Source organism: Corvus kubaryi, unplaced genomic scaffold (genome assembly GCF_017639235.1).
Source record: "Corvus kubaryi isolate FWS band 111438036 unplaced genomic scaffold, C.kubaryi_AGA036_p1.0 37385, whole genome shotgun sequence".
NCBI classification, from domain to species: domain Eukaryota; kingdom Metazoa; phylum Chordata; class Aves; order Passeriformes; family Corvidae; genus Corvus; species Corvus kubaryi.
Window position 1 is genome coordinate 19,834,065 of NW_024581127.1, and position 72,089 is coordinate 19,906,153.

Here is a 72,089-nt window from a genome sequence, read left to right on the forward strand (position 1 = left end):
TTCCAGAATTATTAAACTGCTTGTTCTTAATGTATAGATGTTCTGAAACTATTGCGTGAAATGAAACTTTTCTTTTTATCCTTTTCAATTATTTTTCCTTTTTTTTTTTAAGGAAAATTGAGTTTTCCAGAAAACTTGTAGAACATTGATTAGTTGCTCTGGAGACTGAAATCCTGTAATTATCTTCAGAGAGGTGAAAGAGCTTCTGTGCATTCCCTGTGATAGCAGGAGGCAGCATTGTAACAGCAGAACGACATGCAAAGCCAGGAAGATAAATCACTGGAAAAGCTGGATGCCTAGCTAAAGGCATGGTAACTAAAAAGCAGGTTAAATATCATTATTTCATTAGCAAGTGGAGTTTGGATATGCAGGATGCATACAAATTCCTGATGTTTAATAGGCTTCACTTTCTGAATAATGCATTATTTTGCTAAACAAGTAAGAAAAAGAAAATTAATGAAGATATGCAAGTAGTTCTACTAACACCTTGGGTTTAATGCACTATATTATTCTATATTAATATTATATGTCAATAGATAATATTAACCTGATTAATATGGTTTTGCCACTACCAAGTTTTGTCAATACACAAATTTATTATTCTGCACTGTAAGTACTGATTTTCTATAAAGGTGGCTTCCTTCAGTCTTTCATTGTTTTGTAAGCAAAGAAAATAGAGAAACAAGAAAGTCAGAAAACATCTCAGGAGTTTTGACAGTGGTTTTAAAGTTTAAGAGATTTTATATTTTATATCTGAAGTCAGTAATTATTTAAGACTAGCAGAATTTGCCTCAAACCCAATGTCATTTCTGTTTAATTTTCAGAACAGTAACAAAATTATAATTATCAATTTTCTTTGAATATAAGCACTGGGATTTAAAAATATCTCATGAAATATCTTCTTTGTGTTTTAATAGTGTTTTTATATAATCTAGGTAATGTAATTTTAATTCCATTTTCTTCTCTCTTACCTTGGGCTGCGGACATTCTTCAGCACTTAGATTGGATGTAGGCAAATGTTGGAACCCTGGGTTCAGAAAATTTAGGTTTCTGGGATATAGTAATATACATGTAACAAGATGGAGGATTTTGGGTGTAGGTTCTTCCTTCTTCTTCACAAGTCTGAGTGATCTGGTATTGGTTCAAAAAACCCGCAGTGAAGAATGTGAATGATTAGTTATTGGATCATAAGTAAAAATAAATTAGTTGGCATTCCATAATTGGGTAGTTTGGGCTTTAAAGGACCTTGGAAGTTAGCACTTGGGGGCCATTTTCACCTTGTTAACTTAGAGGCACATTCTGTTCAGCTGTGCCATAGAAAAGAAATAATAAACATCTGAGTCCGAAGAACAACTCTCTGTTTCCTGTGTTTCAATACGAACTCTGAGTAAAAGAACCACGACATAGGCAGAGAAAGAGAAGAACACAACAGAAAAGTTAATAGGCAAAGAGACATTTTCCTCCCCCCAGATTATTTTATACATCTTCCAGAATAAGAGAGAGGCAGGCAGAACTGAGGCCAGTTATTTAAAGAATATGTATATCACATTTAGTAATTCTCTACAGCATAATAAATTTAAAACCCAACCAATCAAACCAAGAAAAAGCTCCATACTTTTATGTTCTGCTATTTTTAGCTGGACACAGCTTATATACTTTTTCTACAAAAGACAGAGCAGTGAACTTGGGGATATAAGGTGTGAGCTACAAAAATGTAAACATTACAGATGATTGCTTTATATTTATTTACACTGGTAACAGCTACCTCTACTTCCAAAAAGCTTTATGTTTTCTGAAATGAATTTGTTTATTGTTCATAAACTCTTTCTATTTTCATCATTGAAACAATATGACGGTTTCATGCAGGGGCTTTACAAGCCCTCCCAGAGCTACATGACTTACCAGCCATGCCTGATGTTCCAAAAACCCATAAAAATTATGTTTAAAGAGTGAAACCATTCCAGAGGTTACACAATGATTCAGCCAATTGTCCTTTTCATGCAAAATACTATATTGGATAATTTGTTTAGGTTTATTCAATTTAGTTACAGTACTGGTTATTTTAAATTTTTTTCAGAGCATAGAACAAGGTAGAATTTAAACACAATTTTTCCTTGAAGGACTTGGAATGTTGATCACATGGTTTGACCTTCTTGATAGGTCAAATTGCCTTTATTTCATAAAAATTAAATAGCCTTTAAATCAGATAAATTCAACTTCTCAAGAAATGAATGACGCTTCTCAAACTGCTGCTTGAGTAAAATGTTTGAAACACATACAACATCTTTCAGTCTTAAAAGAAAATTATTTGCTGAATATAGAGGTGTTGAACTTCTCCAAACAAGAAAGCCAAGTAAGATTCATCAGAAGGGTGAACAACACTTCCTGTAGATGTCAAATATGTGATTTAAGAATTAACCCTCTCAGATTTCCTGAAGGGTTTTCAGGCAGTGCATCAAATTCCTAGTGGATAGTCAGGAGAATGGATGGTAGTAGCAGACACATCATTCAATATGTATTCAGCAATGGAGTGTCTGTCCTTAGAGCTGTTGTTCTTTGTGGTACTGTTGGTTGTGTTTGAGAGAAAATGTCAATAAATGTTGTGCCTGGCTCTAGAAATGCCCTGCAGAAACTTCATATGCAAGTTTTCAACATACCTGTTTTGGTTTTCACATCAATACCAACACATTTCTCAAAAGTATTGACAGGATCCTGCACTTATGAGTAGTCTTCTACAATACTGTTTTGATTCAGCTACGCCATCTAATTTTGCAGAAGTTTGCAGATACTGGTCTGCATAAAATTCTATGCATGAACTGGAAAAAAAAAGTAGGTGAGAATAAAATGAGACAGTGGGCCCATTAATAGATAAGATCAATGAGAATTGTGGAATTATTGACTTATTTGTAGAACAGTCTCTAAGGTAAACAAATTAAGTGAAGAAGTGGGGGGAGGGAAATGTCTAAGCATGGGACAATAAAGCAAAAATAAATGCAAATTACCAGGCTGACTCTGGTAATTGCTGATCAGGCTGGCATGATAGCCAAAGCCAGTAGAAGTATTCCACTCAAAAAATTGAATTGGATTAAATACTATTATTGATAGTAGCAATAACAGTAATAGAGCCTTGTGTGCACACAGTCATAAACAAGTGACCTTTTGAAATAACGGGGTAGGGGACATAATCTTAAATCATTCTGTGCATATTGATTAAAGTATTTCACAGAATAGTTTTGGAAAATTTTCCCATACAAAAACCCCTGACATCCAAATCTAAGTTACCTGTAAGCACTAGGAATTGCTGTGAAGATAATTTGTTACTCAAATTAGCTTCTCTAAGAACATGAATCAGGAACAGAGCCAATTTATTTTAACATAAGGAATTCAACTAAATGGCAGTAATTAAGGATTATGTTGCACCTTTTACTCCTAAAGTCCATCTGAGTTAGAAAAGGTGAATCGTTAGGTAAAGCCTGTGTGTTGTATTTTGATAAGATCTGTGAAAAATTTTGGAATTAGAACATTTAGCTTTTGTATTTTGTATACACACCTCATTTTTCATATGTATCACAGAATCAAAGACTTTTCTTGTCTTTTAATTTCAACTTTCTTCCCTCAGATTTTTTACTTTCATTATTTTTTTTCCTGAATTTTTTTTTTTTGAAGTAATAGTCCCTGAGAGACTGGAATTTCTGTGAAACTCTGAAAGTGTTTAGACAAAATCTTATTATTAAAATGCATTTGTTTTATAAGTATACGTAAATGTTTCATATTTATGCACATTATGATCATCATAATAAAACATCTTAGTGTTTAACAAAGTATACAAAAGTACAAGAAAAAAAGTGTTCTAAATGCAGTTAACAGAAACACTTCTTAATGTGTACACAAAAGAAATTTTGATGTCATGTTACTAATATTTAAAGAGAGGATGAAAACATGATCCTCAAGAGGAAGTTTGAGGCTGGAAATTCCAAGGCAGTGGCAGAGCTGTCCTGGCAGGGCATGAGACCCTGAGCTTGGAGAGGGAAAGGGCAATACCATTCCTTCCGCAGTTTGTTTTTTTTTCCCTAAGGGAGGCCAGAGGAGATCAGATGTAGAAGTCAGGAATCCCAGTGCCCATTATTTTGGTCCTGTTTCTTTTACAACATTGATCTTTTTTGACCTAACAATGTCTTTTATTCTTAATAGAAATGATGTTTCCAGTTTTCCCAAAATAGATTACATGAGATGCTACAAGTCAGGTCTGAGTGGTGTTCTCAGTTACACTTCACAAAAGCACAGAATTACGGAATATCCTGAGTTAAAAGCAACCCATCAAGATGATTGAGTATAACTCCCCGCCCTGCACAGCACCATCCCCAAGAGATACACTGTGTGCATGAGAGCTCTGTCAAACTTGGTACTGTGACCACTTCCCTGGGGAGCTGTTCCAGTGCCCAAACACCTTCTGGGTGAAGAACATTTTCCTGATATCCAACCTAAACCTCCCCTGACTCAGCTTCACACCATTGCCCCAAGTCCTGTCACTGGTCACAAGAGTGAAGACATTTGTGAAACTCTGTTCTCGGTTTGGAAAGGCAAATTAAGAAGTGAAGGATTGCATTGCAAATGGAAGGTTTGGCTTTAATGTTTTTGTCATCTAGGTTATCAGATGTGATGTCTTTCTTCCTGAAAATTCTCAGTGTTCAGTAATAAATCCAACTTGAGTTCTTCAGGTACCTAACAAATTATTTTCTCTACGGGGTTGTTGCTGCCTGTTCCGAGCTTCCCTTCCCCCTCCCCAAGACACTTGCCTCTGCCATGCGTTCTGAACTCCTTTGTTCCGAGTGCGGGCAAAACCAAATGTAACTCAAACTCTTCAGCAGTGTCTGATTGGCCGGTCACCCTGGGTCTGCCCCCAGTCCTCCCCTTTCCCCTTCTCCAAATCAAAGAAGGGACCAAGGTGGGGGGGCTGCACTCTTTGGCTTTGCAACTCTTTCTGCAAACATCTCTTGCCATCTGTTTCTTTTTGAAAGCTCTAGTTTTGGAAATTAGGCAAACCAAAAAGCTATATTTCTCCCTCTTTGCTTCTGCTGGTGATACCAGCTTTGCAGCCAATACATTCACCACTTTTAGAGCTACTGAAATGTTAGATTGCCCGTGCTACCTCTCTAGACGCCCGAGGCTTTCTAAAGCATTGAACTACAAGCCTAGCCGGTAAAAAGCTGTAAGTGTATCTCTGCATGGGGTCTCTTTTTCCTCATCCATTAGTCAACTATTTTCTCAAAATATGTGGGAAATTTATATCTGCGGATTCAGTACTCCTCTAAGAAACTGAATTGGATTTGAAATTTCCAACGATTAAAAAATCAGAAGTGCAAACTGAATGCAAAATCCTCAGATAACGCATACATACACACACACACCATACATGCATAACTGTGGTTTCTGTTAGAATCCTGAACAAAAGGTGATTTTTGCTAATTTATGCATTCAGTATGCATATATAATTTATTTTATTTAAATTTATCAATTAATAAATTTGGACAAGCAAAAGGGGAAAGAAATCTATTCATCATGATGTTCACATCAAATGTACGATAAAAAAACCAGATTTATCTCAGCACAAAAGCTCTTCAAATCCTGTAATTGCTTTATAAACTCCTCTGATTTTAAAGTAATTGTAGCTTTCAAACACAAGCCAAATATAACCAGCACATCTGAATACTTGTGAGTCTTCAGACAGCCTAAAATTGAGAGCTGAGCATGCCTCACAACCCTAGTAGGTGATGTTATCACAATTCCCTGTTCCTGTTCAAAAATTTGTCAGCAACTCCCACAAAACAGACTGTGAGGGTGTGGCAAAGGTAGGAAATTTGCCAATTAACCAAGCAGACATAGTCTGGCTGTTGACCTCTCTTAGATGGGAGGTTTCTTATTGCATAGAGGGCAAAGGGAATCACTGATGACTTGCAGTTTCTCGTACCTGAGGATATAGCAGGAAGCTATTGCTGTATTTTCTGCTACTCTCCTAGAGTGAATAGCTGTTGTAAAATAAAATTGCAGAGTTTTTAGTGTTGGAAGGCCCTAATCAGGCCTTCAGTTCTCAGGATATGAGGCTAGACTTGTCTGTATAGCCATAGAAATCTGGGGGTTTCAAAGTATCAAAGAAGGTAGAGGGAACACGTCTCTTGGAATCATCAGTTTGTTGGGGTTTCTTGCTTTTGTTTTGTTTTGTATTTTTGCCAATGATCACCATCAGGTACAATATACAAACAAAGAGGAGTTTTGGGAAAATATTATCACTGTTCATTATAACCACTTTCTATGGCATGTTCTGACCAAATCCAGTATCCAAAATGGAAGAGGTAAGTTTTAATTTTCCTATTTGGTTTTCCTATTTCACTTTCCATTGAACCCAAATTCAAGGAGCTAAGTCATTTTTAAAAGGGAAATGGTTAAAGTATTGGCTAAATCTAAAGTAGTAGTCATTGGAAAAAAATCAATATGATCCAGTATAATACATAATTAGTTAATTAGATCTAAATTCATGTCAACATAGCGAAAAGTGAAACCTTGCATAATTTTTATTTCTCCATCCACAATTTATGCTGTTAACATGAATTTATCAAATGTTTATGAATTCTATGATTTGCCAATTTTTTATTATATCTTAATTTATATACTTATTTTTTCATCTTTAATTGTAGCTCTTACTTCTTAAAATAAGAACTTCATTCCAGACAGCAAGAAACATGTGAGATTTTATGAACATGAATTTACTTTAAAAGACAAAGGAGACGAATAAAATAACCCAACAACCTTCAAGACCTGTTTTATCATATTGCTGAATTATAATGAATTGTTCGTAGAGCCTAAGAGAGCAACTGACTGAATAGTGAAAAAGATATAAAACTCGATTATATTCTTGTTTAATTCAGGCCTCACCTTGAAGGATATTGTTTTACAACAAAAAATACTTCTTATGGTTAGATTATTCAAGACATCCTTAACTGAATATAGACAAAAAATTAATAGTTCATGTAATATTTTCCCCTGCCATTTCCTTGAACTACAGCTCAACCTAAAGGTCTGGTGGGATTTTAAAAACAAATAAAGAGAAGGTGACAGTACAGTCCACTATTTTTTTTTAGGAAACATCTCAGAGAGTGTTTATGTTTGTTTTATGAAAAAAAAAAAAACCCAAAATGTTTTTGATACTGTTACAAAATTTAAAAAAAGGACTGTGGGTAAAATAGGTGCATTTTTTTACTCACAAAAGAGATTGGATGCAGAGTTATACTTTTCTCTCTCTCTCTGCTTAAAATTCAAGTCTTTAAACTGAATTTATACATTTAATTGTGAATTCCCTGAAGCAAATGGTGTTCCCTTTGGCATTGTAAAGACTTTATAGTTCTAAGCTCCTCTTTAAGTAAGATCAACTGTAGATCAAAAATCACCTAACACCAGTAGCACCAGAGTCATAGAAATGGTCTTCATATTAGGAAGGGAAAAGTGCTTTGAAAGGACAAGTAAACACATCACATGGCACAAAAGAGAATAACTAATACTCAATGAAGATTCAGAGGTCTTTAAGGAGACCCAAAGAATCTCAAAACCCTCAATGTTCAAAATTTCCTAGAATTCAGAATAAAAAGAACAATATAGTATTTCCCCTCCTATATTGACAGTGAATGAAAACAATTCAAAACTGTTTTAATAACATTTCAAAATAAATATACTTCTCTTTGTAGCTAGCTATTTAATACGTACAGACCCATATTTAGCATGTCTGCATTAGTAAAGGCACTGCATTATTTATTTATTGTTTTAAGGAGGAAAATACTCTAAGAAGATCTCTTTTGAAGAGTAAATCAAATTTGTTCTCTAAGATAATGAAATGTTATGCCAGCCTGAAAGAATTGATCCCACATCATTGTAGCTGTGCAACTGAATTCATATGGAACTAATTATGTTAGGTAACTAACTCCAAAGCAGATTTCCTGTAGAAAATACTAGTCTTACAAGAAGAAACTATTTAAAAGGAGAAAAAAAAAATACTAAAGATATGATCTGATCTAAAGATATATTGAATGACTGCAAAATGTGGTGCTACTAATAATGAGAGTATCAATGTATACTTAGCATACAGATAATTAAAATTGAATGTAGGATACATGACAGAGTAGGAGAAGCAATAGAAGAATGTGTGATACAACATATAACTAATTTACTTGGCAGACCTGTGGTGGCACAGCTGGTTTTGTCAGCAGCTGCTGAGAGCCATGATGCCAAGCTATCACACTGCCCTGACAGCGAGGTAGCAGAATGTCTCCAGGGTCAGGTCTGGCTTCTCCCCAGGCAAGGGAGTGTCTGACCTGGGGGAGGCATGACAGGGAATAAACCATGGGTCAGTGTGAGGGACTGGAATGGCAAGGGTTAATGACTCAATCAATTGGCCATTTGCAAAAGCAGCAGGTGCTTTGCTGAGGCCAGGTTTGCACACACACACCCCCAAACCAAAGGGAGGACCAGAGTTTTTGAGTGTGGTGGTGAAACCTCTGATCTGCATAAGAACAGGCCAGGCGCAGACCTCCACCATGGAGGATGGCCACAACAAATCTTTGCTTAGCAAAAAGCTGGGTTGTGAGCCAAGTAAGGCTGATAAGAAGCAGATCCTGGAGGTGGGATAATGCTTTTTATCATGCTAATGTCCTCCTTTACACAACTGGCCCAGGTGTAAAACTTCCCCCCCCACACACCTCTCCCGGAAAAGTGTCTGGGCATGCACATTCATACATAGGCCTGAAGGTATTCATCCCTTCAGGTGTGGTGCAACTTGCTCTACTGAGCTGGCTGGTGTGAGAGGCAGCTGCCATGTCTTAGAAGGTGTCATAAACTTTAAAAGACTCCCAACGTACCCCCAGACTCATTTCTGGGGCCATCCACCAGAGGACTGTGCATGATCCAGTATTATATCAGACATTGTAAACCCCCTCTGTCCCAGGGCAGGTGCCTGGGTGTTCCCACCTGAACACACTGAACATTATGTTTTATGAGCTTCCCCAACCCCTGCTGGATCAGGAATGAGACCATCATTTTGAATACAGGACATAGAAATTGTAGCAACAAAGTCTCATTGCTGGATCCATCGGTGGTGATGTCTTTCCCCTCTGCTATCTATTCTTAACCTTTCTTTCTCTTTCTTTCTTTTCCTTAAGTCTTTTTTAAATGGTATCTTTATACTTTTATATTGTTTCATTTCTATGGATAATAACAAAAACGGCTACATACCTTCTTTCCTTTGCAAGCAAGTTGTTCTAAAATAAAGCTGCCATAGATATGTATAAACACCAGTCATTCAGTGTCATTTTACACTAATCTGCCCCAAGGGATCTATTAACAAGAACCTCAATTACCCTGACTTCAGGGGTGGGTTGTAACAGTCAGGCATGAGTAGCTCATTGCTGAGCAGCTGCACCTTTGGGTTTTGGTGGGACCCGGCAGTACTGGAGTGAGGAGCAGAGTGGATAGCAAAAGAAGACAACAAAGAATAATCAATACAACTGATTTTGTTGACTATTAGCAGAATTCTCTGTCCCTTTCTTTGATCTCTGTTGTAAACATAAGCTGATGGTATCGTTCTCACCTTTAACCCTTCCTTTGAATGTAAAGAGATCTTATCAGGTTAAATAGGTTCTGCTTAATGCTTATGGAAAGCTGTTGTACTTTATATCATGCTTGGCAATTGTTTTAGATGTGGCTCCAAAGCTGCAGATCACGTCTTATTTGGCACACAATCTTGTGTTTTGCAGGTCCTAGACAAACTTTGCTTGAAACTGAGTAAGGGTCACCTCCCCAGATGACCAACAGAGACCCCCAAAGAGGCGCACACAGGTGCAGTAACAAGTATTGAATAAAGTTACACAAGCTGGTGGTAACTCTGTATTAGGTATGTGTGTTTATGTAAATTTTTGTGTATAAATTCTTTTGCTTTTTACTCTCTGGTGTGCTTGATTTGTGGAAAACTTCCACCTTGCACAGAATAAACACTATCTCCTTTTTAAAGCTGACTCTTTTCCATGTTTAAGGAGTTCCTAAAATTTGGCACCAATTTGATTTAGGATGTGCAAAGAAAGGAGAACTTAATTTGCGACTACTTAACTTTAAAATATTCTTACATATTTAAATCAGGAGATGCTACAAAATTCCTTGTTGAGTTTCTACAGCTCTGCTATAATAAGAAGAATTTATTATTATAAATAATTTCTACTTCAGGAATTTTTTGCATTACTGGAAATAGTGATGTATCTCTTACTATTGTGCAGTGCAACTCTATACCAGGACAGGCATATACCTGAGCTGTATCTATAACTCTAAAGCTAGACTCTCATTTATCAGTTAATATCGAACCAGAACACTGTCATACATCAGTAATATTTTATCATATTTATGGCAAGAAAAATGATGTTAGAATGTAAAAGCTTTATCACTCTATTACTGATTTAAATTAGCCTGAAACAGTGCTTTAGAGTCCATTATTCTTCCACTGCCTAGTCTCAGACTATTCTACATCATCAATACATCAGCTGACAGTGTTCAATCGCAGTAAAAAAAATAATCAAGCTTTTAGTGGCTGTGACTGAACTAACTTCTCATATGTAGTCTCTTGCTAACAGAGGTCTATTAAAAGAACAGCTTGAAAAATTCTATGCTGCATCTACACAACCAGTTTTCTGACTTGTGAAATAAAACCACAATTTTAAATTCACCTGCCTGTAACTCCCCTGAGCCACAACTTTATATTAAAGTTAGAATTAATGTAAGTGTGTTTTCTTTCAACTTAAAATACAAAAAGTACTCATATTGCCACAGAAAGTACATGATCAACTCTCCCTCAATTTTCCCAAGTGAAATAACTTTCCAAGCGAGGTCCTCAGATGGCTAAAATATATATTATTACATTTGAGGAGTTAATCCAATTTCTTATCATAATCTAGAATAACATTTTCAGCTTTTCCATAAAGTATAGCACCACTTCAATGCACCTCAGGTGAAACAAGTGAATTTGCCAATTCTATTTTAAACACACCATCTGTGACGTTTCTGTTGTAAATGTTGGCAGTATACTGACACCACATTACTAAAATGAATGAGACCTGACACATGGAAAAATCCCAGGTTTCTGTTCCAGCTAATATATACAGATATAAATAGATATATATGTAAATTAGCTCTTATTCAGAATTTTTTTCTTTGGAAAATGTCAATGCTACTATTAATAGCAATGGTGTGGACGGCGCTACTATTCTAATACCTGTTTAAGCTGTTCTGATCTTGTCAGAAATTAATGGAAGAGATCTTGCTGCGTAATGATTCTTGGAATGGTAGAGTAAACCATCTATGTTCCTTTCCTGACTCATGCTGTGAGCAGCAAAAATTTAACATGGTCAGGTTTTTGTGACAATAAACTGATGGTGCTTGGTCTCCTGAAAAGTTGAAAGAAAAACAAATGTTTGGCGATGAAGGAGTCTGCCTTAAAAATGTGTGCATGAATGTGACATAGGCAAGTAAAATAGCCTCTTAAATGGTTTTTTTTCATCTGATGCCTTACATTACCTGTAAAATATTTGTAATTCTGATAGCTAATAAAATTAAATTATTATACAGCTCTTCAGGTCACTTTACTAATATAACTAAGTTAATGCCAAACCATAGCTTCATTGGAAATTTAGATAGAAATTTGCAGTTTTGCAGATTTTCCCAACATATTTTGCCTATTAATTTGCCTTAAAAGCTCATCTCTTTTCAGAAATAAGATAGTTCTTTTCTTTCTGAGTAAAGGCAATGGGTTTCTTCAGAGAACAGACATTTCAGCATTCCTGAATATTACAGCAGGTGACAGGGGTCAGCGGCTCTGACCCAGGAAGAGGTGACTGGTCTGGGGAGATGGTCCCGAGAGGAATCGCATTCCCGAGGTCCGGTGTCTTCCCTCAGCTGCTGGCAGGAGGGCCCTTGCAGAGACTGTTAGCTCTTTAGTGACTGTCAGTTTGTGATTCCAGTTTAGCTCTGCAGGGCAGCCTCCAGGCCAAGCCAGGCCAGAGAGAGAGAGAGGAGAAGGCTCGTGTGGCTGGTTCCGCACAAAGGTAGCTTTATTGTGGGTCCCCTCCGGCGAAGGGGAGAGCCAGGGACGAGAACCCTCTCTCTGAGCCACAGGGGCCCAGAGGGCTTGCTTTTATAGGGATACAGGGGATCAGTAAAGGCCAATGGGTTACAGAGGATCTGGGATGGGAACAGACCAATGGGTTACGACGAAATCTGCACAGTGTCTCCTAAAGGATTGTGGGTTTTGTCTTTTCTCGCCGTGACCAAAGTGGTTGCCTTTCCAGGGAGTCCTGCTGGGCAACTGCAAAATCTCTTATCTCAGCAGAGATCCCTCCAGGGCAGTGGCTGGGCACACCCTACACCTGAATATGAGGCCAAACCTATTTTAGAGAACAAATATAGTTCTACATACTTTTTTTTTGGGGGGGGAGGGGGAGCGGGGGCACTTAGCTGTATAACCAGATAGTACAATATATGATTATCAGAAGCTCTGTCACAGTAGTATCCTGTTCATTCTAGAAAAAACTCCTTCCACTGTTTATAGATGGCTCCTACATTTCTGTGGTCTTTTGAAGCAGAAGGTACAAAACCTGAGTGTACAACAGCAGAGGTGGAGAAGCAGTTTAATAATCCACAGCAAAAAGTTTATTTAGGTCATAGAATAATAGAATCATTCAGGCTGGAAAAGACCTCCAAGATCATCAAGTCCAACTGTTAACCATCAACCAAGTTCAACACCAAACTATGTCCCTAAGCACTATATCTACGTGTCTTTCAAATACCTCCAGCCATGGTGACTCATCTAGTTCCCTGGGCAGCCTGTTCCAATGCTCTGTAAGCCTTTTGGTGAACTTTTTTTTCTAATATCCAATCTAAACCTCCCTTGGCACAACTTGAGGCTGTTTCCTATGGTCCTGTTGCTTGTTACTAGGAAGAAGAGACAAATCCCCCCCAGTCTGCAGAACCTCCTTTCAGGTAGTTGTAGAGAGCGATACACTCTTCACTCAGCCTCCTCCAGAATAAACACCACCAGTTCCCTCAGCCACTCCTCTTAAGACTTGTTCTTGGTCCTGTCATCCCATATGCAACTCTCTGTCCATCCTCCTGCTACTGCTTACACTCATAGACATGTGAATTCTCCTGCAAAGGCAAAGGTGTAGAGTGAAAGGTGTAGAGTGTGGGGCTACCACAGGAAGGTTTTCAGACCCATTTGTGCTGGCAACCTTTGAGTCAGTTGTCCTTCATCTATTCCCTAGACCATGGAGACAGCACTTTGTTCTCTCCCACTGGCATGCTTTTATGAATTCTCAGTCAAACATTATTTCTAGCTTTTTCTGTACATCCCTATCTTGTAATGCAGACAGAATAGAGTTTATATTGTTCTATTTTTCTAATAGGATAAATAAAATATATATCCTAGGAGTCTCTCTGTTCCTATTAGGTAATTTCCTATCATCTTTCACTCCCCAGTGCCACACTGGCTGGTAGCCCTGCTAAGTGTGAGTGTTTTCTTCATACTGTGTCATAAGTTGGTGAGTACACCTCAGAACAATGTTAAGATGTGTCTGTTATGTTCCAGCTGTGACAATCAGCACTGCAATCATTGCTTTATATTTTCAATAAGCACAAAGTTCACCTCCTTGTACTTTTTTTGGAGTATGTTCCAGCTCCATATCTAGATGTAATGCTAACAAAACAGAACAAACAAACAAAAAATACACAAACATCTTGATATTAGGTCTGCAGATGTTGCTGTTGTACTGGGGATGGCGATAATAACAACATAGAGTTCAGGTCCTGGAAGAATGGGATCATTTATTAATTTACAGACTCGTTTATATAACTTGGTTTGCTTGAATGGCATAAGGTTATTGGTCCTTTGACCATCCACCTCCCAGAATGACTGGCTAAACGCTATGACACCCATTTCAAAATATTTTCTCCAGTCAGTATCAACAGACCGTGTATAACAAGCTTGCACCTGTGAGATAAAGTCTCGGTTTACAAAAACCTCTCACTGTTTTCAGCTAGCCTGCGTGAGAAAGGCAAGACTTTCACAGGATGCTGGCAGAAAGCTGGAAAGTTTCTCTGCTTCAAGCTTTTCAGCATCCACATGCACCAACTCCAACTTTTAACTGATTAAGTTTATTGACTTTTAAAAGATATCTGTGCTAGGCCCCTCTATTCTTCATGAATTGTACATTTTAATAGGTTTCCTTCTATATTAACCTAAAAATACAGGAAAAATACAAAATAATTTCCTAAAAAGTATGCCTACCAGAAGTACCACAATTCCCTGCTCAGTCCCTTCAGTTGTCTCTATTCTTAAATTTTTTAATGTGTTAAGCTCACCAATTTTAACCAACTTGAGAAGTGTAGAAGTCACAATATGTTTGAGAACAGTGCATGTGTGACTCTATAGAATTATATTTGCAATAAACATAATTTATCTGATAACTTCTTGGTGTTGAAACTAAGTGACAAGGTTTTGGTAATGGTGGAAGCTGCAGGGATGGCCTTTGTGAGCAGAAGCCAGGGCCTGCTCTGTGCTGGACAGTCAGTTCCAGATGGCTCCAAAATGGACTCACAGCAGGACACAGCTGAGCTTGGCAGAGGAGTTTGTGGTGTCTCTGGGAGAATTTATGTAAAACATGATAAAAAACCACTGCACAGCAGGGAAGAGGACAAAGTGTGGCAAACAATCTGGCTAACACTGAGGTTAGAGAGGGAGGAGGAGAAGATGCTCTAGGTGCTCTAGCAGAGACCACAGTGGAGCAAACATCCACACTACAGACCATGGAGAATCCCATGCTGGAGCATGTAGATAAGTCCTAAAGGAAGCTGAAGCCTGGCAGTCCCCACATTGGAGTAGAAAAGCACTGCAGCCCATGAAGAGGGTGCATGCTGGAGCAGAGGAAAGTCTGAGGAGGAAGTAGCTGAAAGGAACTATTACAGACTGGCTGTAGCACCCATTCCCTCTGTGTTGCTTGGGGGGAAGGGAGACCATGTTGTTTTGCCTTAATTTCTCGCCACTAAACTCTGTTTTTAACTTGTTATAAACTAAATTTTCCCCATGTCAAACCTCTTTTGCCTGTGATGGGAATTTGTAAAGGATCTCCTTGTCTTTATCTCCGCCCACAAGATTTTCCTCCTAATTTCCAGGGAACTCCAACTGAAAAGGGGGTTGAGAGTTGCTGGGTGCACATCTGGCAATCAGCCAAAGTCAACCTACCACAGTTATAAAACGTATTAAACAGAAAAAATCTCAAAAATCTCAAAAACCCTATAGAGTACTTAAAATCCAAATGTCAACATTTGGATTTGAAAGAACATCTTAAAATGTTACTCTTCTTTAAATTCATAGAATGGCAAAACATTTTTCTGCTTTAATTTTTCTTACAGGGTTTCTAGAGAAATTCACAGAAAATGTGGTGCTGTTGCATCCAGTCCTTCGGATCAAAGAATCCTTTCATCTGAACAGTAGTAACACCATTGATTCTCTCTTTTCTAAAGCTTCCTCAGTGAATCCACAAGTACTGGCAGCAGTTGGGGCTTGGATGTGGCAGGTGGGTGGGAGCTACAGGATGTGTTTACCCAGCCGAGCAGCCTCCTGTGGGCTGTAGTGCATGCATCTGCTGTGACCTGACCTTAGTGTAAACTGAAACAACCATCCACCCCTTCAGATCTTTCTCAGTCAGTCCATTTTTATACTACTTTTAGAGATTGATTCAGGGCCAGAGGTGATCTCCAATCTCTCTTGTTCCTGTCTGAAATAAAAGACCTGTGAACTCCACCTAAAACCCTCCTAAGAAGTAGTCCCTTGAAATAATCAGAGTAAGGGGTGCTTATAGTTAAAATAATGCCAAACAGGAGAGTGGTAGAACTGCCTTTTCTTTATCAACAGCAACCTCCCTTCAGTCCTTGGTCTTTATTTGGTGCAGATGCTAATTTCCAGGATGTCTTCCATGACAAGACACTATTCCAAGCAGCAAGCACCTTGAATACTTAGACAATAGCATCACAGCTAAAGGTGAACAGATACAAGCCAAAAAGACAGTTGTAACATGGTTCCTGGAAAAAACATCCCCACTGCGATCACTCGATCACTCTACACATGCCTTTAGGGGCAAATTATTTATGGGAAATTTCTGTAAAGATTAGCAGAGAACACAAATCTCTCCTGAGACTTTTAACTCTTCATAAATTTTAAAAATAAGAATTACATGCACATCATTTTTGAACAAATAAAATCCTCTTTGAAAGGAAAATAGTATTTCTGTAAATCTATCCTGTTTCCTTGTTAAATCCCAGGGATTTTTCCATGAAGTTATCTGGTGTACAAGCATGTCATGGGTTAGCAAAGCATAGTCCCGGAAGTGATGTTCTTGCAAAGAGGTGCTTACAGCTCCTCTATGACCGGACAGGACCTATCAGCTGGCCAGTTTAAATATGGACAATTTTTTAAGCCATTTAAAATTTTGACCACCTCTGTGATCCACACTTAAGAATAGACAAACCCTGGGCAGAGCTCTCTCTCGTTTCCGGCGCTGGGACAGGTGGCTGCGGGGCCCCGTATGGGGGCCTGGTGGGCGTGGCCCAGGCCCTGCTCGGGCCAGGCCGGGCCGGACCACAGCCATCCTGGAGCCGATGGGCCCTGTTCTACCCGCGCCCCCCCACCCCCCAGTTGTGCTACATGCAGATGGAGCACCCCGGCTCCCCCTCGCCAGTGCAGCCAAGATTCAGCTGAAGCTGCACCACTGTCCGGCAAAGATCATGTGACCAACAGTGATAGGCGAAATTCCACCTGCAAGGCCTAGGTGAGATTAACCCTTTTAGTGCTGTGAAGAGCTGAAAACCTGAGGGAGGAGAAAGAGGAGATGCTTAAAGCTGAAATTCTGTTGTGAAACTATGATATATCAGAGTACCCATTGTAATTTCATGAAAGCATGGGGGGTGGAGCGTTCAACTTGTACTTGTGAGCAGAAGCACCTGTGCTGAGATAAGCAGATGCTGAAGCAGCTGTAATTTGATGAGAAGTTTGAACAGGGAGAGATGGAAACGATGAGGACTTTTGCTCCAAATGGAAAGGAGAAAACCTCAGTTTCTAGAGGTGCTCCCAGAGATAGTCCTAGAGATGAAGATGAGGAGGACCCTTTGCTCCCAGGGAAGGAGGAGGGCCTCTGTTCTTAGAGATGAAATGCTCCCAGAGATGGGTGAAGAGAACTTTTGTTTCTGAACGGCTCAACCTTAAAGTTGCTCAAGATTGGATCCTCAAAAGCAGTTGTGGGAAAAGCTGCAAGTCGGGGGAGGGGACTCTCACATGATGCGAGCAGAGAACCAACCCGGGCGGCTGTCTCATTGTGATAATTTCTCCATAGCATAAGCAAGAGAGACTCCTCTTCCTAAATGAACTGAACAAGGCTATTACAGAAGTGGTAAACAGATTGAACATCTCAAGGGTTGTCTGTTTACATTGTCAGTGGGAGAAGGGAGAAAGGTGGGGGGAGGAGAAGAGTTCTGAAGGTGTGGTATGATTTTATTTTTTCTTTTTCCCTCTTTTAGGTCTATTAATAAACTTCTTTATATTCTTTCAAGTTTGGTGCCTGCTTTGCATTTCTCCTAATTCTTATCTCACAGAAGGTAAACAGTAATGAGTATTTTGGACCAAGCCACTACAAAGCAGAAGCTCTATACTATGGTAACAAATGGAAAAAGAACCTTATCTTCAGCTACTAGCCATATATACATATATATATATATAAATTCCACATGCTTATCTGATGTTACCACAGCACTAGCAGATCTGATAGTCTCAGTAGTTTGTATCTCTTACAGAAATAATAAAATTTCAGTTCTGCAGAGAAAACCAGTAACCTGCATAGGATATCAGCAGCATTGTGATGGCTCACTACACAGTTTGAAAAAGCTTCAGTTTTCCCACTTTGTCAGGCTGCTTCCAACAATTGACCAGCACCACTTTCACCTTCTCAGAACAGATTTTTGATTTTTTAAATCTATATTCTGTCAAGGGTTGCAGTGATGGGAAAAATTGCTGAATGCATCTTGCTTGTGTTTGTTTAGAAGATGGATCACTAAGAAGTATTGTAAAGTAGAAAGGGTAAACAAGAGGTCTACATTGTCTATGGGAAAAAACACAGCTTTTTATCTATATCAGTCATAGAGGAAATTATTAAGGAACTAAGAAAAATAAAAAGCAGATTTTGTTTTGAAAGATTTCAAATGTAATTTAGAGGGGATAAAATACTATACAGCAATGAAGAATCTAGATATTCCATCTATTGCCACCCTGTAGCAGAGATGCCAAATAAAAATTAAAAAATCTTTTTTGAATTATTTTGAGTCCTTTCAAACAAAATTCATATGAAACTTGTGAGTGAAATTTGACTTTCGCCCCTGCTAATGGTGATATACATCATGTGTATATTTTATTTTTTTGTTCAAATTCAGCACTTCTGCCTTCATATTCTCTTATTCAATATGAAAAACAGAGATGAGTTTAAAAACTGTATTCTTTCCTCTGAAGGCTTTATTCCCTGAGATTTTTTCTTCCTGTGACAAAATACAACATTGTTTTCTCTGATTAAATGTTTTATTATTTTTCTGACTGTTATTTTGTACTGTGCCTTCATGGTACAAATGTAAGCATTCACATGACCACGTCTACGAGTGGTCTACGAGTCCCATTAAGTGGAGGGATGTGGATTCAGTGATGTCAAAGGGCAACTTCAGTCCTAGGGTTTTTAATTTTTTTCCTTCCAGTTCTGAAAAACAAAACCAGAAAATAAAGTTGAGCTAATGTAACTGTACATACGTTTTTGTTGAAAGTGGTAGCTGGCAGTCAGGTCAAGGAAGGAATTGGAAATGTCAGCTGACTGGTCTGAGGAGCCAACAGAGGAGGGATGGGACTGGGAATGTCCCCGCATGGCAACAGTGACAGAACTGGGACTGAGCAGCAGTAACACAGCACCAGCAGGGCTTTAGGAAGGCAGGAAGAGGGTTAGAATCAGCAATGAGTTGAAAGGGTGTCACATTATCAGTCTCTGTCTGTGTTGCAGTATGTCCATGTCTGCAATCCCTCGCACATCCAGGGTACTTGCAAACAGCTGAGTTAGTTGCCCTTATCATGGACCTGAGTGCAGAGATTCCCTGTATAAATGCAGGATAGCTATATTATGCTAAGAAATACACCTGACAAACAACCTTCTGAGTAGGAATAAGTTATTGTTTCATCAGCATTCTGTACCACAGCAGCAGCTCAGAGTAGATGAAAACCAAACAGAGGAACAAAGAGGTTTAGAAGAGTAGACAAAAGGAGAGCAATGAAACCAAAAACATTGCACTTAATGTGCTCAGGGAAAGGTAGAGGGCAGGGGCAAAGCTGGAGGCTCTGTACTCATGGGATCTTCCTTCCAGCACCATATGTGTTACAGAGGAGCAGATAATGCAGAGATCAATTTTTTATTGATAGTGGATGAACAAAGGGGTCTTAGTTCTGTCTCTGATATCTGGAATACTATTATCATTCTATAACCTGTGTAACAGAGTTTTCTTGAATGCTTATGTTTCTTCTCAGTTTATGGTATTTTTGGAAATGTGAACTTATAACTGGAACTCAGTTATTTTATTTGGACATAAGCGTGTAACTGACAAAGAAATTACAGTACAGTAACATTTGTGTTTAAGTATGATGGCTATCACTCACAAATCTGATCAGTGAAAGGACCTCCCTCATCTGAACTTTTGGCAGAAGCACGCAATGGAAAGGAAAATGCTCCATAAAGGAATGTTGATTTCTGGAAAAAGTTTATGTGTCATATTTTATGGGAAGGGAAAGATCACTTTTACAAGCCTTTTAAAAAAATATTTTAATTGAATTGCATAATTAAACAATTTGGGTTTCTATACAGAAGGAAGATGAGAAAAACACTTGCCCTTCACAGGGAAAACTTTCTATATTAGAGTTTATAGTGTGTCTGACAGTGTATTTTCTACATGTCTGAACAGAGTTGTGTGCACAAAGCAGTTTGATATACATAGTCTGCAATACATGTCTAACTCTATTTTATTTAATGGGCAGTTAGGGTGTCTGTGGATATGATGGTAAAACCTGGAGATACCAAGTCTTTCAAGGAATCTCAAGCATCAATGAATGACTAGCACCAGTACCTCCATGAGAGAGCTTGAATATTGATCTTTCCCATAGTTTAGCCTTAAGAACAACAACAAACAGGTGTGTTCCAGTCTAAAAGGAGAGGAAATATGTCTGGAAACAGCAATGGGCAGCAGGAAAGCAAGTTCATGGCACAGAAAGTGTGCCTTGGAGCACAGGTTTTTGATTGCAATATCTTGGCATAGCATAGTCTCAGTAGCATAAGTAACATAATAAACAACCATACAAGTTTGTCATTAGCAGCCTGTAAAGAACTGAGCTCAGAATCTAGGTGCTCCCAAAGAAAATATCCAGCCCAGTTACCTAAAATGGGTGATCTATCTATCTGTCTATCTGGTAGGTTTGAAACACTGTGTATAGGACTTAACTGTGCCTAATAATAATAACAATAATAAAAAAAATACCCATGTAAATGACACAATTTCTTTTATAAATATTCAGCTTTTTAAAGCATAAAAAGCAAAACAGTGGTCCCTATACTCCTAAAAGATAATGCTAGAAGTTCTGAGGCAGACAATTATGGTACAACCTGTGGACAACAGAAAAAAAAAAGAAGATTTTGTCCTTCTAGCAAAAGTGACCCCTGCTCATGTCAGGAAAATTGGACTAGATGACCTTTAAAGGTCCCTTCCGAATCAAACCACTATGTGATTCTGTGATTTTATAGATGATTCTATATCCTGTGTTGTCTATAGCACAAAAGAAGTGCCATTCTGCCTATGGATAGAGCACCACACAGGTCACCACATACATTTCAGAAATGTTGCTAACTACTCCTCTATTTCTGGTTTAATTTTAATTGTTATGTTCTACAAGTTAACCAAAACTGAGACTAATAAATTTAACATCTTGAACACCAAGAACTTCCTAAGCAGCTAATCTAGATGGGTAAAAATATTAAAAAATATGAATAAATTGCCTTTAATGACGTATTTAAGTCCCTGCAAGCTTAACTGTTAAGTAAAAGTTCACGTCATACATTAATACAACATAGCATTTAGCTAAATAAGTACCTACAGGAAGTGGCAGACCATAACAAGGCAAAAATGTCCTCAAAATAATATGCGAGTATCATTTTAATTCTACCTAGAGGCCATAATACAATAATATGAAAGAAAGAGGAGAGATTGAAAGGGAAAGCAGCCAGCAACTCTCAGACTTTGGTTTGCTGTTATGTAGATCTCTTTTCCAGAAAACAGAAGATAGTTCTAAATTACTTTTTTCTTCCCTCTACAATCTCAGGCATTGATTTTTTTCTCCTGAGTCTTTAAGGTCTTAATGATCTCTTACAGTTTTGATGTCAAAACTTTCAAAAATGTAGATCTCTACATTCCTTAGGGGAAAATCTGGAATGTCTCAAAATATTCGGTAGGTTTTAAGGACAAAATATTGAAAGTTTAAGAAATATAAAATATGCTTCTTTGCTGTAACTTGAGTCTTACGTATACTGATTAATGTTTCAGTCTGTACCACAATGTAAATTCACAAATGAGTACAGCATAACCTGAATTTAACTTAACTCACCTATGTTTAGGTGTCTGCACAGATGTCTACGTATAAACACACATTACATCTTCAATACAGCTAAGTCTGATGCTAATGTCACATACTGGGCAAGGCCAGGCTGCATTCACTGAGCCTGAGGGAATATGGTACAATATGGTTTATGCCCATATGAGTAAATTCTCTTCCCCTCCCACTCAGTGCCTTGTAAATATTTTCTTCTCGGCTGGTCCTTGGATCAGTGTCACATGAAAAAAAGGAGATTTCCACAACACTTGGAGTCTTATTTGTCTGTCGGTGTCCCAGGAAAGCTGAGACCCTTGTGCCCAACCAGTCTGTCATTGTCCCATTACAGGGACCCTTCATTGAACAGTCCTTCTGGGTCAGAGGTTTGTCTGACTGACTTAGGCAGGGACACACACCAAAAGCACAAAGGAGACCCCTCAGTGGGTCTTCCCACTTTATTTGAGTGTGTTACCTGCTGCCGGTGACTGCTTGTGCCCATGAAGGATTCACACTAACAGTTTATGGAATAATACTCTTTATTTATATAAAATTGTAACAGGTTAAGGGTTGAGGATTGCCAATGATAGTATCTGACTGCAAAAATGTATTCCAAGTAATATCTCTATTCCCCAATAAAAGTATTCAGCCTGAATAGAGTATGGTTCTTACCCAACAGGCATCCCTTTGGGGGAGAAAACAGGTTCAGCCCATTGACTGGTCCCAGCAGTTACGATGGAGCAGTCACCATCAATATATGACAAAAACAAAACAAGACAATGGCTTGCCTTTTATATGGTAGCTTTTTGAACATAATACAGGAGTTAGTTCTCCGGGACCAGATTAAATTCATGCTTAAATGACAACATCTCCAAATACTGCAAGTTTTACTTCTTAGCTCTAATGAATGAGATGGCTGAAGAATCTGACAGTGTCTTTCTCTCAGATTGCTTTACATTTTACATCACACTGTTGACACCATATTTTGTGTTCATATGTGTTACAAATACTTGTTACCATCAGGGAAAACCAGTTTTATATCCATAATCTGCAGTCAGTATGTCATTGTGAACACACTCTTCTGCCCATTTCCCTGAAGTGTTGCATTGCATCTTTATCCTATGGTGGTCATCCAGGTTCTTTGACTTATTGCCAGTCCAGCCCATTCTCTGTTTAGGGGCTTCTCCTTACAGTCTGTGTCATTCTCCCACCTCAACACTCTGCCTGGACTTCCCCCTTTTTCTCAGCTGCTTCTATCATATTTGCTAGTCACAGTCTTGATGTCCAACCAAGTCCAACTTTCTTTCCTTTTGTTGTAATTTCTGTTTCATGCTGTTAGAGCTTTCTTTCCCCCTGAGTCTTAGCTCTATCCTGCTACTTTCAGCAGATTTCATGTCCCACCTTTTATTTTAACTCCCACACTTTGAATTATCACCCTCTGTTTTTCTCTATCAAACTATAAGTGGTCACAAAGAACACAGGAAGGGCAGGGTCCCAGAGCCATACTTTACCTCCAAAGAGCACGATGAAGAACTTTCAGCAAAGGTCTTCAGTGTTTTTTGCTTTAAGTGGCCTCCTGTCCGGTTGTTTGTTATGGATAAGGCATGTCTTGGGCTTCTGTTCAGTAACATAAATTGAAAGAAATTCAATTATGATGTTGAAGAAGAGATGTTACTAGATGCTCTAGCTAAGTTTTTCTTATCAGGAGCACATTGTGACTATTCAGATATGTCTGAAGTGAGCAAAAAGATTAGTTTTTGCAGGTTCATGAGTGTACACAAGAACAGCCAAACCATCAAAACTAAGGGTTGCACAAACATTATCATCTAATTTATCCCATTAATATTTTTCTTCCTTATTTTACCTCACTATATCAAATAAAAAAACTCTTAGCTGAAATAAAAAATTAGGAAAATCACCCAAAAATATTAACAGGGATGTTGTAACAATAACTAGTGTTTTTATCCAGTGCAAACTGGTGCAACTCCCACCACCTTCTCCAAAATCTTTCCTTGTGCAGTAAGGAATTCTTTATCTGATTTCCTTGAAAGTTGTTATGAACTTAGCTGTAAGTTACTTGCATTTTGTTCTTATTATTTCTTATTTTTCTCTCCTAAAATAATTAAATTTTAAACTATTTTCTTAATCAATACAGATATTAATAACAAAAACCAAAAACATAAGATGAAGTAGTTGTGCTTTTTCATCTTAACAAGTACTTGTTTTAATAAGTAAATTCCCCTATTAATTTTTTTCCAGTGTATTTTAAAATTAAATATCAATATAATTTCACATTATATTTCAGGTACCTTAACAAAATGGAAATATATCAGACAAAAAAAACAACCAGAGAGTGAAACAGCAGCAAAATTAACCAACCTAAAATACAGAGAAGTGCCATTACTTTAGAGGTTATGGTTTGAATCCTTTCTTTCATTAAGAAGAGGAGTTTTGATACAATCTGTAGGAGACAGTTGTCCCCACTGATTTCAGTTGTAGCCTCTACATTTTCTTTAGGTACACTAGGATTCAGGTAATGCTAAGATTAAATATTTATCTATATATCTATATATAAAATGCATCATAAGGACATTTGACTTATTACAGGAATTGCTCTTATTTTGAGTGTGACCCAGGGCAGTGTGACCCTAAATTGACACACTGTACTTTTTCACTATTTGACTATAAATAGAAGATTATCAGTTTCCTGGCTTGAGAATCTGTTGACTTATAAGAAATACAGGTGTGTAAACTGCATATATTACCATCAAAGCTCCTATAAATGTCATTGTTTTTCCATCTTGAACGCCTCTTTATTTTTCCTCTTTGCACAACAGAAAATTATAAAATTGAGAAAAAATTAAGAAAAGACATTTGAGAAAAAAATAAATTATTTATCATAGTACTAAAAAAATCCCAAACTTCCAATGCTATCTGGGCTTCCTAAATATGATAATATTTTAATACTGGCATGAGAAAGGCTACGTAGTTTCAGTTCTTATGTGCTTATCAGTCTAAGTTAAATAACTTGCAAAATGCTAATTTTGAACTGAAGGACAAACAAGCAACAAAATTCACTCTGTTATTCTTACCAGACTTCACATCTATCAAATAAAATGTAATTTGATATTCCAAGAAGCAGATCTTGAAAATGGTGCACAGGGAGCTACACAAACAAATCTCTTTAATGTAAATATGACTTGAGCCCATAACCTCCCAAGAGGGATTTATAAAAGGTACCCCTCATCATCTCTAAATGTATTTGAGTCAAAAGGTGCTCCTGGGAGGATAGAAAAAATTTTTGTTATGTTAATTAAAAACAATATCTCCAGCAGGTTTTTTTGAGCCGTTAATATACGAAAATGAGAGAAAAACATAGAAAGAATGAGGGAAGGAAGCTGCTATTTTGTGAGGCTAAGGAAAGGTGTTTTATAACTCTCCAATAAAGTAATGACCTGCATATAACCAGTCTTGAAAATATCTTTTATTATGATAAGTTAGCACTAGCTTGTGCTGTAATTTTTTCTGTGTATGGAAAAATCTTTAAAATTTTCAGATGCTGTATTGTTAATTTTATGTAAAGGTTACTTAAAATACAGACTTGACATGTTTAGAGCAGGTGAGCCTGATTTTATTTTGCACATTTCAGGATGGAGAAGGTCATTTGCACTCAATTAGTCATGGAGAGTCCAAAACTTTTGAAAGTCAATATCTGCTATTGCAGATACAGAGCAGCATAGTATTGCTGTGGCTTTTGTTCCAGGACACTGTTAATAAATAAGCAAATTAAATAATAAGGCTTATTAGTGATTAGGATGAAGAAGTCATTCCATATTGAAAAAGAAAATAGGTTTTAGAAAAGTATTTCAGAATAAATGACATTCAGGAGTGATAAATACTCAAATCAGACTATAGAATATGATAATAAAGGTGTAGATAGTAAAAATAAAAAAGGAAGAAAATGTAAAATCCATCACAGACATGACTTGTTCAGGCTAGTGAAGTAAAACATAATTAGAAACTGAAAGAACATGACCGCTTATGGTAGTTGAGTGGAGAGCAATGGACATTATTTATTTTTATTTTAGTAAAGTTTTAGTCTCCTAAAACATCCTTCTAGACAACCTGATGAAGTATAAATTATCACTAACCTGGGCTCCGTGGCTTCTGTCCTGGGGCGCGAGGTGCTGCAAACTTCCAAAACTGTCTCTAAGGCGCTCGGCAGAACCAGCCACACACTCACACACACGTGCATACACAAATGCACAGATAGCTTCAGTAATATGCATCGACGGCAAAGAGGCAGGAAGGATCACCACTCAGAGTTCCATGGACAGAGATTTATTGCATTCACACCATGAAGGAGTCAAGAGGCAAAGACAAGCAACAATGGAGGGTCCAGGTTTAAGTATGGGGGGGAGGTGAGCACCAGAGATCAATGATCTGAGGGCATGGGGGTGGTAAAAAGAGGGACTAGGGTAAGGGAGCCAGTGGGGAAGCTCTGGGGGAGTGGTGAGGGGTAAAGGCCAATGGGGGAACCTGGAGTAAAGAACTTTCTAGGACATAAAACACATAAGGCAGCAAGGGGGCGGGGCAGCCAGCGGCCAACCAGGAATGCAGAACTGGGGTACATTAACATAGCAACACAAAGCATTCTGGGAGAGGCTTCTCTTCTCACCCTAACCTAGACAGAAGCCTCTGGTACTAGGGACTGTCTTACCCAAGAATTCTCTTTGTTCCTGTAGCGAGTTCAGTTTGTAAACCAGGCAGAAACACCAATTTAATGTAGTGGTTTGGGTCAAAATATCCATTACTTATTTATTTTGCTTCTGTGAGATAAGAATTAGGAGAAAGCAAAGCAGGCACAAAACTTAAAAGAATATAAAGAAGTTTATTAACAGACCTAAAAGAAAGGGAAGAAAAAAAAAAACCAGACTAAACCTTAAGAACACTTCTCCCCACCTTTCTCCCTTCTCCCACTGACAATGTAAAAAGACAACCCTTGAGATTTTCAGTCAGTTTACCACTTCTATAATAATCTTTTTTTCAGTTCACTTAGGGAGAGGAGTCTCTCTTGCTCATGCTATGGAGACATCTCCACAAGAAACAATTCTCGCATGGCTTCAATACCACAGCAAGACAGCTGCCGAGGTTGGTTCTCTGCTTGCATGTGAAAGTCCCTTCCCTCATCTTACAGCTGTCCCCACAACTGGTTTCGAAGGTCCAATCTTGAGCTACTGGGGTACTGTTTTAAGGATGAGCCGTTCAGAAGCAAAGGTTCTCTTCGCTTATCTCTGGGAGCATCTTCAGCTCCAGGAACAGAGGCCCTCCTCCTCCCCTGGGAGCAAGGGTCCTCATCACTTTCATCTCTAGGAACAGAGGTCTTCTCCTTCCCTGGGAGCAAGGGTCCTCATCCAATTACAGCTACTGTCATTTGCTTATTTCAACACAAGTACTTTTGCTCACAATTATAGTCATTTGCTTATTTCAGCACAGATACCTTTGCTCACAGTTGGAATTTGAACCCTCCACCCTGCCATGTTTTCATGAAATTTTCATGAAATTACAGCGTGTACTCTGATGTATCATAGTCCATCACCATAGCTTTACAACAGAATTTCAGCTTCTAAGCTTGAAGCATGTCCTCTTTCTCCTCCCTCAGGGTTTCAGCTTTTCCTGCTTTACTGACTTTGGTGTCTCTTTCTTCATGTGCCCTCACCTTCCCTCTTCCTCTGACTTGGGAGAGGATTGATGTCTGCAGGCTTCATCTGTTCTGGAGGAAACTTACATCACTAAAAAAGGGTTAATCTCACCCAGGCCTTGCAGCTGGAGTTCGCTTATGGCTGTTGGTCACATGATCTTTGCCGGGCAGCGGGGCATCCTCAGATGAATCTTCGGCCGCACTGGAGGGGGGGAGGTGGGGAGCTGTGCTGTGCTGCCTGCATGGAGCAGGGCTGTGTGGGGGGGGCCACAAATGGAACAGGGCTGCACCACTGCTGGCCCTGCTGGGCCACCTGCAGGCCCCCCCTGCTACCTGTCCAAAAGCCAGAAGACAAGAGAGCTTTCCCGGGCTCTGTTCGTTCTTAAATGTGGATCACAGAGGTGTGTCAAGCTTCTTAAGTGGCTTAAAAAGTTGCCAATATTCAAACTAGCCAGTTGATAGGTTCTGTCAGGTCATACAGGAAGCTGTAAGCACTTCTTTGCAAAAGAATCACTTCCGTGGCTATGCTAGACCATGACAGTTCCTTATACCACAGGCTCACCAGCCACCACAATAGATTAGATAAGAAGACAGTGAAGGAGATTGAAAACTGTCTCAAATTCCAGGCTTAAGTGATAGTGATGAGCACCATGAAGTCCAGTTTGAGAGCAGTCCAAAATAGTCTACCACAGGGGTCAATATTGGTACCACTAATGCTTACTATATTCATTAATTAGCTGCTTGATGGAACAGGGCATAAATAGCAAGTTCTCAGAGGATGCAAAGCTAGGAAGAGTGACTGATACATCAGAGGGTTGTCCCTCAGTTCAGAGGGACCTCAACAGGGCTGAGAGGAAATTTATGAATTCAGCAAAAGAAAATGCTAAGTCTTGCACCTGGAAAGAGCAAACGCATCCACCAGTACATGTTGAGAGCAGAACAGCTGGAAAACAGCTTTACAGAAAATGGTCTGGGAATCCTGGAGGACACCAGGTTGGCCTTGAATCAGTAATGAGTTCTTGAAACAAAGAATGTTAATGGTGTTCTGGGTTAGTGGCTATTGCCTGCAGGTTGAGGGAGATGATCTGTTCCCTCTGCTGAGTTCTATTGAAACTGCTTGGTTTTGGGAAGTGAGAGTCTCAGTTTTGGGTTCAGTTTCATTGTGTAGGAGAGGGGCAGTGGGAGAATCCTGCCAATATGTATAAATGCATCATTGGGGAAGCAAAGAAGAGGAAGCTGCTTCTTCTTGGTGGCATCCAGTAAAAGAACAAGACAATGTAGGCTGCCACATGTTGAAATACTATCAGTTTAAGATTATCACAGTGGTGTGTGACCTATATGAAATTCTGCCTTATGCATTTAAGTTTTCTAACTGGAAAACACTGATTGCAGGTGAGGGAATGATGGTCTAATCTGTCTGGCATTTCAGCAGGGTAGATAACTTAAATAGGAAGAGGAACTTTTTTTACCATTAAAAGTTTGATAAGGGGAGAAAGGAAGTAATGGGATTGAGGGAAGAGAAGGAATACCTTTGTTTCTTATGCATGTAAGAGAAAACTAATGAGAAATATCAAGCTTCAAACTTACAAAGCCACTATAGCATTCTCATGAAAAAATGAGATGAAGTTACTTGCAACAAAACAAGCAAACAAATTCAACTCATATACTCAGTCTGAGCAGATGCTACAAGTAATGCATATATTTTTAGCAAAGATCTAACACCTATATGTGGACCAGTGAAGGAAGGAACTTTATGAACTGCTTTTTCTTAAGTTACTATTGTATGGTAAATACTTGATTAAAAAGATAGCTAAGAGGAAACATTATTGCATATCCTCACTAGGAATTAGAGAATGGTATGTTTGCTTCTGGATCATTTTCATGTTGCTAAGTCTCACTCTTTCCAAGCACATGCTGTTAATTCATGTGTATGTCCATGCACATCCTTGTGAGTTTATGTTCAATACTGTAAAATTGTTTTTATTTAGGCTACAGCCTTTTCTTCACTAGCACACATTTATGCTGTGAGCATCCCTGAATAGGACTGATGGTTTTTTCCCCCAAAAAATCCTGGATATGAAATCCATTACACAATCTTACCAGCCTAAGAAGATGGAGACTGTAATAGTGAGTCAGTCCATGAAGGTAAAACATAGTTGTAGCTTGCACTGGAAGAAATAGATGAATACAAAGCCCTGATATTTTCTGTGAAAAAATTGCTATGTGGGAATGATTTGGAAAAACATGATTTGGAAAAACTTTCATCAGCTCCAGTATTCCTTATTTTTTATTAATTTGTGGCAGCTATAATAAATTATTGAGTGTCAGCTGAATTTTATTTATATTATTTATATTATTTATATTATTAAAAAACCCTATTTTAAATGTGACTCATCTTCAAAATCAGAGGTGGCATTCACTATACCAAAGCATAAAAGTCAGCTGGCCTGTAATTTAATATAATCACATTCAAATAAAGTTCTCAATGGATTAGATAAAGTGAATGATTATTAGTTTTCTCTCTTTGTTTTTGTTTTTGCTTTTGTTTTTGTCTCTCTGCACTGCAAGTTCTTTTACTCAGAGTTTGGATTAAAATGCAGGAGATGCCAGGCTTTTCTTCTAATTGATGTTTATTATTTTCTTATCTGTAGCACAGCTGCACAGGATGGGCCTCTTAGGTAACAAGGTGGAAAACGGCTGTGAGTTCTAACTTTCAAGGCCTTTTAAAGTCCAAATCAACAAATTATGAAATACCAAGTAATATGTTTTTACTTATAATCCAATAACTATCTATTCATGACCCACTGTGCGGGTTTTTTGAACCAATACCAGAACACTCAGATTTGTGAAGAAGAAGGAGAAGAGAAGAAGAGCTAATCCACACCCAAAGTCCTCCATATTGTTACACATATGTATTATTATATCCCAGAAACCTAAATTCTCTAAACCCAGGGTTCCAACAAATGATGACGTCTTTATCTATCATAAATATACGTTCTTATTTAAGTTATCTACAGTCTGGCAGAGTACTTTGAAATATCAAGCAGGCCAATGAAGTAAGACTTTGACGATCAAGAATGAAATAAATAAGTAACTAAAATTGCTGTGCTTCATTGTTCCTGTGATTGGATTTTCTCATTTGAAATGTCGGGAGATAAAACCATTTTCCTTATTTAGAATGTGCACCACTTAATTAAATTTGTACTGTATTGTAGAATCAAAACCCATCACTATTTCATTTCTAGAAATTGTATTTGGATTATAAGCAAGATAGAAAAGAAAATATTGCAACTTCCTTTCTGGTTTAATGAATTGTCTTTCTGAAAGCCTCAGTCTTAACTGAAAAGTAGCAAACATAGTACAGTAACTGTCAGCGAAGAATATGCATAGACTGATGATATACCTATGTTTGAATCCCTGAATATATTAAAAATTACAGTTGAAAAGCATTCAAAGCTTTATTCCTGAATATCAGCAAATTCATTCTGAATTAATTTTTTAAAATAGTTTCAATTTTATTCGACTGAAAACAGTATTTTCATTAATTTATTAAGCTATCATGTGTGAGACACCGTCATGTGAAAAGTGGAGATTTACTCAAACCCTCAGTGTTTGATTTGTCAGCCAGTACCCCAGAAAAGCTGAGACCCTTGTGCCCAGCCAGTCTGTCATCATCCCATAATGGGGACCCTTCACTGAGCAGTTCACTGACTCTTTCAGGATCACATGCCAAACAGAGAAATCCCCTCCTGGGTCTCCACACCTTTATACACTGCCGGGGACTGCCAGCACCCTTGATGGACTCACATGAGCAGTTTACAGAATAACATTCTTTATTAGTAAAATCATAACAGGTTAAGGTTCGAAAATGTGTTTAGGTGGAATATGAGTGACTTTAGTCATACATCATATTCACTCAGTGGTGTTTGTACCTGGGGGTGGGTATCTCAGCACAGTACCTGCAATAACCTTGGGATGGGCTTAGGTGTCAGTCCAAGGAGAATGATTTCACCACAGTTGCTGATTCAAGAGGAGAATATCTGCCTTTATCTCCCTTGGTTTTCAGCTGCTGTGTGGCTTATGTGCTAAAAAGTACCACAGAGCTCCCTCTGCAGGGGTTTCAACAGAGCCTGGCCACAGTGTCTACCCTCTGTTCCACCCTCCATTTGGTCCCATTTAGATCTTATTGTGTATGGGAGTTTAGGTATGCTGGCCCTGTTCCATTCAGGGAGTAGCAACCATCTTTTTCCATATAACTTCTGTACTGTTATCTTTTTACCCTCAGTCATCTTCCCACGCCATCATAAATGTATCATTTTATCATATTGATTATTGCCATGCATTTATCTCATTGACTGATGACAGAATACCATGTAGTAATGACTTCAGAGACTGATGGGATTTATTATATAGCATAAGAATATTCTAGATAAGACTGAGCATCTTATTTTTCTCATTTAGAGGGTGGTTAGAGATATTGCCTTGGAAAAATATTTTTAGTACTGTTTTAAGTCCGTTAGAGCAGAATTGTTTTCAGTAGACTTACTGCAAGGAGGAGACTTTTATTTCAGTGTTTTGCTTCCTGGAAAAAGAATATTACACACTGGATAATATCCAGTAGCTGAACTAAGTTACCAAAGTGGGCATTCTTCCATTTCTTGAAATTTGTATTGAATCACTGGAAAACATAATCGTCTAAATCCTGAAATACCCTTTGTCTGTTGCTTTATAAAAAGCCATTTTTCACAAAGAAAAGGAGTACATCCAATTGCAATGCTCCTGCTGGCAAAGAGATTATTATTTTCTTTGACATGTGAACATCAGAAACTATTTCTTTAGACTACTGAATCAAAGGAGAAAACCAAAAGGTTCAAACTTCAACAACTTAAGAATTGTTGAAGCAACATCCCTAATAACTGGCCAGTATCCCTGGTTGCTGGCCAGTATTGGGGACAAGCGGTCATTTATTTGCCAAGGATGTCCAAAGAAAGAAACAAAAACTTCCCAGGGTTTATATACATTGCAACAAAAAACGCTTCCCATAGTCCCTCTTCTCGTTGTCAAGTCCCAGTTTTTCATCTTATTGTTCCAACTACTACTAAAACATTTAATCCATCTTTAGTTAAAGGATAACTTAAAGCTCGGCTTCTTTAATAATATTATTTTTCATTTCTTAGCTAAGGAATTCTCAATTAAGTTCTGCAGGCAGATTATGTTTATTAAAACTTTACTCCCTAGTTTTCCTATAATATCTATCATATTGTATTAGAACAAAGTTATCTATTAACTACAACTAAGAGCAGCTAAAGCAACAAGACTATAAAAACTAAAATAGCAAAGTTACAGAAACACAAATTTCTTAACTAATTTTAATACCACTCCTAAAAAAATTTGAGATTATTAGGTTTCTTGGCTAAATACGATATGGCTCTCTTTCACTACTTGTTTTTGGGTTTTGGTAATGTTAGTAAAGGATTTTCCTCAAATCATATTTATTAAAGGATCTTGCTTCTACCATCAAAAACTATTTTTGTGGCTTTTTCAGGTGCTTTACCTTTCATTTTCTTGTGTCAAATGACAATGGAATAAAACCAGTATTTCAAGTAGAACTCATTTAGATTAAGATTTGTTGATTTTGCTAGCTAAATAGTATTTTGCATTGTCACAAATGTAAAGACAAAATCATGAGGAAATTCTAAATGTGAGCTGCTACTCAGAATTTCATTATTCAAAGATTTGTATTTGACAAGTTTATATAATGCTGTCTGTGAATGTTTTAAGCTGCAGTTTCATATTTAAAATACATCCATATTCCAAATGTGCTTACGAATATGTAGAAGTATGACCTTAAGCTGTGAGTATTCCATTAACTCATTTTGCTGCGTCTTTCATGTTGTTTTGTATAGATTTGTGCCTTCAATACAGAAAAGAAGCACCTGAAAACACCTGAGGCATTTCCTATTGTTTCTAAATTATTTATTTCAAAGCTACCTTTTAAAAAGATCAAATATGCTGCATATATTTATTTCTATTTAAAAATCCAAAAGTCATGGCAAAAGAAGTCTGAAAATATAACTGTTATGACTCTTTAAGAGGATGGCATTTATTCTTTCTCAAACAGCAAATATATTTTATGAATTTCAGGATAAATTGGGACACAATTGAGATATGAATAAATTATTTCATGTGTGCAGCCACAGATTTCATATACTTTATTACATTTTCTTTGCAATCAGTATATCTTTTTTTTCTTTTTTAAATATAAGAAGTCTGTATTTATGGCAAATTCAGAAATACAAATATGGTGTACATAAATTTTGCCATTGATAATCTTTTTTTAGCAGTCTCTTTAAAGATTTGATTCCAATTTGATAAAGAAAATTGCTTCATACCTATGAATTCATTCCAGATTCTTTTTCCAATATGAGGTACAGTTCAGTCCTCTGTTTCATGTCCTTTTTCTCTTTCTCAGATTCAATTCCATACACCCGTTAAAGATTTTCTTCCTCTTGTAGGTTGCCTTGGCTGGCTACCAGACTCCCAAGCAGTTGCTCTCTCACTCCCCTCTTCCACAGGACACGAGGAGAAAATACGATTAAAGAATTCCCAGACTGGGAAAAGGACAGGAAGCTTGTTTGCCAATTACCATCACAGGCAAAACAAACTTGACTTAGGTCAAGTTAATAAATTAAAAATTAATTTGATTTATTCCCAATTAGAGTGGAATGGTAAGAAAGAGAGACAAAGCCAAAAATATCTTCCCCTCCCCACCATGAATTTTCTCTGTATCCAGTTATTAGAGTTTACTAAACTGTATTTTACTGAGCTTATGTTTTGGAGTAGCTACTTAAGTAGTTGGATTTTTATTATAAATATAAAAAGTCATAGGGTACTTGCATTGGGATCTAGATGTTCATCAGACTGGGGAATTCCATGATCACCAGGCTGTACTGCCATTCTTTCTTATCTTTGTATATTTAATAATTAATTTAAAGATTAATGGTTTCAACAGTGGAGGTGGATGTGCAAGAATAACAGCCTAAATAAGGTTTTCCTGGATGAAAACACAACATGTATTTTAAGTCTTCCCAAAAAGAATATTCTATGATCTTCTCCTTTATGACTTTCTGACTGCAGTTTTCTTAACTGAAATCTGAAAAAAGTTTGAAGTCTAAATTCCCCACAGAGCCTGAAAAGGGTGAGTGCTTTGCTGTATTTTTAATCGCTGAAACATTTGATTAGAAGTCTCACAAGTGCTTTCTGCCGCATAGACGGCTCCTGTGCACTAAATCTGCTCTTCTGTCCCAGCCCACTAGGCAGTAACTCTGTTTAATCAGAGTGCCATATGAGGTCTTCCTAAGTCCTTTGATCACCATATAGAGAAATGTAATACTAAATGTAGTCAGATGGTAATAATGCACAAAGTAAGAGTACATAGAAAATACAACTTAGTGTATAATGTTTAAAGAAATATGCAAGGTAAAGTAATACACAGTTAAAATGCTGATACATTGTACTATGTACTTTTTCTGAATTGTGTATAAATTATGCATAATCTACAGGTGTGAACACTTATATAATTTTTCCTTTTTCCAAGCAAGTAGATGACATGCTTGCATATTCACATGTTTTCACACTCTTCTGTCTGTGGAGAGCTAACGAAAGTTTGCTGTCTCACCCCATTCTCTGACACTGTTTCTCACAATTATGTAATGCTACTAAACCATATTACATTACTGTACACAGAAGTTTTCTTTTGGGTAAAGGACAAATAGGAGAAAAAAACATACCTGACATTAACTTGTCCCACTGCTTAGTGCCCTTCTGAAAGAAAATCTGGTACTTCAGGGATGAGAATAGTATAAGTAGTTACACATAATGTCTGTGAGTGCATTGTAACTCAGTGCTGAGGAGCTTACTGAGATGGAATGCACAAAATATTTAACTAAGAGGTTTCAAATAAATGTGACTGCATGATCCTCCCACACTCCAGTGAGCCAGGGTTTAAATATGCCTAAATAGATAAACCACTAAAAAATGCAGCCAATGCTTCAATGTCTTTTGTGTCTTTAATAATGCTTGTACCATCAGGCACCAGCATATATGTACGGTTTTTTTGTTTAAATGCGTGTGTAAGGATTTAGGTTGCGTTTGGACAGAACTACACCATGAATTATTTATGCTCACCTCAGGTTTGTGTCTAATTTATAGAATTGCTTAAATATGTCAGTCTTTCTAAATGAGAGAGTTAGATAAAGCATTTTTTGCTTTATGTCAAGAAAACAAATTTCTCCTGGAGATGAAAATAGCAGCACAAATCAAAAAGGGGAAGGTAAGAATTGTGATTATAGGCTTCTAATTTATCCCACTTCAGGACCCTATTTTCTATTTTGTGTATATGCCTGATATTTCTTTGGAAATACTGGTCTGTTGGGGAAGATGAAACAGGAAAGCCTTATAAATATGATTGCCTGACAAAAGATTTTGGGAATATGAAAACTACAGGCGACATCGAAATGAAAGCCACTTTTGAAATACCAAATCTTAGTTACTGAACAACTGGAAAACAATAGTATGGCCACTGAAGATAATCCCCTCTTGATTGAACAATACCCTCTGCTTGCAGGCAGGTCCAAGGGTCAGAGCAGACCCTACTAGCTCAGCAGAAGGGGTCCAAAGAGTAGTTTTTAGAAGTTAAGATGTAACACTCTATGGTAATATAAGAACTCTTATAGGCTGTATGTAAATGCTATAGGATTTGTATCTTGTATTAGATTGGTTAGTGACAATTAGAATATTCAGTACAGAAGATGATTTATTGTATTGTAACCAAGACTTCACCATTCCTCTTCCACTCTGCACACACTCTCCACTCTCACTCTCTCTCTTACTCTCACTCTCTCTCTTACTCTTACACACTCTTACTCTCTCTTCACACACACTTCTTCGCTCTCATTCCTCTCGCTCTCTCTCTCTCTTACCCGCTTACTCTCTTGCTCTCTTGGGCCTGCTCAGAGCTGCCAGCTGCAGCTCTAAGCAGTGCCCCTATACCCACGCCCTTTGCAATAAACCGCATGTTCCAAGATCTGACTATAGAGATCTCTAGTCACCGACCATCTACGCCCAGTCCAGACTGAACCCCAAAGCTCCTACAGTCTGGCGCCCATCGTGATTGCTGAACCCCCCCAGTACCTACACTGGTCCTGTTATTTTATGGTTTTTTACGTTCAAGCCTGAGGTGGTACTGGTGGAAAACCTGTGGCAAGCTTTAAAAATATCTGGACACTTTGAACATTGCTGTCACAGTTGTCTGATCTGATTAGATATTAAGCTCTTCAGGGCAAGGACTGCACTTAACCATGCACCCAGTACAATGGGATTTCAAATCTTAGCTTGAGTTTATAGACAATGGTATAATAAAAATTATTAAGAGGAGTAGAAGGTTTAAATAATGCTGATGACATGGCTTTGATGACCTCCCTGGAGAGATTATTTATCACAGTTTAATGAGATCATTAGGAGGAAAAGTTTCTTGTTTCAGTATACAGACAACAAAATTTTGATTTGATCAATGCAAAATCCAAGTGGCTGTAAACTGTAATGGTGCTGCTATGGTGACTGTGGGGAAGAAGATTCATAAAGGAAGCCAGATCTTTGTGACTTCTTTTAAGTAAATCTTCCCTTTAATTGAAGAATACAAGAAGGAAAGATGGGGAAATGGGATATGTTAAATAAATCAATAAATAAAGACCAGGCTCTAAGTCTCAGAAAAAAACCCCAAAACCAACCTTATGAAAATACTTTTGAGAGCGTAGTAAAACTCGGTGTCATGGTTTGATGCTGGCTAAGTGCCAGGCACCCATGGGGGAAAAACCCATTTACTTATTTTCCTCTACTATAGCTGAGCAGAGGAGGGGGAATTGAAAACTTCATTTTCATGAGTTGAGACAAAAATTATTAAAAAAAAACCCCAACAACACTTTAAGGCAAAACAGGTTCAAAACTTAAAGAGTATAAAGAAGATTTATTATTAACAGAATAAAAATTTAAAAGGGTAATGAGAACCAAAGCAAATCTTCAGAACACCATTCTTTCCCAGTCCCTCTCTCTTTCCACTGACCGTGCAAGGAAACAAAACATGGGGTTTTGGTCACTATTTCACTTTGTAAAAAAATGTTTCTTCAGTATTCTTAAGGAAAAGAGTTTCTTCTGCTGTGCTGTGGGATCCTTCCAACAGGAGGTTATTAAAATGCCCTTGGGTATATTACCGTGTCCCACAGCCATAGGGAGGAGGAGAGAAGATCCAGCAGGCAGGAACTGTGCAGCAAGATTGATTTATTGAATTATTTTACAAACTCTTTTATAGACTTTTTTCTTCATAGTTTAATTGGACAAGGATCAGCCACCCCTTGGTGATTGGCTAAAATCCGAAAACATCCATTGTCAAAATATTTTTCTACTAGAGTATAAACAAGACTTTTCAAGGTTGCAGATGTTTCATTGTTTACAGAACTCTGCTACTATCTTCTGTGAGAGAGAAAAAGTCTCTCACAAACTTAGAAAATAGCAAGAAAATCCTTCCTAGCAGCATTTTTATATCCACAGGAGATAGCTCTCTGTGAACTTTTCTAGTGTGGTTTTAACTTCCACCAGCAGCAGTCCTGCCTGAACCTACTGCAACATGAGTCTCTTCCACGGGCCACGCAGTCTTCCCAAAACTGCCTAGCGTGGGCTATTTTAGTTTGTGTGGTTAGCTGTTCTAGTTTGGAAGCGAAGGCTCTCTTTCCTCTATCTCTAAAAGCAAGGGTCATCTCTCTTTGTTCAAGGTCCTCACTAGATTACAGCTTTTCAGTATCCACGCTCTCCAGCATGAGTACTCTTCTTCATGGACTGCACGTGGATATCTGCACCCCCCCGTGTACCTCATGAATTATGGGGAAACAGTTTGTTGTATTATAGTTCTCACCACGGGTTGCAGGAGAATCTCAGCTCTGGTGCTTGAAGCACCTCCTCCCTCTCCTTTGTTTCACTGACTTTGGTGCCACCATGTTGGTTTTCCTTACGCGTCCTCACTTTTCCTTTTTCTCTGACTTGGAAGAATGTTGGTGTCTGTAAGTTGCAGTTGAGAGGTTGATCTCGTCTGGGCTCCACATCAGGGAATTGCTCGCCATGTCTCTCGCTGCTGGCCACGTGGTCCCTGCTGGCACCGCACGGCCGGCCCTGGTCCTCGCCGGCACCACAAGAGCGGTCCCAGCCTTGGGAGGGCCCCGGCTGGGCAGCCCCCACTGGGATGCATCCCGGTGGCCGCCTCACCACACCTTGGGAGAAGAAAGAGAGCTTCCCACAGTTTTTCCTTTCTTAAGTATGTCATTGTAGAGGCACTATCAACTTGCCTAATTGGGCTAGTAACCTGCCCATCGTCAGACCCTTCAGCGATTGGCTCTGTGTCTGACATAGAAGTTTCGAGCAGCTTTTCTCCTGCCCCCCACAAAAGCCAGGCTGTGCTAAACCAACACACTCTGTCATAATGTTATTTCAGCTTGTGACCTCTATGTGTCACTCAAGCTGATAACCACTACCTAAGAGATATATTGCCTGAGAAACTCCTATGCAACTGTACCTGACAGTGGTCATCATTCAGTGAATGATGGCTTTCTTTCCCTGTGAGTCAGGATTGGATGGTCACCTAAGTTGAGGGAGAGGAAGACACAAAGTTGGTGCAAGTAACTTCACACAGAGAAAATTATAAAATTATTATCCTATTCATCACATATGTTCATTGGAAATGTTAACATTTCTTCATGCTATACTCTGTCCAAACCAAGGTTGTTTGGGTTTTTTGTTGTTTTTGGGTTTTTTTCCCAATTTACAATTTACACTATTGCTTGCATTAAATTGGTAGAAAGCCCTTGTTAACCTTTGTTAATTCACAGCTATATTTCATCACAGAGGTATGATTGGGTTGTGATACCTAACAAAGTGGCTGTATATACAACGTACTTCTACTTTACTAGTTATTCATAATTTTCCTTTATTTTTAAATGAAAACATTGTTTCAGAAAGGTTTAGCAAAATCCCAAATCTCGGGGTGGGGGGAGGGTATCAACTATATTTTTTATGGCAATCCCAACAACTGAAGTAAAGTCTTCAAGTCTTTGACCTGAATGCAATATTATTTTTTTTTAAGTAGAATTTTTTTTGAGCAATACCTGTGTAACAGTTGTGGAATTGGCCCTGATGCTTATCTAAAGAAATAAAAGAATATGTTATGGCAGTTAAAACAAATAGCAAGATAGATAAAAAGATAAAATTATTCCATTTCATGTGTTAGTCAGACTGTGAATATTAAGTTTAATCACTACAATTTTCCTTCTAATCTCTAAATTCTAGAGATAAACATTTTAAAAATACATGGATTCAAAAGTACTTTGTGTCATTTTTCAATGCAATATCTTCAAACATAACAATAAAATCAATTTTAGGTTTTTAAAGCAAGAAATCACAGAGACATTCTTACTTTATGGAAAAACACTACATATATTAAAAGTATATAGTACTCAGATTTACTTTCCTTCTCTTTCAGTGGTATAACTTCACTGTTGAAAAAACCCAAAGTTCACAGGACTGATTTGGCAGTTCATGGAATGTTACATTTTCACATACAGAACAGTAGCTACTTGCAGTAGTAATTACCTTACTTTTAGAAATGAAAATTTAGGCAACACCATGATAATCTCACTTGTCTTCTCTACAGCAAGTTGAATACAAAATGACACCTTCTGGTGCAGCAAGAAAAGAGTCTATTTGAAAGGCTAGTAAATAGAAATTTAACCTTAATAGAAAAAAATATCCTATGAAGAATTAAAGTTTAATAATTCCATGGCTAACAGCTAGAGGAAGACGTAATTAACAACTTTCATAGATGAGAAAAGCTTAGCCTAGTATGTACCTAAAGTATTAAACCTGATCTAATGTCTAGCTGGTGGCCCTTGTATTTATGGAAGAGTCATTCTTGTTTGATAGGCAGAGCAAAGAAGTTGAACATAAAAGAGAAAGGAAAGGTTGTCTATAGGAATTATTACATAAGTGTATTTGAACAGTTTGTAAAGCAGAAAATCCGAAATGTATACAGACTGTTTTGGTTCCAGAACTGTGCTAATAACCTTGCATGAATGTTGAGAATTACATGTGTAAGAGCCTTCTGAAAATAGTTCTTTTTAGAAGTGAAAATGTGACAATCTCACATCAGTGGTGGATAGCCAAAAAAGTCTTATAACAAAAGCAAGGGTTTTAGGTTAAGTCTTCCATAACAGACATAACATAGTCTTGCTCATTCTTATATTGATGTTTAATATTTTAATTTCTGGTATTGGGGAAATAACTAGAAAGACATAGCAATTCCTTTTGTATATTTGAATTTGGTTTCATTAATAGATTTTGAATGTATTAACATTCTGATGTATGGTTTATATGAAAGCTTTCAGCATAACGGATACAAGTGGCTACACAAGCATAAACCAATTATATTTTTTAATTACTTACCTAAGTCCTATTAGCTTTTTGTGGCAGAAACAAATGTATGACCTTGGACAGAAATATACGGTAGCTATACAAGAAAAGGTTTATGCTTTTAACAGACGCAGTTAGCCTGTTCATTTAAAACATGTGTTGAGAAGATAACAATTAAGTGTTAATACCAACGTTCATTATAAGCTTGTTGTGTAGTGAGGCTGTGTTCATATGAGCAGCAATTAAAATAATTATTCATCGGCCAATTTTATTTTAAGTACAGTGATATTGCAAAATAGAGTGCTATCAAAATAAGGTTATCAACAGAATTAGATTAAAAAATACGCTTCATTGTAGTAAATAAAAATTGTAATATACATGTGGTCTACATAATTTCAGAAGAGCAAAGAACACGAGGAAGAACATTTAAAGAAAGTAAAACTGATATCATTAGTCTCTGTAATGTCTTGTTCCTGACGAGCTGGAGGAGCTGAGAAAGCTATTGCAATTAGAATTGTTTCTGATAATGTTAATATAATATTTTACATCAGTAATAAAATATGAAATTGATATAATCCAGTGACTGGAAAAAATGAAATTAAAATATAATAAATTAAATTGATGTACTTTCATTTAACAGTCAAGAAGCAGGGAGCGTTTCTGTTACATGATAGGCCTTGAAATTTCTAAACTACCTTAGTGGAAAACTTTTTCATCATTGTGTCTTTGCTCATTTAAATATATGAAAAGTTTCAGCATGAAATGTTTTATGCTAGAAGAATATCTCCAAAATTTTTATTCTGTTTCAGTCAATATTGTGAAATTTTGACTTCTGTGCTCTGATTAAAAAATATTCTGCAGAATGTAAATTTTATTCTCTGGCCAGTACTATGTAAAAAAAACAAAAAAATGTTGAGATTGCTGTATTAAAGAGAAAATGGGAACTAGAACTAGTCTACTCTTGAACCCATATAATAGTACATTGTCTAGTACAATACCAAGACCATGTCTGAGGTATTTGTATTGTTCATATTTTTCAATATGTTCCTATTTTTGTCACTAATGCTACATAAGTTATACACATTTCCAGCACTCCCAAAAAAAGTAGATTTACTATTGGAAACCACAAGGAAACACGTAATATTACTCAGTGTGGCCAAGAAATCATTAGTTTCAACAAAAGACAAACATTATACATTGATTTTAAGAGGTGGAAGCAGTTAAAGAAAAAGGAAAAGAAAACTACATTATATGTCTTTGAAGACAGAAAGGAAGGCACACCTACACATTTCAGCTTCCTAATTAAAAAAAAGAGATTTGCAATAGTACAAGCACCACCAAAAAGGAGTTACGTTCATGCATAAGTATATCAGCTAATAAGAGAACAAAATAAAGTGATAGCCATGCCACACATGCTTTTTACTTACAATTTTTCTTTAGTTCTTAGTTTGAGACACTCATTGGAGAGGCAGGAAAAGCATACTCTTCATGTTACGAGGACTTAACATGTAAAAGATGCAAATGTTGCATCTTGATGTTGTTACCTTCCTGTATTCAAGAACATCAAAGAAAAGCCATACTTCCTGGTAAAATTTTGATGTTTTCTAATTTATACCTTTACCTCTTCTAATACAAGTCAGTATGAATATCAAGGGAACCAAAAGTGTATTATTGTGGTATTTCATAGACTGACTAGTTATTTAGCAGAATCACAGAATAAGCTGAGTTGGAAGGGACCCACAAGGATCATCAAAGTCCAACTCCTGTCCCTACACAGGACAGGCCCAAGAGTCACACCATGTGCCTAAGAATATGGTCCAAGCCCAAAAGTAAACATATCAGTTCAAAATATTACGAATGAAAAAAGAATGCTTATATGGACCTTATATGGTCCATAAGGATCATTCTCAGAAAAAAAGGTAATACATAACATTATTTTTTAAATCCACTAGGAGTTCATAAACCCACTGAACACTAACGCCAGAAGTGAATGCTTTGAACACTGCTGATATTGGCCTCTGCATCTTGAGTCAGTAAAATATATCCACTAGATAATAGTGTATAGTGTGAGATTGTTAGATCTTTTTTCACCCTAAAATTCATTTGCACTTCTTTGTAGTAAAATATGGACACAGTAAGTGAAAAATGAGTATTTTTATTTATTTATTTATTTAATGCATTGTATGTGATCTATTTCATCAGGGAATGAGACTGCCTCATATGTACCTGTGAGTTTTTCCTACAGTGAACTTAGGCTAAAAAAAAAATGTTTAAACAGCTGTGTTGCTCTGTATAGATCTCTCAAGAAGTAGCATATTTTTTAAAAAATCCCCCACACACTTAACATGAAGTTTTATTTTGCTGCAGTTCATTTCATGAAAGGAATGATTTGTTATGATTGTCTTCAGAGACGGGGAACCTTGTGACCAAGTGATACCTTCAAATATTTGATTCCTGTGGAAAATGAGAATTTTAAACTTCTGGAGGAGACTTAAACACATGCTAACCCAAGTTTTTGAGCTTTGCCACAGTTTTGGCTGAATCATCTTTCTGTAAAATTATATTGCAAATTATATATTTAAGAGTTGACAGACAATTTGATACAGAAAGTGCAAAGGCTTGAGTAGTAATGGCGAGCAAGTAGATATGCCAGAAACTATGAATTCAGGGAATTACCAGTATGTACTGCCAGGTAGACAGAGCATTTCAAATAAAGGTTTATGTGCCTTGATTTTAATAGTGAGTTTTGTAAGTCTAACCACTGAAATATAGAAATCCCAGACAACTAAAGCTGATGTGAATAATCATGCATAATAGGTGCACATTTATGCTTATGAGAACAGTTTCATTAATTCCAGCACAATGTAAATTCAAGTGATACAAATACTGTTGTAACATCTTGATGTGATATTAGGCACTAACTGAAGCTTCACATTCATGCAAAAATTTATAGATACAAAAATTATAATGATTTACTCTCTCTCTGGCACACAGAAATTTACTTGCATGTAAGAATCAATTCAGTATTTTTTAAGGTGGTCAAAATATCAAATATGATGAGGGTAAAAATAATGTATTTTTTTCTTTATGTTTAAACAAGCTTATTATACTTTTTATTTTGCAGGTGATGCTTGATTTGTTCATTCAAGATTAAGTTTCTGTTGTAAGAAAGAGCAAATAATATTTTATTTTTATTTTCTCATTCTTGTTTACAACTTTATAGTACATTGCCAGATTCAATCACCTACTTATTGAGCTGAAGAATCCTGGATTTCCATATATTTAAAGCCTTATGTACTACTGAAGAACCTTGCCATGCTATTTTATATTGTGTATATTTTGAGGAGGTACCACAGCTTTAGATAGCAGCATATATATTTTCTATTCACTACTTAATCTCAAATTTTACTTGCCTTTGAGCCAAACACGTAAAGAATTAATATTTATCAAGAACTTCCAATATTTCCAGAAACGGTAACATCCTCTTCATTCCTTATTTAAATTCTTATTGAATGTCTCAAAGGTTTAAAATAATTTTGAAGTTGACTTTCTTAACAAAGTATTATTTTTTTTCTAAATATTTATAGATTCTAAAGATTCTATGTATCTGCATTCTCTGTTTGCGATATATAATTTTCTGATTTTCCTATTGAAAATCAGTCTTCTTTTCCTATATTTTCCAGTTCTTCTTCAGAGAAATTTTTTAAATTTGCATGAATGACCATCCATTCCTGTTGTCCACAATAGGCTGAGTAAACAGGTTGATTATATTTTTATATGGCCTATGGTCCAAATAACTTGAGTTTATTCATTTTCACCTTCAGGAAGATATTATTCCTTAAGATGGTACTACCAAGAAAGCCTCTGGAAAGAAATTGCCTTTGACTAGTTTGTATTAAACTCCAAGGTGAAGAAGTGTATTAGAGTTTCTTTCACCAATTTCCTTGGATGATCCTTTTCACCAATAACCCACCAGCCCTCAATTTCTCTCAAGTGTTTCTTACAAAGCTGTGAAAAAGATTTTATTTGTAGTTTTCACATCTCTCCTACATCTTCTGGCCTCAATTTTCACAGTTTTACTGTTAACTTGTCAGAATATTCTTTTTTTTTTATTTTACATTGTTTGGGAATGACTTCCACTTTTTGAAGGACAGACTATACTTCTAAGCTTCCCCTTTATTCTGCTATGTAAGCTTTTATTTTGTCATTTTACTTTTCCTCTGCACTTCTATTATGGTGTGTCTAAAAAAGATTCTCTTAGACTTGAAAGTGTTTTTCCCATTCTGCTCTTGTAGACTTGCTTGTGCGTCATCCATACCTTTAACGAAGTTCCCTTTCTGAATTAATTATGAATGCAGTTATTACCTGAGACAGTAGTAAGTCATAGTGGTCTCAGCTTACTACAAATGTTGACTAGTCGAAATACCTCTCTAATCTTAAAATAGATATAAAATTAAAGAAAGTACCTAAATTGTAAATCCTTTCCTATAAAAATAGCCCAGAGTCAGTTTATTTTCTATTTATAAAAAAGATTAAATATATGCTGGAATCTTATTAGGGTGATGCAGGAGAAAGGCAAAGGCAAGACAGGCAAGGCAAGGCAGCGTAAGCAAGGAAGGAGAAGGCAGCTAGTGTTGAGGTTCATTGTTTCTTCAAAGCAGGATATATTGGATTATTTTTGTTTTGTAATTTGAATCACTGTTATGATTCCCAAATATTTATCACTTATTTTTGGTAGTGAAAACAAATTCATTTTCTCACTGTCTTTTTCTGAGAAGCTCTTCATCCTGAAAAGAATATCCAAGAAAAAAAAGTTGGAGGAAGCAGAATAGATCTTTTTGCCTACATATACAAACTTGCTTAAAGAACTAAAGGTCACCAAAGATCTTGCTTAGCATCCCTGCTCAGGACAGTGTGCTCAGGGACAGCTGTGAACCTACGTCTGCCCTCTGTTCCTGTCGTTTCCTCATACCACCTCAGCTTTTTCTTTGTACTTTTCTGTCTGATAGATTAAGAAATCGCAAACCCCATTTTGCACAGCTTGATTCACACAGGACTCTCATTACCTATTCTCGCATGTACACTCCCCTTATTTATTCTCTCTTCTGAGGAAACATCAGAGAAATGACTCATGCACAGAAGGGAGCACCCATGCAGTTATTCTGGAGGGAACTGATAGACCCACTACCTGTTAAACGATCAGCTCTGTTGCAGTTGCTTCAATTCAAGAATATAGTCACAACATGTGGGAAGAAGCGTGAATCAGAAATTACTAAATTCAGAGCTATTACATGAATCAAGCTGTCACCTCAATGCAGGAATTGTCATTCTAGTGCTGCTCCCAGCATGCAGAAAGAGAGTGAATTGTATTAATTTAAAAAAAAAAATGGCCTTTGCAGAGTGTGATTTTCATAAATATCTTAGACCGATAGGTGCCACCATTGCACTGTGAAAGTCACACAAAGTCTGAAAGAAAAAATGAGAGGAACTCTTTTGTTTCATAGTTCAGAAAATGCATTTTCTGGGGAAAAAATAAGCAGGTGTTTTTTTCCCTTCTGGAAAAAGCAATTTTAGAAATGTAATTTTCTTGTTGGGGTTCTCACTTCTTTTAGTTTCTTTTCCTTTCTGTCTTATTTTTTCTGTCTGATTTATTCTAGCCTCAATGTCACAATCTTGACATTTCTTTGTAATGATTCAAAGCCTTTGATCACAAGTATCCAAATTAAGCTTTAGTAAACTGTGTGGATATGCCTTTGTGTCATTTTGCTGCTGAACCAACACTACCACAGAATAACTTCATTTGATTAATTTCTCATTCCTTTGGTGTCCTAAATAGGGCTGCTCTTACAATTCTTTATTGGATTTTTTAATGGAAGTCACACTAGAGATACTATTGCAAGTTAAAAGGTACCATGGAAAATTCTATTGAGAACAGAATGTTTTGATATTGGCACTCCTTGGTTCCCAATGTAATGAATTCAAGTATGGGTTTTGGATATATTACTGACTTCTGTGCCCATACTAGATGACGCTACCAAGCCTCTGAGTACTACTGTTTACTAGATAAAGATTGAAGAGAACAGCACTCTTCACAGTTAAAAATTCTGGAACTTACTTATTGATCCACTTAGATGACTTTAGAGTGTACTATATGTAGCGGGTTGAGTTTGAAACCGGGCGGAAACACCAATTAAGTGTAGTGGTTTTGGTTCAAAATATTCATTACTTACTTATTTTCCTTCTGTGAGATAAGAATTAGGAGAAAGCAAAGCAGGCACAAACCTTAAACAGTTGCAGTACAATGAAAGAGTTTTATTACTAATAGAATTAAAAGTAAAGAGAAAATAACAAGAAATTAAAGCAAATCCTCCCCTCCCCCACTCCCCTCCTTCCCAGCACTTTTCTCCTTTTACCCAACTTGCACAAAGGATAACAGAACATGGGATGTTAGTCAGTGTTCCAGTTCTTGAAAAGTCTCTCTCTTATGCTTAAGGAAAAAAGGGTTTTCTTGGGTTGGACATGGTTCCCAAACTGCCACCAACAGCAGACCCGCCTGGAAACAATCAATCTGCTGTGGTATTAAGCATCTCTTCCATGAAAAATCTCACAGTTCCTTCACACTGCAAAACATGGGCCATCACATGGGGTTATTAATCTTTTTAAGGATAAGTTATTTTGGCCTGCACACAAAGGGCTTTTCTTCGCCACAAGTCTCTAACAGCCTCTTACTACTTCTATATAGCCTGGCATAGGCACTCTTCACAATCTTCACAGGCCACACAAGGACTCTCCATCCCCCCATGTACTTCAAATGGATTAAAGAGACAAACAGTTTGTGGTATTACAGTTTCTTACCACGGCATGCAAGAAGGTTTTTAAGCTACACGCGAGAATCGCGGCACCGCCCTCTTTTCTCCCGTCGCCATTTTCAGCTTCGTCCCACGTGACTCACTTTCTCTTTCTCTCTGACTCCAAAGCTGCCATGTTGAAGAGTGTTCTTGTTCAGGCTTTACGGTGGAGAAAGCCTCGCTCCCTCTGTGCTGCTGGCTGCGTGGTGTCTTCTTCAGTTCAGCGCGAAGTGTGCTGGCTGCAGACAGGAGGCTCTGCTGGCTCCCGTTGACTCCGCCGGCTCCGCATGGAGAGGAGAAGGACCCGCCTGTCCCCAGAAGCCGCGCTGGATGGGTTTAGCTGTGAGCAGTCCATGGCTGGTTTTAGCTACCTGTGGCTCTGGGACAGTCCCCCCCAGTGACCGAGGGTCCGTGCCGCGGTGTTGGGAAAAAGAGGGGAAGGGGCAGTGGCCCCGGCCCGGCCCGGCGGGGCCTGGAGGCTCGGAGCCCCCCCACCTTCCAGCAGGCGAGCTCGGACAAAAGGGGAAGTCCCGCCTTTCCGTGCGGTTTAAATATGTAAATTGTGAGAAGAGTCATTGGTCTAAAAGACTGCCCATCAACTCAGGTTCAACCCACTACACTATATTAGATGCTTTTTTTTTTTCTATTTGTAGATAACTGTAATATCATGGCACTGAGAAATGTCTTATACACATACATATACTTGCAAAGTCAATTTAGATGATAAGAACGGAAGTTTCCTGTATGGCCCAATTTACTTGTCCAAACCCCAATTTAGTTTGCATCTCCAAGATGAGAGGCAAAATCTATTATCAATATCTTTTCAGTTCTGAACTTTTGGTTCTTTACTCTTCTAGATGAGTCAGCAATTATTGAAGGTTTGTGTGTTAATAAAATTGATGTAGAAAATATGATAAAGTTACTTCACTTTGTTGTTACTTCACTGTAGTAATTTGCTCTCAGTAAATTAATACCAGTATGACCTGGATTACACCAAACAACATAAAGATGAAAGACTTGCCCTACTTTCTTTGGTTATTTAGTCTTATCTGCATGACTATATTTTATTAGTTTATCTTTTACTTGATCCTGTAATATATCACTTATGTACTAGTTGGAATGCCTCACTCACTCAGATTCACTTTGTAAGTATCTGGGGAACCTAAGTCTTTCCCATTAAACATACCAGTTCTTCCACCTTTTCCATGAGACAATTGTCAGGGAAGAAAAACATCTATAATATTTCACATCTTAGTGAGTCAATGCCAGTGTGGTGAGGAGTGCTAGGGAAGACCTTAAAAATACCTTGCTTTTTTTGGCTGACAAAAGAAGCACTTGCACAGATCAGTGCAAGCACAATGTCAAGACTACTATGCATTATTTAATAAAAAGAGTTTAATTAATCAAAATTCATTTGTGCTATATGCTATATCTCTGCCTTATCCAAAATAGGCATTCCATATGTTGTTGGTTGGGGGTTTTTTTCCAGTAAATTTATGCTAGCTCATGTATCTCTGCATTGCTTTTCCCTACAGAAGGCTGCTTGGAAACATGTGCAACAGTAAACTAAACAGGATAAGGGAATGTGCTGATACACCATTATTTTTATCATTTGCTCAACTACAAATCGGCAGTTTTGGTCTTTGTCAGCAGTACAGCAGCATCCCCCAGGCAGTGTCTGGCTGCAGCCTGGGGGTTGGCTCAGTGTCATGGTTGGACACTGGCCAATTGCCAGGAACCCACGAAAGTCGCTCACTCACCCTCCCCTGCCACAGCTGGACAGAGGAGAGAAAAATTTAACGAAGGGCTCATGAGTTGAGATAAGGACTGGGAGGAAACACTCCAAGGGCAAAACAGGCTCATCTTACAAAGTGAGTTTATTACTAACAAAATCAGAGGAAGATAATGAGAACTAAAAATAAGCCCAAAGAACACTTTTTTTCCCCTAACCCCTCCCTCCTTCCCACCAACAGTGCAGGGAGACAGGGAGTGGGGCTTTTGGTCAGTTTGTCCCCCAAGGTTTTCTTCCACTGCTCAGAGAGAGGAATCCATCCCTTGTGAGACTATGGGGTCCCTTCCCACAGGAGACAGTTCTCCATTATCTTCTCCAGCGTGGTTCCAATGTCACGAGCAGCAGTCCTACTACACCTGCTGCAACGTTGAGTCCTTCCCACGGGCATACAGTCCTCCCAAGCCTCCACTGCTGCGGCATGGGTCACCCTTATAAGGGGTGCAGTCCTCCACAGACAGGCTGCTCCAGCCTGGAAGAAAGGGCCCCCTCTCTCCATGGGGTGTTCCACTGGATCACAGCCTCCTCCAGGCATTCACCTGCTCCAGCACGGGCACCTCCCCCACGGTCTGCAGGTGGATCTCTGCATCCCCTGTGGATCCCCACAGGCTGCAGGGGCACAGCTACTTCTCCATGGTCGTCACCATGGCCTGCAGAGGAGTCTTGGCTCTGGCACCTGGAACACCTCCTCCCCCTCGTTCTCCACTGACCTTGGTGTCTGCATGTTGTTTCCCTCACATGTTCTCACCTCCTCCTCTTCTGTGGCTGGAATTAAACTGTGCTGCCTCTTTGTTTTGATTTTCTTCTTAAATATGTTATCACAGAGGTCTTACCATCATCTCTAATTGGCCCAGCTTTGGCCAGCAGTATGTCCATCTTCAGAGCCATCAGGGATTGGCTCTGTTGGACATGGTGGAAGCTTCCAGGAACTTCTCACAGAAGCCACCTCTGTGGCCTCCCTGTTGCCGAGAATCAGGCTGTGCAAAACCAACACACTCAGGAGGAGTACCACACCTGGGAGAGAGAAATCCAAGTCCAAAGAGAGGGAAACTTGAAATGTTTCAACACTGGCAGTCAGGCTTTGGTCACAAAACATCTTAGTGCTACTGACATGTTTTTATTTCATATAAAATGTTTCATGATGCACAAACCCTCCATGGCTTCTGTCGGCTAATATTTTCTCTAAAAATACATGTAGCTTTTGCTGAGGAACTTTCAGAATCTGCATCTGTCTGTCAGCTCATACATCAGGAAAGGCAGGCATAGCATCAGTAAGTAATACAGAAGCTCAACTTGGTTGCAAAAGGCAAGTTTAGAGGAAAAGATGAGTCAGTGAGGTGAGCAGTCAAGACTATTTAATGTACCACCAGGCTGTCAGCTCTCTGTGAAGTTGTCTGGACATCTAACTCAAGGATAGGGTAATAATGAAAGACCCTAAACATACCAAAACGCTTATCCTGCTCTGCTTTCTAGTCTGTGCTCTGGCCTGAACAACCAATTCTGCTGCTTGCATGCTCACTCTTGCACCCAGCCTTTCCTTCTTAATTTGCATCAGGAAACAGTCTACTTTTTCTAAACCACTAACACTTTTCTAAAGTGTTACAGGGGTTTGCTTTGGTTAAGCATTTCAATGGTTTTCCTACTAATTGCAAGAACATGTAATAAAATAATAAGCCAGAAAAATCTACAGTGTGTTTCCAAATTCTACTTGCAGTAAACCCCCTTACAAACCCAAATCTTTTGTTCAGTGCACTAAATGTTGCTGCAGAACAATTATAGAAGCCTCTCTGTCCTCTTTCAGTAACATAGTTAAAGCTCTTCTAGAACTGTGTTGTATACCAAGGATTATCAGTGTTGATTCCTAGAGACAGCAAGGTTAAAAATAAAAGAGACTCTGCTAAAGTAGATCTTCTGAAAACAAAAGGAGACATCTAAAAACCAAAAGTAGTAAAATATTTTAAAAGAAATATTATAGATTCTTGTAGCTCATGGACAATCATTTTACAGAACTTTCTGATACACTTTTGATTAAAATTATGATATCACTGAGACAGCTGTCATACAAAAATAAGTGTTCGGGTTTTAGGAGTTCTCCTTTTGTTTTCTTTCTCTTAAGGAATTTTCCCCCTGATGTGTTGCTAGGAGACAATAATGACTGGATACGTAAAAGAACAAAAGAAGTGGCCACAACTCAGGGGAGGGGTCCAGCCGGCTACTCTCTACCTGGGGTTTCTCATGGAGGGCAGGGATACAGTGAGATCTGGACTGGGAAAACGCGGTTGGGTGCAGCCCCTAGCTCTCTTGTTCTCTTGGCATTCCGAGGGGAGAGAGGCTTCGGTCACTGTGGGGAGAATTCGTCACCACTGCGGGGTTCTGCCTTTGCTGCCTTTCTTCTACCGTGAGTGGAGCTCTGCTCCAGGGAGTGGCTGTTGCACTGAGACCTTATTAACACCGTGCCTCACTAAAAAAGGGACTTTTCACCATCTGCTTGCCTGCCCCAGGGGTAAACCCCAGGATCCCGAGCCCTCTTCCCCCCCCACCAGGGCGCTTTTCCCTTCCCAACTCAGAGCCAGGCTACCACTGTCCTGCCCCCACTTTTTTTTTCCCCACTGCTCTGAGTTTTCACTACACTGTAGCTCTGCACCCCCTACCCTGCCACAACGCCCTGCTGTTCCAGCCCTGCCTCCCCGCAGTTCCAGCTACAGCTGCAGAGTTTCTACCACCTCCTGCTTTCTACCTTGGGTGAGCCTGCCCTGCTGTTCCAGCTGCCGCTCTGACATTACTGCTGCAGCCCATTGTCACCATTCAGCCCATCCGCCAGTGCCGCGTGGTCCCCGAGCTCGCTGTGGAGCGCCCCCTGCAGCCAAGGGGGAGTGATCGCACCTGCCCTGCTCACCGGGAGCCGCCAGCGCCCCTGCTGGCTGCGAGCGGAACTGCACCCAAGGGGAAATTGCTCAAAGAGTGGGAAGGGACTCATTGATGGGTTTTTCGGGTTTATTTTTCCTTTTGTTTGTTGTTGCTGACACTGTTGCTGTTTGTTTGCCTTGTTATATATACTAGTAAAGTTATATAAATATACTTGTTATATATACTAGTTATTCCTTTTCTCATATCTTTGCCTGAAAGCCCCTTAATTTCAAAATTATAATAATGTAGGGGGAAGGGGGTCATATTTTCCATTCCAAGGGAGGCTCCTGCCTTCCTTAACAGACACCTGTCTTTCAAACGAAGACAATAAGTAAATTGGTTTTCTGTATTTCCATAGTATATGTCCTTCCTCTTGCAAGTCTTTGTAATTACCAGTATTTTGAAGCAGTCCTTTGCTATTTCTGTCAACACTTTAGAGAGAAGTATTTAAAGCACATTATCCTGCCATTTTTTTACAATTTTTCTTTCAGGTTACAGCATAAGTGGAAAGATTTGCCAATTTTATTTTTTTCCTGGGAAAAGATTTTAGTTAATGGAATGTTCAAATCTCTTTTCTAATCCCTTCTCCTGTATCTCTGCATTTCTCTCTCTCTTTTTTTACTTGAATCAGTTTCGGGAAGCAGGTGAGCAAATGATCCTTGTCATAAAGAAGATGTCATCTGATGTCTAAACCAGAATGCATGCATAGCTTTAGCTGAGTAGAAATTAGTTAGGTGCTTAACATAAACCAACTGATTAAAGACTTATTTTGTATCTATATGGTTCAAACCAGAATCTATCCTTCTTGTCCAGTTAAAATGTAGACAATCAGAATGTTTATTGCACTGGTATTCAATATCACATTTCTTGAAAACTTTCCTTGTATTTAACTTCCATGTATGGATGGTCCCATTGACATGAGAGCATTTGATCACATGGCAAAGCCTTGTGAAATATTAAGTAATCTCAGACCCTTTTGTATTACTAGGACATCAGAGTGCTGAGAGTTGAATGATTGGTTTTAGTACACTCGTTTTTCAGGATGTCTGGGAGAAACCCTAAATGCATCAGCAAGAATCAATTCAACTGCTCAGAGTGAGGCATCACTCTCTTTCACTGTAATTATAGATTAGGTGTTTCTTCATGTGTGAAAAACTCTATAAGGAGGTTTTCATAAGCATGCATTTGCTGGGATTTTCGTTTGTTTGTTTGCTTTTTTTTCTTTCAGGATCTTTTGATAAGCCTTAGGCACCAAAAGATTCAGTGTGAAGGGTATTTCTGTTCACAGTCCCTTCAGATAGACTACTGATATTTTTTCAGTTATATTGTTTTACATTTTAACAGAGGTGAAAGAGGTTTCTAAAAAAATAAAAACAATTATCATAGGGGCAATCATTGCAATGCTATGGCAAAAATACCAGTCGCTGATAGCTGATTAGAGTTACACAAAGCATGTTCTTAGTTACATTATTAATGAAACTTTGTTCATCAGAGTTAACCCAGGAAATTTAGCAGAGTGAGTATTCATGAAACTTTTCTGTTCAAAAGGTCTTCAGTCTTCAAACCAGAGTCTCATGATGACACTTGAAGGAATTTCATTTTTAAGGGAACTTTCTGTAGTTTGGTAGTTTTTTTCTGAAGCTCTCACCCAGATATTGGCCCAAACTTAAATAAAGTTCATGCCTCTTTTCAGCTCTACTAAAAGTGTACAGCAGTATTACAGCAGAGTAGAGCCTTCTGGCAGCCTGATCATCCTGACAACAGGCTGCTGAGTCAGAATATGGGGGAAACCCAACATAAGAAGGACCTGGACCTGTTGGAGTGAGTCCAGAGGAGGGCCAGAAGAGGATCAGAGGGGTGGAGCACTGTGGGAACCAACAGCTGGTCTGAAGGCCTTGAAGACATTTCTCTTGATACAGTCAGTTTGTACCCATAAGAATTGCAGAAACAAGAGGATAAACAACAGAAAAAACTTGTAACAGCTGCAAAACGGAGGATACTAGCCAATGTTTAGCAAAGAATGTGTGTACACTATAGACGACCAATAGTATTGTATTGTAGCAAAATAATAGCCAATGAACATGTAGCTAAGAAAGTGTATAAAAGAAGTTGCGTGATAATAAATGTGCTTTTTGTCTTTGCTCGGGATGGAGAGAGTGTGTGTGTCGTGACTGTCTCAACAGTGGCGGAGCACTTCTATGAAGACAGCGTGGGGGAGTTGGGGTTCTTCAGCTTGGAAAAGAGAAGGCTCTGGAGAGACGGTAGAGCATGTTCCAGTACTTGAAGGAGGCATACAAGAGAGGGGGAAAGGGGCTGTTGAAAACGGCATATAGTGATAGAACAAGGGGAAATGGCTTTAAACTGAAAGAGGGTAGAATTAGTGTAGACTTTAGGCAAAAATCTTTGCTGTAAGGGTGGTTAGGCATGGGAACAACTTGTCCAGAGAAGTTACGGATGTTCCATCCATGGAAGTGCTCGAGGCCAGATTGGATGGGGCTTTGAGCAACCTGGATTAGTGGTTTTATGGTTTTGTGAACAACCTGATTTTGTTCCCTGGGCTGAACACCAGAAGCAATGTCATCTAGTCAATGAAGACATTTTTTGGCATTTTATGTAGAGATTTCACTGACTGATTCACTTTTCCCAGCATAGCTACAAGAAAATATTTAAATAAATTTTACCATTAAAAATAGAGGGCAGATGATTACCCTGTGTTTACTACATACAACTTACAAGAGGAGAGTATGGCCAAAGTTGTAAATGGCTATCAGTCTTAAAAAATAAGACTTTATACTTCGAGGTGATGTAAGATTCAGAATTTTGGGCTCTTTTACATTTCAGATATTTTATAAACTGGTCCTAGAGAAACAGAGGAATACATTAAGGAAATATTTTATATGTTTTGGGCAAATATTAAATGAGCAGAGTGAGATTCATAAGCCTTCTCATAAAAAATTTCTGTAAGAATAAATGTCTTAGATTTAAATATATCTTCCTATATCCCTCAACAAATCTTTGCCATGGAACCAGCTAGAAAAACCAAGCAAGGCAGCAGCTATTCCTTTGTAATTAAAATCTGCACACTGTGAAAATTACAGACCAGTAACAGTAATGAACAATTATGCAATGAGATGCTGCTTTGCATAGCTGAGAGACAGAGCTCACAAACCTTTTACTAAATTAGTTCATGAATCATAGAGAGTCCAGGTGACATTTTTCATAGCTAGGACTGTGTATGCACCAGCAGTGGTAAATCTACACTGGCATGAGCTCAGATGTCTCAGAACAATCTGCCTAAGGCGAAAAGAATGAAGTAAAAATGTTTTGATGGAGTGTTTTGGTTCTAAAAAGAAAACATTTAAATGGTTCAAGAAATCCTAATAATGTATTAATTACATTTTCCTAGATTAATAATTATTTTTGAGAGACTGAGACCCCCAGTTTTTATACACAAACATAATTAAAGGGAAAACGTAACAGACTATTATTTATGCTACCAGTTCCACTGAACCAGTAAATCACCTTAATAAATGAAGGCTCATTAAGAGGTGTTCAAGATCAGTCTGGCAGATTAGTTTACCAGAACTAACCCTCACTTGTGAGTGAATTAAAGGAATCATGATTTGACTAGAAAAAAAAGGAAGGGGAAGGGGAAGGGCAAGGGCAAGGGCAAGAGCAAGGGGAAGGGCAAGGGGAAGGGCAAGGGGAAGGGCAAGGGCAGGGCAGGGAACGGAAGGGAATGGAAGGGAATGGAAGGGCAACTCTGGTTGTAAAAAGATTTGTGTCTATATCTAAGAAGGTATTCACATTTTGGGGCATGAAGGAGTACATCGTAGATTCACAGAATTATAGAATGGCTTGGTTCAGAAGGAATCATAAATATCATCTAATTCAAGTCCCTTGCCATGCCCAGGGACACGTCCCACTAGATCAGATTGCTTAAAGCCACACCCAGCCTGGCCTTGAGCACTTCGGGAATGGGGTATCCCCACTCTAATACCAAAGAATTTCTTCCCAACATCTAATCCAAATCTCTCTTTGTAGTTTAAAACTGTCCCCTCTTGTCCTATCGCTATTAGTCCATGTAAAATAATCATGCTATTCCTTTGAGACAATGCTGTCCTATAGGAAAATGCTGTGTATTTTACTGTCCTATACAGCAATTCTCTCTGTCCAATTAAGTATGAGAAGTAACTAGTTCCCATATCTGAACCTGTCCCTGCGCATTCAGGTTATTCAGAATTGATCTACACAGTGTATGACAAGCAGAGTGAGGCAGCTGTCCTCAAGTACATGCCAAGTCCCCAGTCCCCAGACCTAGGAAAGGCAGCACCTGCTGTGCAAGCAGTCCTTCCGAGCAGATGTTATGCATCCAGGAGTTCCTTGTGTTTTCTTAAACAAGGAGTATTAAAGCTTATCTCCTCTTCATTCCCTTGAACTCTCTGCCAAAGAAACACCATGTCGTTGGCTTCAGGAAGCTATTTGATGTAGTTTCTAAGTTTATAAGAAATATTGCATCATAGAACACAATAAAGGACATCAATTTGAAGGGGTTTTCTTTGGTATGTTTTGGGGTTTTTCTGGTTAGTTTGCTGGTTGGTTGGGGTTTTTTGGTTTCTTTCATATATATAGAAATGGAAGGTTGATTTCCCTTATGGATTGGTTTGGAGACCACCTGAAGAGGTTCTGCATAGTGAGTTCTTGCTTTGATTTCCTTTTTCCTGTGTAGCAGGTTAAGTATAGACCAAGGGATCTAATAAGGAACAGAATGAAATTCAGTAGAGGCTGGGTCTCAATCTGAACTAAAATGGTATTGTTTAATACTCCCTCTTTAAAAGTAATAAAGATTTGATTTTTTGTTTAATTGAACCTTCTAAATTGAAATAGGCACTGATGGCTTAAACTATCTCAGTAATAAAATCATCAGTCTCAATAAATGCAATTGCTGTTAACTTGTGAATTTTGTAGGCGCTTCAGTTTTATGTATTTGTATAAATATTTGTACATTCTTTGCTGTGTATAAAATTTAAAAGTAATTTATTTAGTGCTTTAAAGAAACCTGAAATAATTTGATTTTTTTGTAACATGACTATCAAGTGCATATCCAAGAAATGATGTGTTACTTACAAATACTTCATGTTATATATGACTGTGTCAGAGGCAAAGCATTATCAGGAATTCTAGAAAAGCTGACTGATAGCAAAATAAAAAGGGGGCTTTTATGCCAGATCAGTGTTTCATGGATTTAAGGCAACATTTTTTTACCCTTTCTTTTTAAGTAAAACTATATGAGACAAAAGAACAGTGTACCCAGATGTTATGATACAATTATTATTATTATTATTATTATTATTATTATTATTAAGGTTCCTTGGAAATTCCTCTGCCCAAATTAAGGTGCAAACGAGACCATATGCCAGTGACAATAATATGGGTTTTATTGATGGTAGATATGAGAGAGAGAGAAAGAGAGAGAGAGAGAAAGAAAGAAGTAGAAAAAAGGTGGGAGGGACAGAAAGAGAGTGACAGGGACAGAATAAAGAAAATATCACCACTCCATGGATCCCAATGCTGTTCGTTGATCCTCTCCAGCTGGTCTTCTTGGTGGTGAAGGTCCCCCCAGAAGGCACAGAGTCCCATGGGTGTACATGCTCAGGCTGGGTGGGCACGTCTGGCCATGTCCCCCTGGGGTGGGGGTCAGTCTCTCACAGCAGACTCTGGGTCTGTTGCATCACGTGCAGCCCTGTGGGGCCAAGCCTCTCACGTGAATGTCCCATGGATGTGTCCTGTGGGGTTGGGGGTTCCACAGCTGGGCCAGTTTGTGTAATTGGAGGATGGGTGTTTATTGCCTCTCACCAGAGATTACGCCATGTACCCAAAACCTCCTCCTCCCCACTCAGTTGGAGGGAGTCTGTGTAAACCTGGCTTCTGTGAGCTGTGCTCTCCTCCCCACCCCAAACTCAGATGGTGGCTTTGGCCTATTGTGGATGCATACCTTTCCCTCAGCCTGAGATGATTGAACAGTGGGTTTCCTTTTATCTAATCAGCAGTTCGACTAACAGTCCAAAGTTCTTCAAGGAGGTTTCTTGTTGGGGTTCCTCCCCTCTGGCATGGAGTCCGGGGGGAGACACTGGGTTTCCCTACTCCCTGGTCAACCTTGTTCCCCATTGGTTGTTTTGTGTTCCGCTGCCCGGGAAGGACCCTGTTTGTCCCGTGATTGCTACAGTTCCTCAGCAGTCCCCTTCCATGCAGCTGGAAAATAAACATCTCTGAAAAACATCTATCAAGAATCAGTCCTTATATTTTTCCACAGGCCTTGCTGTCTTATGCGTGTTGCAAAAATCCCCACTGCAACAGTTTCTGTGGCTGCAGCTTCTTTAAAACTTTATATCAATGTTTGAGGCATGAACTATTTCAGTCGCTGACACCAGATCAACTGGGATTTCACTGGACACAGAATAGATATGAAAAAATCTGGTTTTGCAAAAGAAATTTCTTTTCAGGTATCCAAATGAAAATGATTTTTCATCTGCAGGTCTATAACATTTGGTAAATAATTTTCAGTTTTCTGAAAAAACCACATTCAGTACTAGACCAGTTACTCAAATCTAAACACAAATTAGAGAAAAGGTTGACAGAAAACTCTAGCTGGGGAGAATCACTACTGGTGCCAAGGAGCTGTTAATTGAAGTACATAAGTACTTCTATTTATAAATCATAAAAACCACAAAAACATAAATCAGCTACATGAGTAGCTGATTTATGTTTTTGTGGTTTTTATGATTTATTGAATTCTTAGAGACTGATATATAAACTTTTTGAAAACAGTTTTAAATTATCTCAAAAATGCTATCAGTGTCAGTGAAATTCTCCACATAACTCGTTTCAGATCTCTGCTGGTTGTTCTTTCCTTTCTGGGACTGCCTGGACCTCAGTTATCAGGATCTCAAACAGCACTGTCTCATAGTAGCTGGAGTCAAGGCTGCCTCAACAGGCATTTCACCAATCAATTCTTCTTTACTCACATGAAATAAACCCAGCTCAACTGCTCCTTTAGATTCCCGGCATCAAAAAACTGTTTTGATACTCAGCAGAAACTTTGTATAAAGCTCTTCTCTCAAAGTTAGCAAGCCAAATGAGAAAGGGTTGTGTGTGTGTGGATCTGCGTTAGTTGTTTACTAACTATTCTCGCAAATGGTGCCCTACTTGTTTGTGAGCCACATGACTTCACTGTAGCTGATATTCTGGTATTAACTTATTCGTATGATTGTCCTTCCAATAAACATTTGCTTTTCATGAAAGTTAAAAAAAAAAAGAGGAAAAAATGTAAACTAATCATGAAACTAACTATTAATTAGAAATAATTTCTAATTTTTACATTATTTTCAACATAAACATACAAAAAAATTACATTAAAAGTCATTCTTGCACCTTTCCTCCTAGGTATAATTGTTTCAGATTGAATATGGGGAGGATACTTTGTATATTCTTTCTTATATTTTTTATTTTATGCTTATTGAAATATGCATATAATTTTTTGTCCTCTAGGTATAGAGCTGTATTAGTCTAATTTAACTTAAAAAAGGGCTCACATTTTAGATATCAGCAGTGCCTTATGAAATAAGGCATTTTTGTAATCCTCAGCTATTAAACGTAAGGTTTTTTTAACTTACAGTTAATAGAAAAAAGGTGAAAATATACCTTCAAAATAAAAAAAAAAAAAAAACCAAAACCCAAACAACCCCCTAGAATCTTCCTATTCTATTAATGCTATTTTATATTTTGAAAACAAAATAAAAATCTGTTTTTTCCAGGTGTTTTTAAATTTTACCTGCTTATAAACTAAGGCGAAATTTTAAAATGGTGTAATTTGTACAAAGCTACATTTTTACAACTTTTTCCAATGAAAGGCTTAAGAATTCTGGTTGCAGTAAACAATAAAATTAATTTGACTCAATGCCTTTCTTTTCCTTTGGTTTTAATGGTAGGAAGTTTATTTTCCTTTCCTCTTTAGCAATAAAGTTGCAACATTCAGGCTTTATTCGAGTAGAAATCATTGAATAATATGTAAGAAGTTCTGAGTAACATCTGTGATTTAGTCAGTTTGATAAAAAACATGGCAAGGTACCTATTGAGTGTCTTCTCCCGAGGAACTGGCTGGACATTAGACATTGCATGAGGATTGGACATAGATAATGAATCTTTTTACTTTGTTTCACTTCTCCATGTAGCCTTGCTTTTCTTCATTAAACTGACTTTATCTTAACCCATGAGTTTTTGATCTTATTTTCCCTGCTGTCCCACAGAGGAGAGGGAGTGAGAGAGTGGCTCAGTGGGCACTTAGCAGCCAAAGTCAACTCATCACACCAAGAAGAAAAAAAATCATGCATATAAAAGAGATCATAATGAAATTATTAAATTAATGTTGACAGGTCATGCAGCTTAACGCAAAATCACTTAGACATATTTCAGTAAACATTTGTTAAATCACATCTTCAAAAATTAGAATGAAAAAGCTTTAGCAGTTTTTTATAAGCTTAACAGTGGTGGTGGTGACCAATTAGGTGTTGGGTCAAGAAGACATTCATAATACATCATCATAAAACAAGATGCTTTAAAATGAATGTAAAGAGCTTTTTTGTTAAGATAGAGAGAGGTGAAATTGCTTTGATTCTGATGGCATTTTCATGAATGATAGAGTTAAATTTTTATGTTCTTTATATGTATGGATTTTAATATATAATTTATAGAAAATTAATATGCACAGTTCAGGTGCAGTTAAGATTTTCTGGGAAAATATAATTGTAAATCAATATGAAACTCTTAGCAACCAGTAGTAACAGGAAATACTAAAGAGTAATTAATTAAACTACAACTATTTGCAACAAAATAATAGATTCTGAATCAGATTTCCTGTCTAGATGAGTATTTTGAACAGTGTATGTTCATTATAACTTGTAAAAAGCTCTTACTAAAGCAGCCGAAAGCTTCACCTCTCAAAAAAGATTTTGTTAAACAACTATTTAAATATTCGATTGTGTGTCTAATCATGTTAGTCCATTAATTTAGTAGTAAAAACTTTTTCTTTTCTCTTATTTTTTTTATTCTATGTTTTTATTAGGTTAAAATGAGAACTATCTAATACTGTGGAATCCTCGTCTGTCTGACTGGAGGACCCATGCATGCTGCAATAAATATTTGCATAGATTAATAATTTCTTCTAAGTCTCATGAGATTTTACCTCTGCTTCAAATACACAAATGACTGTATAAGGAGTCATCAGATCAATGTTCTTCCATCATTTCCTGAAAGCATGTCTAATTTATCCTTTCTAATTACTTTCCCTCAGTTGCACAAGATTTCTGTTAGCATTACAATCCTATTGTGGTATTCTATGAAACAATCAGAATAAACTCTGCTTGGAATACGTTGCATTTCACTCATAGAAGTGCAGTTGAGTTTGAGCACTTTTATTGAAAGGGAACAAACAGCTGAAGGTGGTGACAAAGCACCTAATTACTTAAATGGTGCAGGATTAGGCCACTAGTGGATTCTAGCTCCAAGCATGTTGGAGCTTATATGTTGTATTAAAACTTGCTAATGATTGAATTTTTAAAAGCCAGAAAATCATGGGAAAAAAACCCCTAAGATTTCAGTCAATCATTTATACTATTTGGTGCCAAAACATACATTACCAGTGTACTGCTCAGCTGACCAATAACAAACTACCCCACCTTTTAAGAGCTGAAGATATAGACAAAACGCATAAAATTCCCATAAGTTTGCTAACTTCTTAGTGTGTTTAGATGGAAGCAGTGTCCTGTCAGATACAACATAATAGTAATACTATGTGACAAATTGTAATTCATTGCAACATGATGTGATGTGCTAATAAAATACAACTTGTAAACATGTATTACCTATGGCAAACTAAGTCCTGTCAAAACTAATGAAAATTAAGATATTTGCCTGTCACAGATGAATAGAACTTATTTTTATGCCATTTCTTTCTGACGTGTAAACACTTTGGGGTACTGATAAGGTAAGTCTAAAAAGTACTTCTGTCTGAAGAAGTGGAATTTAGAGAAAGATCAAAACAGTTTGGAGAAAGTTGGGATTGAGGATAGGGAGGCAGAGGATGAAAATGTTGCACTTGGCTAGCTGAGGTCACATATGACATGGCATAACCTATGCACCTGCAGTGAGGTGCTATTGAATTTCTCATATCATGCCTGAATACTGTCCTCAGAATGTTGTGAAAAGAGATTCAGCTGAAATAAAATGTTGATTAACAGACATAGTGACATTTTTCCCATGAGTAGAACCTGTGGCAGTTCTACATCTGGCTGGTATTTGGAGGATATTTCAGCTATTTTTCAAGTTCATCTCCAGCTGAAGATGACTAATATGCTTACTATAAAGGATTGCTGGAAGCTAAGCCCCGGGGCTGCTTGAGAGCATAAACTTTAGCTCATAGTTAATCTGACCAGACTTCCAAGTAAGGAACAGGTATAGGAAATGGTTTCTGAATAATATGTGTTTGGGAAGATCAGCATGCATGCCAACAAACATGACTGCTGGAAGTCTTTTCCCACTTCCCAAAATTTAATTCTCTGGCACTCTCTTCTAAATCCTCTAAAACTTCATGCCTAAGCTCCCACACATACTGGTGTACACACTTAAACTCTTCATTTTTTTGCTTAAATTCCAGCCAGCATTGCTTTTCTATGTGCTTCATATCATGCTTGCTGCTTTATTTTAGCTTTTGTAGCAGGGAGATGTATTTTCCCTACTAAAATATCTTTACTAAGGCATTCCTTACACATTTCTTTTGTCTAAAGCAATTACTAAAAATTAAGAATCATAGTAATGATCACTGCATGTTGTATACACATATGTAAGCAAATACACACACGCACATATACACATGTACATTTGTATACAAACTTTAGTGTCCATTATAATCATAACCACTTTACAAATCAAGGATCTCTTATCTTCCAAAGGAGGGAACCCAGTTTCGAGAGATGACTTCAAAACTCAGCAGCAGAGCTTTTTAAAGTAGAGAAACTGAGTTGCAGATGCATACAGTGCTTGGGATCTTTGCCAGGGTATGATTCATGAAAAGGACTGGTCTTCTCAAGAAAGGGCCCAACCAGCAGATGATTACATACACAAAGTGAATGATCTAGGCTGGAGGTGCCATACCACTCATTATCAGGAAGGATATAAGTATTAAACCTTCAGTTAAAACACTTGAATTTCCTACTTGACTGTTGGATCTGATCTTCCCTAGTGCAAAATTTGATTGGTTAAATCATAGATGGCGATCCGAAATATTGGAATGTGAAAATCTTTGACATACTTCAAGTATACCAGTCTTTGTCCTCTTTTTTCTCTGATGTTACAAGTAGGGTCGCAAAACTAATTTCACAAAATCCCTTTCTAATCTTAATAATTGTGTATACATTTGAATTGCATTCTCAATTCTTTGTAGTTGTCCAGTGTATACTTTTGTGGGAGAGGTTTTTGACAGAACTTTAAAACTCTATATCTATTAAAAAGCTGATTTTGATAAAAAGGTATTATTTACTTAGTAGACAAATACACAGTATGTTATTTTTTTTGCTTTCTAGTCATAGAAGAGAGTGTTTCAGAGAGATTTGGAGAAAGATTAACTGCTCTTCTATTTACAACAGTTGAAGTAAGAAGCAATCTTGTGGTACTTAATCAATCTCTTCTCTGTTGTGACCAGCAACAGAACCCAAAGGAACCGCCTGAAGTTGGGCCAGGGGACAATTTGGTTGGATATTAGAAAATGGTTCTTCACCCCAGAGAGTGGTTTGGCACAGGAACAGGCTCCCCAGGGAAGTGGTTGCAGCATCAAGCCTGAGACAGTTAGAGAAACATTTGGACCATACTCTCAGGCACATGGTGTGGCTCTTGGGGACGGTCCTATGCAGGGCCAGGAGTTCCACTCAGTGATCCTTGAATGTCCCTTCCAACTCAGCTTATTCCATGACTAATTTGAGTTTAAAGATTGAGAATACAGACAATCAGAAACTAAACATCAGTACTGTGTCATGGTAGTGAACAGAAGTTTGAACTGAACTGAAAGTTAATGGAGGAGAATCATCAGATTAATTAAAGGCCAGATGAGTAACTCCTGATGAGCAAAATGTTGGAGACCTTGTCTAAGTAATCTTAAAGTAGTTTATATTCAGATTAATGTTTAATTTATTCTTACACATGGCACAAAAGCATTTTTTTCTTCAACTGACCCTGGCCATTACTACCTCTAAAAGAGAAGATGGATACTGCAAACTGGACTGAATCAGGCCGGCCAGTGTATGAGGCTGTCTAACTGCATGAGCCCTTCTAAGGAAATGTTTCAGAGAGCTCATCCCATGAGTGTGAACTTCCTTGTAACTACTAGTCAATGTCACTAAAATGAAAATTTTTGTAAGTTTGAAATAATTTTTTCCTTAATCAGGAGGACTCATCAGGAAATCAAGACACAGTGAGCATGAAAATGTATAAAATTTGCTGATATACTATCAAATTATTTGACTGTAATTAAGTTTTTATTCCTACTGAAATTCTTTGTGTTTTAATATTAGATTTACAGTGGAACAATTGTGTTAATGTTCATGGTCATTGATGTTCAGTTCACTGTAACAACAGCTACAGTAAGAAACTTATGAAAATGCATCACGTCCAAAAATATAAACTAAATCTCTATTAAACTGAAAATTAAATTTCCATTCATAACATCACAAAAGATTATTACCTATAATTTCTCCATATAAACGTCCCAGAGTTATGTCCTGGCAGAATAAGGCTTAGAGTGGAGAAAAGATCCTAAAGCCATGTACTAAAAAGATACAAATTGAGATATGCTATTGAAAGTCTAATAGAATTTTAACTATTATGACATTAATAACATGTCATGGAAAAAGATTCATTTTCTTAATTAAAAATTTCAAGTGCAGTGTTTAGAAAATTTATGAGTTACAGACAAACAGGGTCTGGTTTGGGGGTTGTTTTGTTGTGGGTTTTTTTTTTTTGATAAAGTCTCCCTAGTGAATTGAAAACACTTCTTATTCTACAGTGAACATCTTATCACCTGTAGATTTCTAATTGGAAATAAAAAAACCTTTATATTCACTACATGAATATTCATTCCTACCAATTTGTTGGGAAAAAACACAGTTTTAATGTTATGAATGTGTAATCTCTAAATCTGTTAAATTGTGATTGGTTATATAATTTGCAACTGATTTGTCCCCCACAAAATTAGGCAATATAACTTCCTTACATTGCTATTATACTGAGATTGAAATAGCTATTTACCATCACCATTTACTGCAGACTGTAGTATATCAATGCCCAACAGTTCTAATTCTTTTATATTGCTCTCCTGGTTTTGTCTGAGATAGAGTTAATTTTCGTCCTAGTACTTGACTGGTGTTAAACTACAATTACCTTTTCATAGAACTTACTTTATTTTGTAATTACTTAGCTAAGTCTGGTGAAGAAGAAAAATGAGACATATATAAAAATAAGTGGGAGCATTTTTTTTAGGATGTCAATTTCAGTAAAATATAATTAAATTGAACTATGGTGAGAATTTCCACCATAAATAAGGACTTCTTGCAACATAACTGTAGAAGGCGGAAAATAAAGCAAAAAAAATTTTCAAGAAAGCATAGTTTTTAATGGGATATAGAAGGGAAAATGAGATTATTCAGCATTCACATCAGTTTTCCCCTTAAATCACTAGAAACGGCCCTTGGGAGGCAGTGCAGGACTTTTAATATCATTTACAAGCAGCATAGTGTATTTTGAATATAAACTATAATGCCTGTTCCAATATGAAGAGAAGTGCTACCTTTAAAAAGAAAATGCACTTCAGATTCACATTTTGTGATTTATCTATAGACTCTTTCCTAACTACGTCTCTTATGAGCAAAGGTTTGTTTGTTCAATTTTTTCCATTCTTTACAAACAGGATCTAGTACTACCAGTTTTCACTTGAGATTCCACAGATGGGCTTAATTTGCCACTTCTGCCACAGATTTCCAATGTAATGTAACACAAGAAGACTGGAAGTAGTGACCTGAAAGTGAAACCTCTCTGTGTTTCATGGAGGCAATGAGGTTCCCTGTTCTACCACTGTGCATTAGGGGTAGAAAACATTGTCGTCTCCTCATTCCAGTGGGATTTAGGAACCAAGACGCACTGCTTAGAGGAGGACTCAACATTCATGTTGCTAAAGTTGAGATGAATCCTTGCTTCTCTCATACAGTGTCATAGACAAGGTCACTCTCAGACCACGAAAATACGTGTGAAATAGTGTATCAGGAAACACTTCTGCAAGCAAAACTGAAAGATAATTATCTTTATTGATATTCTTCAATGTTAAAGAAGACTTTTCAGAATGTGAGAAATCTTCAGGCAAAATAAAGGATAGAGGGCCTTATTCTGTGGGCAAGGATCTAAAAGTGAGAAAGACTCAGATTTCCTCTTCCAGAAAATTTTATTTTCTTTGATTTCTGTTTCCTTTTGGTTTTGCTTTTTTTTTTTAAGTCTTTTTAGACAGCTTGCATTTAAATACCTTAACATAACGGAGAGCCAGTTTAAAACTGTAAATTCCATAATTTTGAGTTTATATTTGAGTGAAAAAAAAAGAGTGAAATAAAAAAATGGGGATTGTCTTAAATCTGTAGAACTGTTTCAATACTGTTATATTTTATTCTAAAAATTATGAAATAAAATTAAATATACATGTGACTAACCAGTGTCAATAGCAGACAAAATTTAATTGCCTCACCCTGAATTACATCTAATGTCAAATTCAATTAGTTATTCCATCTGAAAAATGCTTTCATAATGAATTTCAAACAATTGACTGATCTTTTAATAGTAGTTGATGGTTAGAAATTCCAAAAGCCAGTGGGAAAACACTGCCTTTTAATGAGGAAAATTACAGCAACACTGATGAATTTAGTAATGCCATTTTTTTCTTTGAATGGTCTCCTACAACAAAATAATAAATTTGAGCAGAACCTTAGAACAATCAGACACAAGTCAAGACATCTTTTTCTAAGAAAGCCACAAAATAATGGTAGTCTGCTGAAAGTATCATATTAATATAAAATAGATTTCTACAAAGTAGATTTCAGAAAACAGATATTTCAATATTGCTGAATCTATTAGAAGTGTCTTGGACTCTTTTTGAAGTAGAAGCTCTTCATAAAAACCTAGGGAAAAAGATGAACAAATTCTAGTGAATTTAATTCTAAGAAAAAAGAAAATCATACATTAACTATGGATGTGATTTAAGAGAAGTTAAGGGAAAGTAGGGGAAAATTTAGGGTTTCTTTGAAAGAAAAACCTTTATAACAAATTTCCTTCTCATAGCTGAGCAGATGTCATAGGGTATGAAATATCCCTTTGGTCAGTTTGGGTAAGCTGTCCCAGCAGTGTCCCTTCCCAACCTCTACTCCACCCCCAGCCTCTCTCTGTTGGGGAAGGACTGTTGGAGACACAGCCCTGATGCTCTGTGAGTACAGCTAAGCACTAGTCAAGATGCTGTGTTATCAACACTCTTCTACCTACAAATACAAAAGAACAGTACTATAAGTATTGCAGTCCTTGGTTTTGGTTAGCTTGGAACCTAAATACCAGCCTACCTTCCTTGTTTTTATATCCCTAGAGCATTATATTATCTCACATCTATTACATACTGTGTATAGTTCTAAAATGTTTTCCAATTCTAGCATGAAAATTGCTATATGCCCCATTATCATTACAAAAGAGGAAATAACATGTTATAACAATTTAAATACAAGGAAGGGAACTGGGCACTTGTGAGTTATTTTAAAAAATCTTCTTTGCATAATAATAATTTTTATCATCGCTATTATTTAATGTATAATATTACATAGCTTGGGAATGTTAAGTGATACCATAATAAATTGCAAATCCATGCAAATTCTACCTTTTACTAAGTAATTACTCCCCCCTCAAATCTGAAATAAGACTAGATAATATAAAGCAAATGCTGATATCCTTCAACTACAGGCTGGGAGTAAAATCATTGAGGATTTAAGGAAAACAATCCTAAGGAAATGATCCATATGCTTTTTTTAATACTCAGGAATGTGTTTGTATAGCAAGGCTGATAATTTGATTTATGTTGTATTTAAAAGCAAAGAAGATGACCTTGAAGAATTCGGACTCAAGTGAGTGGTAAAGCTAAGATGAACAGTCTGTAATAGTCTTGCAACAAATCCTGAATAGTGCTTTATTCTCTAATCCATTTTCATTCTCCTTGAATTCCCCTCTACTTTAGTTAAAAACTAACCAAACAAAAATCCAATCCAGCCACAAAAGAAGCAAAAAACCCCAGACATGAGACCATGAGATCAATCCTATAAATTTCTTGTTAAGAATACCTAGAAGACCTCAGAACTGTGAAAAACCCTTGAATTAGAATTCTTATTTGATGAACTTAATGCATAATCCATTCCTTTTTTGTATGCACTGCACATAGTACAGCAGTGATGCATATTGAGAAGGGGAGATATTATTTACCATTATAAAATGTCACGTCTTTTCCTGCCAAAACTCTTTGCCCATCTTTAAAGTAATTAGTTTTGTCACGACTATTCAGAAGTCATTAATAGAAAATTCAGGCTGATTAAGCACGTCCAGGGCCAAGACTCACAAATAGTGATTCCTCTGATTTACATGGATTCTCAGAGTAAATGTTTATCTGATACTGAGCTAAACTGCCTACATCCTTTGTATTATGTTATTAAAGATTACTTTTGCTCTTGATCACACAATTTCACTGCCCTAATAGAAAATGGGAGAGAAGGCTCAAATACATATTACTTACCTGTTGGCACTAAACTCTAAATGAATTTAGCCATTGTTCAAAAGACAGCACTTCCAATAGCTTTTGTATTTCCCTGATGGTAGGGGAGAGAAACTTGAAAAACTAGCATAAAACCTGCTTTTTTTAAAAAAAAACCAGCTCCCACTCCACACAATAAAAAATTTTGTTGACTATTTTCTTTCTTCCCCATCTACCGATTTTATATATTCTATTGACGAGCCTACAGAGAAATACTGGTCACACTGCATTGTTCACATTTTGAAAACATCTGCAAATTAACCGCTGCCAAAGTTAAGAACATACAAGAGTAGTCTGCATTCAAAGAAAGGGGAAAAATAAACAAGAAAACAAGCTTCTGTGATGGGAACACAAATGTTAATTCTTAGAAATTAATTTTCTTCTGAAAATCATATCACTCCTTAAATTGCTTCTTTCAACAAATTTTTTTCTAGATTTTTCTATGGATGCACATGAGTTCATGAAGAGATAAAATTGAAAACTTTCTATATCATTGTGTGTGTGTTGTGGAACTGCTGATTAAGAAGAAATTAGGACATTTATATTCAAAAGTTGTTTTCAGTCAGACAAAGAACATAATGGATCATTCTTAAATGATGAAGGTGGTGTTTCTAAGTATTCTTAATTATGCTCTGTGATGCCTTAACTATAGGAAGAAATACCAATCAAATTCTATATGCACTGTTATGAATCACCTAATAATTTTAGTGTAAATATTTGTTAACACCAGCCTTCTTTGTTGTGAGTTTATAAGGTTCCAGCTTAGTATACAGATCATGAATTAATAATACCTGTTTTCTATTAAACAAAGGAGCCACATAAATTGCCTTTATTAATGTAAATAACATAAAAGAGTGAGGGAAGCTATATAGTGAAAATCATGCTGAACAGAAAGCTTAAAATGACACTGGCATTGCAGCAATGGAAGCACACTGGGATTTGGATAAATATTCTAAAAGTTAGAGAACACAGGTGGAAAATAACATTTTGAAAGATTTCTACTCCCATCAGACCTGTAAAGTTAAAGAAGGTTTGAGAAGTTTTTGTACGTTTGGATAAGCAAAATGTTTAAGACAGTTTCCCATGAGTTTTTCTCACAGCTACAAGAACATGAAAAAGAAGTCATTTGCATGGTAGCAGTGATGCAACCAGTAGGAATAAAAAAAAATTATCTCTTTCTGCCTTTCAGCTTCTTGGCAACTGAAACACAATTTTTATACTACCTTTTTCTAAACCTTTTTTTCATAAACCTCCCAAGACTTAGTTCGTATCAATTTTTGTAAGAGTAACATGAAAGTGTAAATAAAAGTAACTTGACGATGATGTAAATCAGGGCGTTTTATACAGAATATTCCACATATAGAGTGAAACCTAGACCCTCTTAACGCAAATTATTAAGGATCATACATTTGATAACATAAATATGCACATTTATATTGCTGTCAGCAAAAAAATTTCTAAGTTATTTACAACAGCGAAAATGGTCTTTTATGTTAGTTTTTGAACTCTTGAGGAATGTTTCATTTCCTGAATACTGTCTCTGTCAGCATTCTGGAAGTGAAAGAGTCAGAGAGACATTGCTTCATCATCCAACCAGATGTGTCTTTCTCTTCTGAACTTAGTTTTGTGAAGTGTATAAAAGCAAATAATAGAATCGATTACTCAGCTCTATAATGAATATTCATTGTGCATTGTTTGATTGCAGGCCCTGGCAGGAAGAAATAAAAATAGTACAGAGGCCATCAGAGGATATATTTTCGCTCATTTCCGTACTCCTTTGACATCCTGTACTAGTTTCACTACTGTTTCACAGAGTGAGAAAATTATTGGCATTTAGTATAGAATCCCTCTCAAAATCTGTTGTGAGCTACTACTGTGGTTTCAGTTTAAAAGCTTTGAAAAATGGGCTTTCTATGCTTTAGTTCATCTTATGAAAAAATAAAATGCAAGCTGAAGACAAATATTCAAAGTGCCATTCAGTACTATTACAGTAAATTATGAAAGGTTATTATAGTTGTATTGAGCAAATAAATTACGTGACTGTTTCTAAATTTTACACTTAATCATCATGTGATCCCAGGTTAAAAAACAGTGCATGTTTTTCTTTTCTTGCCTTTCCAGAAGTCCATTTTGGGACACCTACAATGGGATAATTAATTTTAACATTAAAACAATAAAATCCATGTTTCCACATGTGCACAGGTAAGCTACCTGTTTAAGCTCCCATTATAGTCAACAGATATTTAGTTGAGTAGTCAATGTGACTTAGACTTACTCATTTCTAGCACAGGTGATGGTTAACCTCCACGGTAAATTGAATCAACTTCGTGAGCAGTCATTTAAGTGTGATGAACATCTGTATCTCCCACTATATCTCATGCTTTCTCATATTTAGGAAGTACTGTAATCAGAACCAGAATATCTTAGTGCTCTTAGACTAAGATATTCTCATTTCAAAGGATAGTACTCAGAACAATATAGAAATTGTGGAGATTGACACCAAAAAGATACTTGTGATATCAGAGGAAATTAATCTGTCTTGTGGAAGATAGGGAATCAGTCTTGCCTATATCTGTAGACAGCTTCCAGGCCAGGAGATTTCTGGTGTGTGTCCTGATAGCAATAGT

The 72,089-nt window shown here is 37.4% G+C and overlaps 1 long non-coding RNA gene across 2 annotated transcripts; it reads right to left on the minus strand.

Annotated features, from left to right (window-relative positions):
• Positions 1 to 18,667: 18,667 nt before the first annotated feature.
• Positions 18,668 to 35,398, minus strand: LOC121668576. Of its 2 annotated transcripts, none has more exons than XR_006017465.1 (3): positions 35,276 to 35,398; positions 23,296 to 23,401; positions 18,668 to 18,869 (listed from the first exon to the last, which is right to left on the minus strand). It is a non-coding gene; the product is annotated as an uncharacterized LOC121668576 (long non-coding RNA). The 2 variants fall into 2 exon arrangements; XR_006017464.1 differs by lacking the exon at positions 35,276 to 35,398 and adding an exon at positions 33,878 to 34,158.
• Between the last annotated feature and the right edge of the window lie 36,691 nt (positions 35,399 to 72,089).